Source organism: Myotis lucifugus, unplaced genomic scaffold (genome assembly GCF_000147115.1).
Source record: "Myotis lucifugus unplaced genomic scaffold, Myoluc2.0 scaffold_3, whole genome shotgun sequence".
NCBI lineage: Eukaryota > Metazoa > Chordata > Mammalia > Chiroptera > Vespertilionidae > Myotis > Myotis lucifugus.
Window position 1 is genome coordinate 10391884 of NW_005871051.1, and position 67641 is coordinate 10459524.

General features: G+C 41.1%; 2 protein-coding genes across 2 annotated transcripts; one reads left to right on the forward strand and one right to left on the reverse strand.

Moving 5' to 3' along the window:
• The first annotated feature begins 5512 nt into the window (after positions 1-5512).
• On the forward strand, positions 5513-9724 carry FAM237A (family with sequence similarity 237 member A). The gene is made up of 2 exons (XM_023759611.1): positions 5513-5928; positions 9588-9724. The coding sequence occupies exons 1-2, from the start codon at positions 5517-5519 to the stop codon at positions 9722-9724; spliced, it is 549 nt and encodes a 182-aa protein (XP_023615379.1). The 5' UTR covers positions 5513-5516.
• Positions 9725-12627: 2903 nt separating this feature from the next.
• On the reverse strand, positions 12628-60694 carry DYTN (dystrotelin). Its single transcript, XM_023759321.1, has 12 exons — positions 60676-60694; positions 54457-54531; positions 50817-51015; positions 48355-48440; positions 47547-47647; positions 44601-44672; positions 44181-44344; positions 37516-37627; positions 35957-36105; positions 21134-21293; positions 19032-19533; positions 12628-12731 (listed from the first exon to the last, which is right to left on the reverse strand). Exons 1-12 carry the CDS (start codon positions 60692-60694, stop codon positions 12628-12630), a joined length of 1743 nt encoding a protein of 580 aa, XP_023615089.1.
• Between the last annotated feature and the right edge of the window lie 6947 nt (positions 60695-67641).

Here is a 67641-nt window from a genome sequence, read left to right on the forward strand (position 1 = left end):
CTTCCTAACAAGCAGCACAATTCTAAGTGTTTTCCATGTATATGATCTCATTTTATCTTCACTAGCCATTAGGGAGATTTTTGCCCATTTTACAGGCAAGAAAACTGTTTTACAGAGGTTGAGTAACTTGTCCAAAGCATTGCATCAAATCAAAGACACCATCAATTGGAGACAAAGCAAAAGAAATTATTTTAACAAAGCAAAAGAAAATGCTGCAATTCTAATTGCAAGGTGCCATCAGTTGATAGATACATCCTGATTTCAACAGTGTTAAATGTAAAAATAAAGTGCATCTAAGAGTCAATGAAATACGACAAGTGAGGGAGACATGGCGCAAACCCAGGCAGTTTGGATCCAGAGCTTAGCAGCCTCCATCATTATGCTATTCTGCCTCATAAAAACCACACAAGCTTGCAAATGGTTTGTTACCAATTTATGGTCTCAAACTTTGGGCTTTTAGTACTTTTTTTAGTCTCTCTCCTCTTCCTTATTTTCTCTTTTCTCTCTCTTCAATGATGATTCCAAAATATGTTCTCTATCCTTCAATTCCTTACTTAACACCTTCCCTCATTCACTTTTTGTGGATGACTATGGGTCTTACTTCCTTAAGAAAATTGAGACCATTGGTCACCATCTCTCTCAATTCCTGCTTCCTGACCCAACATACTACCTACAGACATATTCATGTCCAGAGACAGCTTGCCTGCCTCCTGTTCAGAGAGAAAACTATCCCCATTTCTGTTAAACGTTAGCTCCTCCTCATTCTCTTGCCCCTATTGCTTCTTGTTTCCTCTGAGATTGTTAGTCACCATTCTCTCCTGAATTTCAACTCCTCCCTCTCTAAGGATTTCTTTCCTTCAGCCTGTAAACATGGTAGAGACCCAACCACTAACCTCATGTTCTAAACTCCATAGTGTTTTGCAGGGCTGTCTGCCTTCCCTCACTTTCCATTTCTGCTTTTGTTCACCACTTCTCCCCCAACACTCAGTTGAAATTGAGCTTAATAATTAGCCACTTAGTGACCTCCTATATTTTAGACCTCATGGACATTTTTTGTCTTCATTTTCTTGACCCCCTTTTCTGAATCTGTGTGATGTAGTTGATATCTTGCCTTTTTTGGAATATCTCTATCTCATTGGCTTCCAAGGCACCAGGCTCTCCTGGTTCCTTTTAACTCTGTTTCTTGATCACGTAAAGGTTGGCATTTCTCAGTTTCTATCCTCAGGCCATTTTCCATGAGGGTTTGATCTATTGACTAGAGGTAAATCCAACCCCCAAGTCTAGACTTCATTCCTGTGCACCATTTCCCAAGTGCTTATCTTTAGTTCCCACCTTCTCCCTGCCTTTACAGCATCTCCATGTGGATATCAGTCATCTCAAACTTAACATCTTGAAAGCTAAATTATTGATTTCCCGCTCCCCAAACTATTACTCAAAACATTTTTCCTCTCTTAGCTGATGATAATTCCAAACTTCCAGTTGCTTAGCCTCCCAAACTTGGAGTCATCTTCAGTTTCCCTTTGTCTTGAACTGTATGTCCAGCCCATCAATAAATCCTGCTCTTTCTACCATCAAAATATATTCAGAATCTGATCACTTTCACTGACTCCACTGCTAACACCTTTATCTCATTTACCATCATATATTATCTGGATTGTTGTACCAGCTCCTAACTGAACTCCCTGCCTCTGCCCTTGTTCCCATCCCGTCTGTTCTCGAGGAGCCAGGATGGATTTTAGATCACCTTTCTGACTTCTTCTCCTACCGTCATACCCAGAAAACACTCTTTTCACAAAAATGCTTGTTCCATGTTCAGTCCCCACCTGGAACATTTTTTCACATGTATATGAGACTCACTCTTTCACTTCAGTAGGTCTTTACTCAAACATCTCCTTGTCAGGAAAGGCTTCTTAGTATTCCATATAAAAATAACTCTTCTCCATCATCCTTTTCTAATCCTGCTTTACCTTTTGTTGATGATCATCTGCTCTTTCTTATTAGACATTTTTCCTTGGGTTTCAGAATAATAGATAGAATCTCATTATTGATTCATGCATGTCACTATTTACTTATATAATTAGCTAGTTATGTGTTTTTGATGCATAGCTGTACACTCACTGTTCAGCATAGAAACTAGAAACACAAATCAGTATACTTTTATATAACTTAAAATATAAATGTTATTTCTCCACCCCCAGTGGAATGGAAGTTCCCTGAGTATGGGCACTTTGTCTTACTCCTTCTATATACACAACATCTAGAATAGTGCTTGGCACATAGGCACTTACAAATAAAGTCAGCACTGCATATTTTATACTGATGTTTTCAAGGGTGATGCAACTATCGACATGTCCCAAATCAGAATTAAATTCCCACATCCCTACCTCTGTTCTCCCTTCTTCTCTCTCCACATTCCTTTCTTTTGAATGCTCCCTCCATGCCTTTGCTCATGCTGACTTCTCTGTCTGGAGGAGACCATTCCCTCCCTCTTGGCCTCAGGACACCTGTGTAACTCCTTCTTCAAGAGATTTGCCAGTCGCCTCCTCAAAGATACCTTCACTGCCCCCTCCTTTCACTCTCCCTTTCTTGGGGTCCTCTCATGTCACACGCTGTCCCTGTCACACACACTGTGTTTCTCTAATGACCTTCTCCAAGAGGCTGAGGGCTCCTTGAAGTTCAGGAAGCAAATCCGAGACCTCACCTAGGATCTTTTCCCATATCCTTAGGATGTAATTTAAAGCAGGCATCGGTATGCTCAGATCACAGATTGAGGCATAGAAGTGCACTTCATCCGGTTTCAGGACAGGAGAGCCCCTTAGGAAGAGTCTCTTCCTGTCACTTCAGTAGGAACGGGTCTCCGTGTCTTCTGTAAACCTGGTTACAAGTCTGGTTCCTCCCTGTGCCCCCTCTGGAAGGTAACCATGGATACTGTTGAGCTGGCATAAAAGCCTTCAATCAAATGGATACTACAAGTGGTTTTCAGGATGCTTAGAGGGGTTTGACGTGGGGGACAAAATCTGGAAACACTTGCAAAGGTAGGAGGACTTTTTGCCTCCGGTCTCTGGGCTAGGAATATCCTAGTTAGGATGGACGCTCATGGTCAGCAGAAGCCCCAAGGACTCTAGCCCGGGCTGGGATATTAACTAGCTGTGAGTCCAGCATCAAAGGCAATCCCAGCCGGTTCCTCTTCTTGGAAAACAGGGACCCCGCTCTGAAGCTGGAGCGGTGGGCTGACTCCAGCGACGCCAGTGGCAGCCTGGGCTGGAGATAAAGGGATTTCCTGAACCCAGCCGGGAGCTTCCAGCAGCTCCACGCCCCTTCCCCACATCCTGGCCCCAGCGGTGTTCTTACTAGGAGACATTCACACCAATAAATGTCCTTGCAGCCCTTACTGACCGCCGGGAGGGCGCCCACGTGCCTTCCCGGACTTTAGGAGTCCGGGGTCTTCTCTCTCCGCTATTGATTCCCAAACAAGGCACGCCTAGGGCGTGGGGATCGGGGCACTTCCTCTCACTCCTAGACCTGTTTGGGGCTGGGTCTCAACTTTCCAGCTCCTGCCTGCAGCGGTCGGAAAAGCCAAACCAACCGCACAAAGGCTCAATGCCGCTGAGTGGAGGGTGGGTGTGGGTCACGGTCAGTGAGTGTGTGTGTGGCTAAGTCTGCTCATATCCTGAAGTGAGATCTTCGAGGGAGGGAGGGAGGGAGGGAGGGAGGGAGGGAGGGAGGGAGGGAAGAGGATGTGGGAGACGGACTTGGGGGCGAGGGGTGGCGGCGGTTTCCCGGCGCTTTGACGTAGACTTGGAGAGGCGCGGAGCACTCCCACTGCTTAAGAAGAGGCGCAGGAGCCGCCAGGACGCCGCCACTGGGGACCTGCACTCGCTTGGGAGCAGCCTGAGCCTCTTGTCTCCGCTCGCTCGCGGGAATCCAGACGGGGCTGGGCAGGTAAGTGCGGAGGGGCGCCCTTCTGTCCCCTGGGAGGAAAGGCGTGGAGTAAGGAGGCTAGCGGGGCACAGAGGACACACAGAGGGTCCCTGGCAACGTCTGCTCCTAGGAGGGTGAGACTGTGGGACCAGGTGCGGGACGAGGACCCAGGGGTTGAGGAACTTCCAAGCTCGAGGAGGGGGGCTCCTAAAGGAGCCCAAGTGAGCGCTGTGGCCCGAGCTGCCAGGGACCAGGGAGACGCGGAGAGCGCCAACTTCAGCACGCTGGACAGCGCCCGCCCTCTGTCTTAGACTTAGCATTGGCATCCGGGACTAGTCCTCTAAGAAAAAGCAACTTTGGCGCCCCTCCGCTTTGATAGCTTAGTTCAGAAGAGGACAAATGGAATGTAATTTTGTTCAGGTAGAGATCTTGTGTAAATGACCTGAAATACAGGGGGAACATTTCTGAATAATCTTGTATCTAACATACCTCTTCAAAACAGGAACATGCATGTTCAAAGACAGTTTATGAAATATCGATTTAAGGGTGTCTCAATACGATCTGCTGCTGTGCAGGAGGAAAAGATTCTGTATTATGGTGTTGTCATTCAATATTTCAATATAGATGTATTTCCACGAGCTGTGCCCTGCTTGCCTTCATGATACTAACTAACATCTAAAATGTTAGGAACTATAAGATAAGGCTGAAAGTGACCCTTCCTGTGCAAAATGAGATACATTTTGTATAGTCTGTGAAGAGTCAGATAACCTGTCTGGGAAAAAAATTAGGTTATTATTATCTTAAGGATATCATTTCTCATTGCACGTGTCTGAAGTGTAACATAATTTCAAATTGGTATATGGATGCCTTGATTTTATTGCAACAGGCTTTGATAGCTAGAAAAATTTAACAAGAGGCAAATTATTTTTTTTAAAATTCTTGAGATTTATAGCAAGAAAAGAGAAATGAGAGAACATCATTTTATGAAAGTTATATCAGAATTGGAGAATATTTTAGGTGGTGGTAAAATGTCCATTGAGTCTACTCTAATGGGTTAAATATATGTCCCTTGGCTCACATACATTTTAGCACACTATCTCCTGTTTATTTTTATTTACAACATTTTACAATTCTTATGCTTTTTTAAAAAAATTAAAATTACCTGAACAGGAAGGCATCCAAGGGTGAGATATATTAAAATTCTTAATTGCACAAGAGTCCTTGATTAGGATAGCTAAGCTGAATTATGATTTTGTAAAAGAATGAAAGCCATGCAACAAGATTTTAAAATTTCATTTAAGATCTTTTAAATTATATTCCTTTTCTAGAAAAAATGTGTTCACTCATTCATCTTAAAGGATGAGTGTACATCTTAGGAGTACATATTTCTTAGTCTACACTATCCAGCTGAACAATGAATCATTTTAGATAGAATAGTGCTTGTGATATGGGAAAAATGGTAAGACTTCCTAGGGACAATGGTGTGTCTCCTTTGCTGGCATCAAGGTTCTTAAAGGCATCATTATTTTCTTTACTGAGTGGAGCACAAGCAGGGACTCATGTGAGATATTTCCATCATGTGCATTTTCAGGGCCATGGCTGATCCTGGAAACAGAGGAGGGCTCTACCGTCCCTTGAGCCTCACCTGCTCCCTGCTCATTGTGGGAATGTGCTGTGTGTCTCCTTTATTCTGTCATAGCCAGACAGACCTGCTGGCTCTTGACCAAGCTGATCCCCAGTGCTGGGAATCCTCCTCAGTGCTCCTCCTGGAAATGCGGAAGCCTCCGATTTCCAACACTGTGTCAGGTTTCTGGGATTTCATGATCTACCTGAAGTCATCGGAGAACTTGAAGCATGGGGCACTGTTTTGGGATCTGGCCCAACTCTTCTGGGACATCTATGTGGACTGTGTCCTCTCCAGGAACCATGGCTTAGGAAGGAGGCAATTGGCTGGAGAGGAAGAGGAGATCTCGGCAGTGCATCCACCGCACTCAGGGAGGAAACAAGGTGGCCAACCCCGGGTCCCGGGTCTTGAAAGGGTCAATCCAGTACGGATGTGCTGAATTGTGAGGAAGAGGGAAGTGGCTTTAGACTGATCCATTGCCATATATATTCCTCTCAGGGGTGAACCCTACAAGCACACACGTGATAAGAAGATAGTACTTCCTCTTGTATTTCATAGTAGCTATTTATATTAGAATATTGTCCTCATCCTTATACATCATGTGAACAGCAGCAAGGTAAAGTCAGAAAGATGAGTAAGGGAAAAGGAAGAGTCCCAAAATGCAACATAAAATTATAAAAGGATGCCCCTAAATTAACACTATTTTTTTTTTTACCATTAGCCTGAATATTGGGTCATAACCTGTGTTTACTTGCTCTGGACTTGGGAAGGTTGAAATACAAACCTGGGGAACATTCACAAACACATCAACTGTTGCCACTTTTAAATAAAACAAACAGCAAACACATTGCTTTCATGTAATTGGAAGGACTCCTTGAGATGTACTTAGCTGATGAAGTAAAAGGTAGAAAAAATGGCTGGCTTACCAAGTCCCTCCTCATTGCTTTTTAAACAAATCGCAAGTAATTAACTCCCAGCAAGCTGAATGATTAATATTTAATAATTTGGAACTTCTTACAAATTTAGAGGTTTTCACATCAGTAAACTTATATTAAAATACAATCTTCTCTGAAGGCACTCGATGAAATGTCTTTTAGAGAATTAGAATGAGGGAGAAACAGTCTGGAGCAGTGATGGCGAACCTTTTGAGCTCGGCGTGTCAGCATTTTGAAAAACCCTAGCTTAACTCTGGTGCCGTGTCACATATAGAAATTTTTTGATATTTGCAACCATAGTAAAACAAAGACATATTTTCGATATTTATTTTATATATTTAAATGCCATTTAACAAAGAAAAATCAACCAAAAAAATGAGTTCGCGTGTCACCTCTGACACGTGTGTCATATGTTCGCCATCACTGGTCTGGAGTAAGTTGAGAGATACCTTAGCCACATACGTATTGCTTTTGCTCCTTTCTTGGTGGTGTTTCAACGAATGAGCTTCCAATGCTTGCAGCAAGGGCTGTGTGAGTGGCAGTGAGTTAGTAAATTAGAATTATATACTTTAATAATTAAGTTATTAAATTATAAAATTAGAATTATTTATACACAAGTGGAACACTAAAGCATAACTAAATTTTGCATGCGTATATTTTATTGTGAGAATTCTTATGTATTTCCATAATCTATTAAAATAGCAATCAATCATAAGCGTTTCAGATGAACATTTTCCCAAGATATTGTAGAGCCTTTATATATCTAGTTTGTTTTCACCTTAGTAACTAAAAATCCTCATGATTTGCTGATCCATAAAGCCAGATACTATTGATAGATAAATTTATTATTTTAGCAAGTGTTATTGTAACTTAAACTAATTTTATGTTTTAGAGGAGAAGTTCTTTCAGCAGCTTAGCTTTAAAGTAGAAACACAAAACGAGTGTCTAAATGTTTGTTATTAACATTTAAACATATTTTGAACAGAGGCTGCAAGACATCAGTCACAGTAGGGACTGTACATTCTCCTCATCTACCTGAGTAGTCTAAGACTTTTTTTGAGCACACTTCAACATGGCATTTCCATCCTCCATTAACTTCAGCTTTGGGAGCCACTTCTTCTTGATACAGAGTTGCTATTGACCCAGCTGGTCTGCAAACTTTAACTGCAGTTGCTACGCAAGTAACAAGAGTGAACTTTTCACTTTATTGAAGTTGTTTTAACCTCTGACATAAGCAATTGTTTGCAGATCAGGAAACAAGACTTTCCATTTGGTTTGTACAATTATAATGGAAGAGTGTCTTGGGTCAAGAAGACACTATATCTAAAAGTTAAATCGTGGCAGGAACATTGAGATTTCTTCTCAAGAGGCTTGATTAAATCTCTAGTGGCTCAATTGGCCCTGGATGTACCTGTACAAATTCCGCACTTATTTTTCTTTTGCTACCAGGTCAGGGTAGGGATGAGGGTGAAGAGGTGTTAGTCTCTATTGTTCTCAGGGAAATCAGAGAATCAGGAAAATCATCAGAACAGAAGTCAAGAACTACAATAAGTGCCTTCATAATATGCAAAAGGTTCTTATTACTTTGATGTTTTGGAATAAAATAGTTTAAATACAGTTGAGAGATGTTGCTTTAAATCATGCTTTGTTAACAACAGAACTCCTATATACTTGTGTATGTTAATATGTTATATGTGTTAATATTGGGCCAACAAGTATAAACAATAGATACCAAAGAGCCATGTAATTGGGCAAGTTAATTAATTTACTTAGCCTTCAGTTTCTTCAGCTGAAAAAGAGGGATATAGAAAGAATTAGATGACCCATAAAGAGTCTACAGGCTCTCGCTTCTAATGTGTTGTGCGTCTACAGGAAGAAATGTACAAAAGGCATGTCTTTCATTCTGGGAAGAATCTGGAAGAGCTTTACCCCAAGGACAGCTTACCCACCAGGGTGATGGATGACCTGGACACCATGGCTGTTTGTAACAACGATAAGCAGGAACAGAGGAAGTCCAGACATGAAATGAGAATTCCAAAAACTCTGAGGGCTAGAGACATCATTTGAGAAAAAAATCAAAAGGTCATTGGTATTTAGTCTGGAAAGATAAGAGCTAATAATTGAATGCTGAAATATCTGGAAGGTGTGAGGGCGGTGTGCCAAGGCTTAACCACTAAATTATGATGAATTATATAAAGGCAGAGAGGGAGAGGAGGAGGAGGGTAGAAAAGAAGGAGGAAGGGCAGGGGGAAGGAGGAGGGAGATGGAGAAAGATAAAGGTATTAATTGATTTAGGAAAGAGTAGGCTGATGATAACTCCCAGTAGAAAATAACAGAGTAGTGGTTAGCTCATGGATTAGTTTCATGGGGCATGTGCCTTGATGGGGAATCGAACAGGCAACTTCCTGGTGCATGGGGCAATGTTCAACCAACTGAGCCACACTGGTTGGGTGACACCTGCTTATGTTTTAAACACTAAACAGAGGAGAAAACAATGCTTCAGATATATAAATAATTAAATGACAAATGCTTGGTTCTCTATTTTATTCGAAGAAATTTCCCAAGGAACATATTCAGAAATTACCCATCTAGAAATCTATTCTAAGGAGACATTCAGCGATATAACCAAGGATGCAGTATGAGGCTCTTCACTGCAGTGTTATTTATAGCAACAGGAAATTTGAAAGTCGCCTGAATGTCCCATAATAGGGTAATGGTAAACTAAAGTATGGCATAAAGTGTGTATGCATAAAACTATGGTTATTTCTGGAAAATTATGCTAAGGGTGGCTTCAAGTTTTTTCTTCATATTTTTTATACCCAAAATTATATAATGACCATTTTTATTTTTTAAGTCAGAAACATATCTCAATACATATTAATAAGAAAATGTATTTATTATAATTTAATTTATATAACTGAACTGCATAGGACACAAAATTGCATAAACACATATTTACATATACATGTCTGGAGTAAATTTATACAGAATTTTGATAGTAGAGTGGCAGAAACAGCAAACTTCCTTTTTAAAACTAATATATTGATATTTAATTAACCTGAAAAAATTCGGTGGCTTAATGATTCATTCCTTTTCTTTACTTCCAGGTGCACATTCTCAGCAACCAAGAATCCTTTCCCTGAAGAAGAAAAAGATTGAAGATTTGCTAAGCCTGTACATACGCAGGAGAGAGTCCAAGTCAATTGGAAAAGCAAGCAGTGGCCTTGAAATAAAGAGAAAATAAATCTAACTTCAGAGCTAACTCAAGCGTTGGAATTTAAAAATATATATATTTTTCTTGACAATTGATCATTTATTCACTTGAAATGGTGGGAATGTCCAGAGATAAATATTAAGCCACAATCAGAGTACTTAGTTTCATTCGTTTAGGCTGCTAGCATGTTCCTTCAAATGATGACCTTTCTGCCAGATCATCCCGCAGTCTGAAAGACTTAAAAGAGCTTTCAAAGATAAGTAGGGGTTGGGGGATACTCTTTGTATTCATTTTGACCATTTGTTTTGGGGTGCATGACATTGTTAATGAACTAGAGTGCCATACATTTAACTTGAATGCATTGCATGACTTCCAAGCCATTAACCACTGGATTGCTTATGCACAGGCATATTAATTAGCAGTTACTGATGACCTGTGATACCCGAATCTTGTTTGAAAGAATATTTTTGAATATTTTAACTGAATGATGCAAAAACAAAAAACACCTGGTGAATAAAGAATTCTTCTAATGAAAACAAAATTAATAAAAAGCTCTGGACCCCAGGCAATATTATTGAAGTCTCTTTATTTCAATATTTAATGTTATCATTAATAATAATCAAATCTCAAATAAAATGAGCATTAAGTTTGTTATTTCCAAATAAGCATGTTTTCAGTCTGATTAACTATGAAAACTTTATAATTGATTAGACTTTGCATTGAAAAGGAAGCTAAAAGTAAAATGAACAGCTTTATAAGAAAATTACCTGTAAGCATTTTTTTCCCCTTAAAATAAGCAGGCCTGAATGAGGTTCATAGCAGAGAAGTCCAATTAGCAAGCTTATTTGCATTCCACACACATTGCTCTTTTTATATCATATAATTATTCTATTTTTCCAATCATTCTATAACTGATGACAGACAACCAGTTTGAATTTCAGCTACATTAGCGATCCACTTGCTTTCTCCAGGTCCAAAGGAAACCTCAGTAAATGTTTTAACTGAAGGTTTAGGGCCCTCCCTAAGCTAAAACTCTTATCTAAAGGGTTATTATTAGAAGACTCAGCAGCATCTGAGGTTTAGCCACGCCCTTCAATGGAGGAAGCAGGTCTGGGGGAGGGAGGGGCCCAGCCCCAGCTTCTCTTGTTTAGAACGAGCACATCAGAGGCTGCCACGCTTCAGCTGCCATTTCTACGTGGGTGCATGGTTTTGCTTTCATGCCACTTTCTCTAATGTCTTTCATCATATTCTTTAAAAACATCCCACAAACTCATTACCTCTTACAAATTGTTAAGAAGATGCCACTCTCATGATGCTTACAATACCTGCCCCTCACATGTCACAGGGGTCTACACAACACCTGCTGCCCAAGTTTTCTTAAAGGGCCAGAAAGTAAATATTTGGTGCTTTGAGAGCCATCCAGTCTCTGTTGCAACTCATCAATGCTGACTTTGTAGAATGAAAGTGGCTGTAAACAAGACCTGAATAAATGAGCATGCCTGTGTTCCAATGAAACTTTCGGTTATGGGCCCTGACATTGGAATCCATATCATTTTCAAGTGTCACAAGATAATTGTTCTTCATGATTTTTTCATTATTGAAAAAGTCCTAACCACTCTTAGATCATAGCGTGTACAAAATCAGCAGCGGGTAAGATCTTGGCTGTAGCTTGCTGACTAGCATGCTTACGAAACGTGTAAGGAACAAGCTGGGATGAAGGAAGAAGGAGGCGATACATTGAGCAACAAAACTAAAATAAAAAATTTGTGATAAGCTGAAAAGCCAATTTAAAAATATTAGGATGAGATTGAACAGGGATAACTTAGTCCTAATCCTATCCAGTTGGATATCACTTCATTCTGGAAACAGTACTAGAAGTTATAGATCATATAAATAAAAGTTCAAGCCTCTCTAAATGTAACATGGACTATTCATTAAGATAATTGGTAAAACAATGAAATCATAACAATATTTACTGAGAGAAAGTACAGAGCAGTGGTTAGAGTATAAGCTTAGGAGCTGGGTTTGAATCTCAACTTCTTTATGCACCAACCAAATAACTTCGGACTAGTTGCTGACCCGCTTTGTGCCTCGGTTTTCTTATAAAATATCCACTTGCTAGGTTTGTTGTGAGGATTAAATGAGTTAGTGCATACAAGGTACTTAGAAACAAAGTGCTCTAATAGTAAAAAGTGTTAGCTATTACTTTGGACATCATTCAATTAAGCATCTGCAGCCTCATTATACATACAGAGAAAGGAGGCACACAGGTACTTTGGCCAACCTCATTGGAAGTGGGGTCTTACAGAGAAACAGTCATGTTTTAAAAATAAATTTGAAATCACTGTTGACTTATATACAGTTGTCAGAAATAATACAGAGATATCCTATATCCAGTTTCCCTCAATGACAACATCTTGCATAACAATAGCTTAATAATACAACCAGGAAATTGGTACAAGCCAGTTCATTCAGATTTCACCGGTTCTGAGTGCACTCAATTATATGTGTGTGTATTTAGGGGTTTTTTTGTGTGAGCTTATTCTCCAGCAAGAGCAACCAGATAGAAAATTAGCTCATCAATTCAGTAATTTAAATGTTGTTAAAGAAGATAGTTAGACAACTTCATTTAGATCACACACTTGAATATTCCTTCCAACGATTTTAAAGTAAGAATGGCCCTCTACTGGAAACTCAGCACATCCGGATTGGATTCAGCCACTTCTTCCCATTTCCCTCAACCACCCCTCACTCCCAAAGGCTTTGCCCTTAAAAACTAAGACACATGAGTAAGGAGATGGAAAAAAATAAAACTTTCTTCATGCTTCACACCAGACTATTGAGAGAGAGGGTAGAGACTTAATTCTTTCAGTATAGATTTTGAAAATATGTTTCTTCATCACCCCCAGGGGCCTTTAAGACCGGACTCCTTCTCACTTCCAGTTGGGCAAGGTGATTTGATCAACAAGGGCAGAGAAGGCCCTGCTCACCCGCTCAGCTCCACGATACAGGTCCGTGTTTACGGAAGGTTGAGGATCTGAAATCAACAAACAAGAGAGTCCTTCAGAGAAGGTACCTGTAGGTTCTCAAGCTGATATTTATAACGCTCCAGGACAGGGAAGAAACAGAATCCACCTCTCCTCAGTTCCTGATGATAATGCACTCTCTCTAAAGTAGCTGGCAAATGAGGTAGCTATTATTTACCAGGATCAATGACCCATCCAACCAGGTTGTGGGTTCTCAAAGGCATTTCCCTGGACTCCAAGCACAGACCTGAGTAGTCAGAAAGCCCACTCATTCTGGTGTACATCAGAATCATCTGGGAAGTGTCAGAAAAGCCTGCTAGTTCCTACCCAGAATTCTGACTCAGTATATACTTGATTGCACTAAGGAACCCAGATATTTGGTCCAACACTGTTCTGGGTGTGTCTGTGAGGGTGTTTCTGAGTGAGGTGAACACTGAATAAGTAGCCTGGGTAAAGCAGACTGCCCTCCCAGTGTGGCGGGACCGCATCCAATCAATCAAAGGCCCAAAGAGAACAAAGTCTGAGTAAGGGAACTTCTTCTGCCTGCCTTCCAGCTGGGCTGTCAGTCTTCTTCTGCCTTTGGACGCAGAATGAAACATCAGCTCTTCCTAGGTCTTGAGCCTGCCAGCTTTCGCACTGGAACTACCCTTTGGCTCTGCTGGCTTTGAGCTTGCCGACTACAGATATTGGGACTTGTTAGCCTTCATAATCATGTGAGCCAATTCTTTAAAATAAACTTCTCTCTCTCTCCCTCTGAAATATTGTGCCACGTTAAAAAAGATGACATTGCACAATGCCTAAGATATATTGTCAAGTGAAAAAAGCAAAGATACGTATGGGTGTTCTCCCAAAATGTAAACACACATTTTGAATAATTATAAAGGCAGTGTTTATTAAAATACATTTCCTTTTCAAAATTGAGCCATCAGCTGTTAAAGCGTGTATACATTTTTTTTGGGATACCCTATATAGGTAGACTAAAAGGATGAAGGAAAACTCACTAAACTGTTAATACTAGTTACCTCATGCAAAACGGGTAGCAAGAAGTGGAGGGCATGATAATGAATTCATTTCTTTAAAAAATCTTTGCTCAGGCATTTTAATTTTACAATGAGCATGTCACATAATAATATTCTTTGTGTAATTAATAAAAAAATCACAGACAATGAAAATATGGAAAGGCTTGTTTTGTTAGTTACACACTTGAGCTACATGTTTTCTATTGAACATAAGAGGAGAGGTTTTATGCCTTATTTACTCTATTTCCTAACATTGCTCCAGAATGACAAGGACCTTGAATAAACAGTATTTTATTGCCTGAATAAGAAACCTTGTCCAGAGGCAAACTTATTGTAGGATATTCTGTTTCTCAGTCCACAGTGATAAATATTTAAGACATGGCAATAAAGAAACAGGGAAGCAATAATCCATTTTATGCATGGAAGTTTTTTCTCATTGTTGGCTGTTTTCTTTTTAAGCTCCAGTCTCTTGGAATGTTAACAATAGCCAAAGATGTGCACCTAGCATGGGATTTGGCATACATTTGGAATTCAGTGCATATAGGGACTGAATTTCTGTAGCATATAGGTGGAAATGTTAGACATATCTATGAAATCAATATTCCAGAAGATATCACAATGAGAAAATAATTTCACTTGAATGTTAGTAAAAATCTGTCTGGTCTCTGAATGAATCAAGGATGAAGGAGATGGCTATCAGATTGACAGCTATGGAGGTTTAAAAGTATTAGGTTATTGAGTCTACGATTACCTTTCTGGGCAACTGAAATACTGAGCCCATGTCTTCCTTACAACAATAATTAATTAAGCAAACCAAGAGGAACGAATATCTACTGGACTCAGACCTCTCCCTTGAGCTCCACATGGTACATGTTGATCGCCATTCTGATACAGCCATTTGCATGTCTCTCAGACAATTCACACTTAATGTACTCAGAACAGAACCCTTGATTTGCCCACCTCCATCTCAGTGTTCCCCGCTTCCCTCAGTGCAATAGTGTATCACCATCCACCCAGGTCAAGCCACCGTCACATCTTACTTAGACAGCAACAGGCTATTACCTGGTCTTTTTGCTCACCCCCTTGCCCTCCTGCCAGCCACATTCCACACAATGCCAGAGTGTTTAAAAAACATGTATCTATTTCAAAATGAATGCCAAGCATCAAGCAAAGCATTTGGCACATAGTAAATGCTGGATGTTTATTTGTTAAATGAATGAATGAATGAATGCATGATTCCCAGGCAACATTTGAGAAGATTGCCTTCTAAATAAGTGAGACAAATAGTGTCAAATGTCTATTGCTGCGGTTGATAAAGTCTTGTTCTTTATTTTCTTACAATTTGCTAAATTTCATGCTTGATTTTAAGATTATTTAAAATAAGAATTTAGATGTTGGTTCCAGAGGAGAAAAAAAAAGAACAGGAATAGACCTCCAACATCTCCACCCTTAATGCCATCCCTCTACTCCTTTGCCTTCCCTTCTCATCCTTTAAACCTACAGTGGCAAATAGATGGCAAAAAGGGATGGGAGAGAAGCTGGGAAAAGGATTTCAGATATACACAGGATATTTTACTCAAATTAGAAAGAAAATAATTTAATGAGAAAGTGAGACTAGAATATTATGTCCTTTTCTTTCTTTTTTTTTTATCACCACTAGAGCAAGTCCTATTAGATGTTCTTTCAAATCTAATCCCTTTTGTGAAAGTTTGAACAAACTGCTACTGATTTTTCAATTGAACATTTGGGATTTCTAGAGGTTTGAGGATCCCTTTCTATACTTTATCTTTTCTATTAAGCTTCCATAGGCTCTTAAAATCCTATTATCCTAGGTATTGATACTGAATGACTCTATTCCGTTAATGTCAGCAATCACCCCCACACTGACCATCAGGCTTGTTGTTCTAATCTTATTAAGCCTTAAGTAATATAAAGGTCATTTTAATTTCCAAAATGTGTTGACTCCTTAGTAAAGCTCCAATCCAATAGGGTGGTCACTAGGATAATCACAACACTGGGTGAATACGTTAACGCTGTGTGAGTAAATCTTAGCATATTACAAATAGTAGATCTTTCTAATCTTCCCAACAATTCTCAATTTAAAACACACACACACACACACACACAACTGGGACAGCAAAATGATCAGAAACTTCCTGCTGTGGTCTTATTCATCCATGACAGAGACAGAAATAAAACGAAAGTAACCAATACCTTAATTTAATTTCTTTGCCTTTCCACATCTTCATCAGGGTGGCTATCATGCTTCTGTCTCGGATTCAGTTTTAGGTAATTCTAGTGAGCATCCATAGATTATACATAAATTATGGAGTGCAATTTTTATTTATTTATTTTAATCCTCACCCGAGGATATGTTTTTACTGATTTTAGAGAGAGGGGGAGGGAGGGAAACACACACACACACACACACACACACACACACACACCAATGTGAGAGGAAAAACACCAATTGGTTGCCTCCTGTATACACCTAAACCAGGGATTGAACCCACAACCTTTTGGATATATGGGACGATGCTCCAACCAACTGAGCCACCTGACCTCTAATCCATACTACCAATGGCTAAGTAGAACTTACAAACAGGATCATATTCAATACCAGACTAAATAAGGACATAAAATTAAGAAATATTTAAATAAGGGATGACAGTGTTTAATAATTGCAAATAGTAGCCATGAAAGTTAATATAGATCTGATGCCTAAAAGCCTCAAAGATATAAGACTAATATAAAATAAACTAGAGGCCTGTTGCACCGATTCGTGCACTGGTGGGGTCCCTCAGCCTGGCCTGCACCCTCACACAATCCGGGACTCCTCAGGGGATGTAATAGTGTGCGAAGCGGCAAGTAGCCTAGGAGGAGCCTGAGCCAAGGCCGGATGCCGCGCCGCTCCCACTCATCCCGGCCCCGCTGTGCCTGTGGCTGCCTCCGCTTGGTAAGCTTGTTGAGCAGTGCTTCTGCTGTGGGAGCACACTGACCACCAGGGAGCAGCTCCTGCGTTGAGCATCTCCCCCTGGTGGTCAGTGCGCATCATAGTGACCGGTCTACTGGTTGTTTGGTTGCTTAGGCTTTTATATATATAGATTACACTATAAGTTAAAATCTGATCAATTAGTATTTGCTGAATAATCATGAAGTATATAATACTCTAATAACAAAAAGGGAAAATGTGCATCCCTTTGATATAATAATGCATAATTTCTGCATAAGTATTTCAGTGTTTCTATTTTGGTTGTAAATGCAAGTAGAGGAAAAATTTTTGAGACAGATATTATTATATTTTCTACATTATTTAACATTGCTAATTGCATCTTTATTCATTATTACATCATCTGAATTGAAAAATAAACTTTACTTTTTCATGATTTTCCTTTAATGGTTGAGCTTGATAGACCTTAATAAAGTCACTTAAATTATGCATAAATCTTGCCTTAGCCGGTTTGGCTCAGTGGATAGAGTGTTGGCCTGAGGACTGAAGGGTCCCAGGTTCGATTCCAGTCAAGTTAAGGGCACATACCCAGGTTGCAGGTTTCCCAGCCCTGGCCAGGATATGTGCAGGAAGCAACCAATCGATATGTCTCTCTCACATTCAATGTTTCTCTCTGCTCTCCCTCTCTCTTCCACTCTTTAAAAATCAATGGAAAAGATATCTTTGGGTGAGGATTAACAACAACAACAAAAACATACATCTTTTATCTTTAGGTATCAAACTGAACACAGTGTGGGGTGTTGTCTTCCAAATATGTGTAGATCTAGTCTATTAGGAATCTGAACTGTGCAAAATAGCCGGCTTACATTTGTTGTGGCTGACCCAACACAACATTTTAGAAATCAGAAAAGATCAAGTGGATATTGACTTTGCTTTGAATACTTATCATGACCCCAGTGATGTTTAGATGGAAATACAGTGGGTGGAATCTTGTGTCAGCCTAAGAATCAGGCACAAGGAGTTCCTATGCCACCCTTGTCTCAGGCAGTCCGGGCATGCTTCTGGCATCTTTGTGATGCTGTTCCTCTGATATAATAATTATAACTCCCATTCCCTTCACAGTAGAGAATTTAGACTCACCAAGTAATTTCTTCAGTGACTTGGCTCTACCAAGTTCAATGGGTGATGACACTAAGCACCCATTTTATAGTCTACCACCTGTTATGGTCTACATTGAAATTTAGAAATTCAGAATTCCTAGCCCCCAGTATCTCAGAATTTGACTATATTTGGAGGTAGAGTCTTCAAAGAGTTAATTACATTAAAATGAAGTTTTAAGGGTAGGTACTAAACCACTATGTAGTATCCTTATAAGAAGAGGAAATTGGATAGGGGCATGCACAGAGGAAAAATGGTGTGAAAACACAGGGAGAACACAGCCATCTACAAGTGAAGGAGAAAACACCAATGATGTTGACACCTTGATCTCAGACTTGCAGCCTCTAAGGCCACTAAGAAAAAAAATGTGTGTGTGTGTGTGAAATGTATCTATCTACTTATTTATCATTTTATTATTACTATTTTTTCTTAAGCCAACCAGTCTGTGGTACTTTGTTATGACAGCTCTAGCCAACTAATATATCAACTCAGAAATATTTTGAGAAGACCTCCTGTGAAGCAGAAACACATGAGAATGTTATCCTTTGTTTATCACAAGTTTCTAGATGAATTGTACTCTGACATAAAAGATCTTAGGTTTTCTTAAAAAGAAATGGATGTAGATATCAATATCAATATGCTAAGATAACAAAATGCTCTATAAATAATACATCATGCCAAAACAGAAGAAATAACTATAGGAAACAAGGATTAAAGAAAAGATCCTTTAGAATTTAGCAATGAGTCATAGTTTATGAAGAATATGAGGAAGCTAATGATGATACTACTTATAATATGGAAACCTTAACCAATGATCCTCTAGAAATAGAGCATAATTTTACCTATTTTTAAATGGTAACATGAGGCTGACCAGTTATATGTTTTACTATTGATAATAGTAATTGCAATAAGAAACTAATAAGCATTTGCTGAATTCTTGGTATGTGCCCGGTGCTAGACTAAAATCTCAGATGGGTTATCACCTTTCATGCTCACAGCAACTGGAATGAATTAGGCAGTACTAGAAATCACGTTCAGAGATGCTACTGATGTGCAAAAGATTCACTACTCTGACTGGTGATGAATTGTACTTTCTGGATGAATTGTAGCTGTTGGGCTAATGTTATAAAATCAAGTGTTTTTAAAAGGCCATCACTATCTCTATTGATTGTGAAAAATCTTACCTGGTGGCATTTCTAGAGTGAAGGCATCCATAAGTTTTGATAGCAGTTCTTGCAGTTCCTCTTCTTCCAGCTCATCCTTTTCCTCCTGGATGTTAACTGTCTCTTTCCTTTCCATGGGTGGCAGAGTAGGACTGTGGATTTCCGTAGGAGCATTCTGGGGGGTGTCCTGTAGCAGTCCTTCCTGGGGACCGGTTGGGGAGCTAAAGATTTCCTTGGCGGTCTTTTGTGCTTGGCTTTGTGCCCTGGTGCTTTGTGTTGACGTTGGCTGCAAAATGGCCTCTGGTGATTCTGAATTTGGTAGAGCATGCTCTACTTTTGCTTGACTTTGTTGACTTTTGTCAACCACAGGGGGGTTAAGAAAAGGTTCCCATTCCGGACCATCTGCACTGGCATTCTTGCTCTGGGAAGAATCTTCTTCCTTCCAAAAACTTTTATCCTTTTCATGGTCACTCTTGGAAATCATATTTTGATAGGAAGATGGATGGAGTGGCTGAAACTTTGCCTGGAGAAAAAAAAAAGCTTTACTTATGAAGAAATTAACACTTATCTTGCTTTTTTAAATATATGCATTTCATTTTAATATTCCAAAAGGAAATTGTAATGTGATATTTTTTCTGCTCTCTAAATACATTAATCTAATGTATGCTGTTAATTCAATATCAATCTAAAATTGTCTACAAAAGTTAAAACAGCTCAGATATTAAAATATCACAGGGAATAATCACAATGAATTAAAAAAATTTTGGGTTCTAGATACTCAGATCCTAAGATTGTAAGGAATTTCTGGAAACATCATCCTATATTGAATTGATAGATTAAAAATGGAGTGTAAAATAGATATGTTTTCATATTCAATGTCCTTTAAGAAACAATTTCTTATGTTTTGGTGTAGTATCAAAGATCTCCAATTACCTGAAAAGTCTATGAAAATACTCTTTTTCAACTGCAAATTTGTGTTAGGCCACACTTATTCATATACTAGAGGCCCGGTGCACAGACTCATGCACATTGAAAGGAAATTAATTAGAAGGTGTCCAGTGGGGCGGGACTGGGCGAGATGGGCCTGACACACCCTGGAGCCAACCTCCCGTGGCCCCTCCCCAGCATCTGCAGAGAGGGATCCCTCCAGCAGTGGGGTCCCTCAGCCTGGCCTGAGGGGATCGGGCCAAAACCAGCAGTCCGACATTCCTTGAGGGGTCCCAGAGTGTGAGAGGGCACTCTGCAAAGTTGCTGTCACTCAGCAGCACCTGCATTTAGTGTCTGCCCCTGGTGGTCAGTGTGCGTCATACCTACCGGCCGGTCGACCAGTTGCTTAGCCTTTTATATATATAGATTTCAACCAAAGCATCTTGGCACAGATTGAATGCTGAAGCAATCATGAAAATCCAGCTATCTTTTATTAAACCATATATTAAAGAGATTTCTTAAAATTGCAAAATGATGCCACACTTCTCAGTCTTAAAAAATATGTAGTTACTGCTTAAAATTGTTATTTTATTTTTTAAATCCTGACCCAAGGATATGTTTATTATTGATTTGAGAGTGGGGGGGGGGGGAGATAGAGAGAGGGAGAAGAGAGAGATTTGTTTTCCCACTTATTTATGCAATCATTGGTTGCCTCTTGTATGTACCCTGACCGGAGATTGAACCCTCAATCTTGGCATATTGGGAGGATGCGCTAATTAACTGAGTTACCCAGTCAGGGCCTCCATGGCTCAGTTTTAATTTTGATTATGGAAAATAGTGATAGATATAACCCACAGAAGCTCCTCGGGAATCCTAAAAATATTTTAAAGAAGGTAAAAGGGATAATGAGACCAAAAGGTTTAAGAATGAAAGCTGTAAAGAACCTCTTTGCCCCAGGTCTATTGTTTCTAAATGGTACTAAGTCTGTTCTCTCCCAATGGCACTACCTTCACGAAGGGAGAGGACAGTCTGGAAAATGAAAGCTGGAGTGGGTCCAGGTATGAAGAGGAGAGGGAAAGGGAAAAGGCTGGTCAAGGTGAGATGCGAAGTTTCAGGCTGCAGCCCTCCCTTGACCAGAGGATTTGAGGTCAGACTTTCAGGTAGTCCGGGTGGCCAGGGTCTCCTACATTTTATACCTGTAAATCCTGTCCCATTTGCTGTAGCTTGGTCCACAGACTGTCCTGGTTGGCTGTGAGTTCGTGAATCTTTGTTTCAAATCTGCAACATTTTTCTTCTTGGGAGGTGTATATGGCTTGCAACTTGTCTTTGTATCGGTTTAACTGTTTTTTAAGGAACCTGGAAGAAACAGGTCTGAATGGGTTGAAAGGGCAAGAGGCCAGCAGACTAAGTAGAGGCGTGTATAGCAAGATGTACTCCAGGTCCCCTCCGTAGGAGAAGATGCTGGAGAAACCTGTGCCTTGACTGTTATCTAACACTAGAGGCCTGGTGCACAAAATTCGTGCACTCGGGGTGGGGGAGTCCCCCAGCCTGGCCTGTGCCCTCTTACAGTGTGGGAGCCCCATGATCGATCACCCCAGAGAGGAAGGGAGAGAGATAGAGAGTTAGAAACATCAATGAGAGAGAAACATCGATCAGCTGCCTCCTGCACATCTCCTACTGGGGATGTGCCCGCAACCAAGGCACACACCCTTGACCGGAATCGAACATGGGACCCCTCAGTCCACAGGCCGACGCTCTATCCACTGAGCCAAACCGGTTTCGGCGGCCTGTGCACTCTTACAGTGTGGGAGCCCCGTGATCAATCACCCCAAAGAGGTAGGCCCCACCCACCTATCCGGGGCTCCTTAATGGATTGCCCCAAAGAGGTAGGCCAGAGCTGGAGGTCCTGCCTCCATGCCGCGCATGCAACGTCAAGTCCCCGCCCACCCATGTGCACCTCGCTGCACATGCAGCCTCCTGGTGATGGATTGTGACAGTATGAGGGCGTCACAGTGTGACGGCGTGAAGGCGTGATGACCATTTGCACATTAGCTCTTTATGATATAGGATTGTTCACCATGTGCAGCTGTCCTTTGGGTCTATTGTAGTATACCTGATTCCACTAAGAATTTCACTGGCTTTGAGAGGTTTTAGAAAACTCATCATGCAAACCTTCACCAGATGCTAAAATCTGAACATTGACTTTATTCACTATCATTTTGTCTAGAAATACTCCAAGTAAAAGTAGTATACATGCCATGGCTAAACTCCTGACACCTGTACTCCGGCAGGTGTGTGAAGGCTTTATCCTTGTTCCCCCTGGAACCCTCTTTCCCTCAGGTTCTTGCTTTGCTCCCTCTCTCCTTCAGTCTTTGCTCACCACCATGTTCTTAGAGAGGCCATCCCTGACCACCCTACTTGAAATTGCAAATCAGAGCCCCCACCCTCCACTCCAGTACCTCCCATCCCTTTCCCTGCTGTAAGTATCTCCATGGCCTTGTTATCGAATTGCCACAGAGTGTGAACAGATCTTAGATTCTGACTTAGTCTCCAGCCTTCAAACAGTCACATTACGTGACATAAAGCCTGTTTTTCTTATATATGATTTACTCTATTGCTTAATAACTGCTTACTGTCTCTTTAGTCTGACAACTTTTTTTTTCTCTGTTTTGCTTGTTGCCATATCCTCAGGCCATAGCCTGCAATAGTCCCTGTTACAGATATGTGTCCAGTTCAAAGTGGCTTACTAAAGTACAATCTCATTCTTTGAGCAGTGCTATTGGCATGTTTATTGAATTTGGAGAAATGTACAATCTCATTCTTTGATCAGTGCTGTTGGCATGTTTATTGAATTTGGAGAAATGTACAATCTCATTCTTTGATCAGTGCTGTTGACATGTTTATTGAATTTGGAGAAATGGCTCTTTGTGAGAAATGCAACATTTTTTACTGTTAGAGCCTTTGAAATTCCTATTGCTCCTGAACTTGGAGAGCTCTTGGAATTTAGTTTGGGCTTCCATCAGAAGCAGGCATTTCTAGAGGCTGGCCTTCAAACTTCCAGACAGTCTCACTCAGGAAACAGGACCCTGACTCTAAAATCCAGAATCATAACTGAAGTTTCAAGTATATCTTTATGGTGGGTTTTCAGAAAGGAGTCTGCACAGGGATTTGATGTTGCAGACAATCAATCGTTCTCAGAAGGCCTCCCTAACAGTGTCATCCGTGCCTAATGTGCTTGTTATGACCACTAATGATGCTGGTTTCTCTGTCTCCCATGTTGCCCCCAACTCCTGTCCTCTTTCTCCTCTCTCTCTGGACTGTCCTCCATGCTTGGACAGCTAGAAGACATGTACCCCCTTCCTTCCACAATCCAGGTGAAAGTAGGTAAAGCCCTACTTAAAGTATTGTTCTTTTCTTACTCCATTTTTTTTAAAGGATAAATTCTCCTGCAGAGTTTTTGATGAATATAATTTACCCGATACCAAGATTTCCATCAGCTGGGAGCCCACTACTTTCCAGGCAAATATCCATTGTTCACAAGCAATTCAGATTGTTTGAGAAATAATTCCTTTCAAATGATCTAAAATCTTCTTTTCTACACTTTAATCTTTATCTGTAGCTTGAATCTCCCATGTAATGGGCTTTCAAATAGAATGGGAACACTCCCAGGCCCAGTGACTCACACAGGGAGCAATTTCGTTCCTTGATCAGCACCTAGCGGAGGACAGAGTAATAGACAGGTAACTAGTGATGGAATGATGCTCTTTCTTTTAGTGTAGTCTGAGTTGCCTTTTAAGTAGCCAGTGACACAGTGTTGGCTGATGTTGAACTTAATTAACTATATATCTCAGGTCTTTTCCAGACTATTTGTTCCAGACTATGGGCCTATAATTGTAGGGCTTGCATTTAATCCTTTACAATTTGGTCTTTATTAATTGCCCCAATGTTCTAGACCAGTGGTCGGCAAACTGCGGCTCGGCAAACCGTGGCTCGCGAGCCACATGCGGCTCTTTGGCCCCTTCAGTGTGGCTCTTCCACAAAATACCGACTTGTGCGCATGTACCACAAAGTTTCAATCGCACTGTTCGTGCGCGCCCGCACGTGGTATCGCGAGCCGCGGTTTGTCGACCACAGTTCTAGACTATCACGTTTTAGTGAGCCCAGATTGTCATTCAGCTTATTGTCTAGGCCAGTGGTTCTCAACCTTCTTGCCCTTTAAATACAGTTCCTCATGTTGTGACCCAACCATAAAATTATTTTCGTTGCTACTTCATAACTGTAATGTTGCTACTGTTATGAATCGTAATGTAAATATCTGATATGCAGGATGGTCTTAGGCAACCCCTGTGAAAGGGTCATTCGACCGCCAAAGGGGTCTCGACCCACAGGTTGAGAACTGCTGGTCTAGGCCATCTGGTATCATGTCACACACATTTGAGAAGCATACCCTCTACTATTTTATCCAATTCATTGATACAAATAATAATGCAGAGAGAAACAAGGACAAAGCCTTCACATAGATTCATTCATTAATCAGCCTCACACTTTGGTGTACTTTATGTTAATAAATACCTTACTAGGAGACCGATGATGTATATATTTAGTGGGTAGGAATTATATAAAAGGAAATAACTTATTTTAAAATAATTAGTTTGAAATAATTATTCTAAGAAGTAAGTTTTAAAGAATCAAAATTGCCTTTTTATTGCTACACCACTTTCCTTAATATTATTTCTAATTTCCTTTTTCTTATACCATAAAAAAGATTAAAATTGCTTTTAACATTTGAATTATTTAACTTATTTGAAAGTGTTATTAAGCACCTCTTCATGAGTTATCACAGATTTTTAAAATGTCCCTTATCTGTCATACATTTATATTATGAAGCACATCTCTTTCTCTCTTTCCATATATATTGAGCATCTGCTAAATAACAAGCATTGTGCCTGAAAATCAAGGTCTTCCCTCAGGGGGAACTTCTCATTGAGGATCATGAATTCCGTCTTCTAAAGAAATGACAACAGGAGACAGGAACTCAAGGAATAATTAATCCCTTGAGACACAATAAGATGGTCGACAGTTTCCAACAAACCTAATAAACCCGGTAGAAAGTTGAATGCTGTTGGGGGACGTGTACTGATTTCTTTAGAAGAAGGGAAAACACACACACCAGACACACACAGAATCATACTTCGCTGAAAATGCTTAACCAATTTTCAAGGACTGCAATAAAAACTCAAAACATAATTTAATTAGCTGGTTGATCTCTGTTATGTTCAACTATTCAAATAGAGACAAAGCCCCCTTTTATCTTCATACTGGAATCATAGGATTTCTATGTTTAAGGAATATCTTCTAGATTTAAAAAATCATGGTAAAATCATTGTAAAAAAATCATTGTATAAAAGCAAAAAGAAACGCTATTGATTTGTTTCTACTGTCAGTATTTGTGCATGCCCGTGGTTCCTACCTTCTTTCCCTATGGAGCGCATTAATATATTCATGAGTCCTCCACAGTTCATTTCTAATGCTGACTGTGGCCTGAAGAAGCAAGAAACAGAGAAAATAAGTTTTTGGTTTAAATTTAATCCACATTCCTATCATAAGAACATGATAATGATATATTTTTTTTAAAATTTCATTAGTTACTATTTTTAAATGTGACTAATATTTGGGTTTATGTCATCTAAGTGTTTATATGCTCAAAGTATCTCTATATATAAAACCCTAATATGCAAATAGACCAAACGGCAGAACAACCGAACAACCAAACAACTGGTCGCGATGACATGTGCTGACCACCAGGGGTGCATGTGAAACATGACATGCATAGGCAGCAGGTGGCAAAGTGCAGAATATGGCGGGCATTGGCTGTGGCAGGATGGTGGAACAGGTGAGCAGGGGCACCAGACCAAGGCGGGGTGCCAGTCGCTGTCATGGGGGTGAGCCTCTGGTGGTTACTGAAAATTCTTTGCTCCTGTGTGCCTTGGTCCCACCAGGTGCTCGCACCTGCTGCCGGTGCCCAGCGCCAGCCCCAATCACAGCGCCATCAGCAGGTGCGAGTGGGGCCGGCTCCATCAGAACGTGGGAGCAGGGCTGCCGGCAGACAGGGGACTGGGGGTCTTAACGGGAGGGGCCAGGAGGGGGCCCAGAGGATGAGCCAAGACCCGCCCCTGTGCCCACTGTAGCCGCATGGCCCACAGTTTCTCTCAAGGTTCATGAATTCGTGCACTGGGCCCCTAGTGGTCACATAATATTATTTTTACATAAAAATTTCCTTTAGCCCTAACCGGTTTGGCTCAGTGGATGGAGTGTCGGCCTGCAGACTGAGGGGTCCCGGGTTCGATTCCGGTCAAGGGCATGTACCTTGGTTGGGGGCACATCCCCAAGAGGGGGTGTGCAAGAGGCAGCTGATCGATGTTTCTCTCTCATCGATGTTTCTGACTCTCTGTCCCTCTCCCTTCCTCTCTGTAAAAAATCAATATTTTAAAAAAAATTTCCTTTAAAGATAAACATAAAAAAGAGTTTTAGATTTTTTTGTTGTTTGTTTTAATATATTTTTATTTATTTTAGAGAGGAAAGGAGAAGGAGAGAGAGATAGAAACATCAATGATGAGAATCATTGATCTGTTGCCTCCTGTTTGCCCCACACTGGGGATCGAGCCTGAAACCCAGGCATGTGCCCTGTCCAGGAATTGAACTGTGACCTCCTGGTTCATAGGTCGATGCTCAACCACTGAGCCACGCCGGCCAGGTGAGTTTTAGGTTTTAAAATTAAGTTACAATAGTCTTTTGCTCAAATTAAGTTGCTGCCCAGGACACCTCCTTCTCCAAAAGCATATGCCAAAGCAGTTGGGTCACTTGCTCTCTCTTGGCTCAAGAAATCTTTCACTTCTATCTTTCACCTTCTACTTAAACTTTTGTGTCTTTCCACTGATGCCGAATAGGATGTGTACTTCGCATCATCACTTCTCTTTGAGTTAATAATAGTCAGCTCTGCTCTCATTTAGAATTCTCCCACAAAACCTTGTCTCTCACATCACACTTTGCAACCCAAGTGCAAGTCCTGACCTGCCCCAGGCTGGCTCTGGCTCCTGGGGCACCATGTACCAGCCTTTGGCGCCCACACATCTGGATGGGAGATGGGATCTCATTACTCTACATTTGTAACCAGCTGTGGCTACGCTCCGTGACCTTCTCCCAATGAAATTTTTTCAGCAAGTAGATTCGAAATGCTTCTTGGTTTTTTAAAAGTGTACATTCTGCAAATACTTAGTCATGTATGCATTTTTGAAAATAGATAGACTGAAGTCTGCAAAGGTATAACTCAAACAGGTTACATCTGGGGAACTAGGGGCCAGACCTGGGTTGAGAATTGTGGTTGAGAAGGGCTTTACCTTTACCTGTGATATTTTAACTTTTTATAAGCCAAACTGATTCAGGTGTTATTTATACTGTTAAAGATGTTTGTTTGTTTTTAATCAAAGAAAGATTAAGCTGCAGCAACTTTAACAATGAAAAAGAGATCCAAGGGAGTAAAAGGAAAGTAAAATAAAGAAGAAAAACTCAAACAGCAAAACCTCTTTAAAATTTCTTCCTTCAGAACAAATACATGTTAAAGTGAAAAAAACAAACATTCTGCATTGTGAAATGGCTTTTCTTCCTCTTTTCTTGGAAACAGGAAATAGAGCAGCTCTTCCTCTGTCCTCACACAAGTAATTCCAGCTCTCTGCCAAGTGACGCCAGGTGTTCTGAGGGGTGTCTGAGTGGCTCCACTTACGGAGCTGATGACGAAAGTGCACACAGACCTGAAGGAACATCCCAGAGGCAGCTGCACAGGCTGCGCGTTAGTGGGTGGTCACAAGACCTACTCTCCATTCATACTTCTACCCAGAAAAATTTACTGAAATATCATTAAGGGTCCAGTGTTCTAGGGTTTTACTCTTGGATTCTGACAATTGTTAAATAAATAGTACTTATGTAAGATAAAGACAACAAAAGATGAAAAATGACTAGCTGCTTAATGCAACCACCAAAACTCAAATACTCAAAACTGACAAAGATAGTATTGAGAAAGAGAGAGAGAGAATGATACTATTCTAACTCACATGTTGCAATTCTAAGTTTTAAAACATGAGCAAATCAAATTTAAAGTGGATTTAAAGCATAATCCACTACAAACAAATACAGCTTTTAGTTCCAGCAATGCCAGGGATATTTACTTATCAAGGATTCTGTTTTGCGAATGCAATACTTCCAATAAGGGAAAACATGGGATAATTTTGATTGATGCTAAAAAGGTATTTAAAATAAATAAATTTGATGACTTCTGATTGCGTACCAAAACACTTAAAAAATAGGAAAAGAAAATGACTTCCTCCTCATTGAAAAGAATCTCAAACCAACAACTATCAGCATATTTAATGGAGAAACACTAGGGAAATACCCCCATTAAATCTAATCCCATTTAAGATAAAATAAGCTGCCCCATCATCTCTTGCATTATTCATATTGTTCTGAAAGATCTGGAGTCTTTCAGGAATGGAGACATGAAACAGAAATGAGAGGTGTAAGTACTGTACAGAGAGAGACCAAAACATCTTTTTTCCCCAGACCACTTAATTTTCTATCTAGAAGCAAGAGATTAAACCTAAACCAATATTTGAAATTATAAGAGAATTCAGAAAGGTTTGTCTTTAAATGATAACTATTCAAAAATATATAACTTTGTAATATGCCATCACCAATAATTAAGAAAAAGATATAAATGAGAAATGCCTTTATTCACAATAGCAGCAACAACAGAAAATACCCAGGGTGCCCTAGTGAGAACATAGAATGATAGGAAGTAAGCTTATCTTGTAACGCTGCCAGAACCCAGCATGCCCCAGGTACCACGGGGCCACTGACAACAAAGACAGCAGTTTGAACTAGCACAAAGTTTTGAGAGTTCATTGAGGAAAACATGTGTATGTATACCCTACACATATATCCCACACGTATATCAATATATACATATTAGAGACCCGATGCACGAAAATTCGTGCAAGAGTAGGCCTTCCTTCCTCCGGCTGCCAGCACCAGCTTCCCTCCAGCACCTGGGACCCAGGCTGCTTCCCTCCTCCGGCCAGCAGCAGGCACTCAGAACCTGGGCTGGCTTCCCTCTGGCCCAGCTTCGTCAAGAAGGTCATCCGGAAGACATCCAGTCTAATTAGCATATTACCCTTTTATTATTAAAGACTAGAGGCCCGGTGCACAAAAATTTGTGCACTCAGAGGGGAGGGTCCCTCAGCCCAGCCTGTACCCTCTCGCAGTCTGGGATCCCTCGGGGGCTGACCACCTGTTGGCTTAGGCCTGCTCCCCGATCGATTGGGCCTAAGATGGCAATCAGACATCCCTCTGGCAGCCCAGCAGCCCACGGGGGATGTCCACTTGCCAGCAGGGAGCAGACCTAAGCTGCAGTCAGACATCCTTATCGCTGCTGAGGAGGCAGGAGAGGCTCCCACCACCACCGCTGTACTGGCAGCCATCAGCCTGGCTTGTGGCTGAGCAGAGCTCCCCCATGTGGGAGCGCACTGACCACCAGGGGCAGCTCCTGCATTGAGCGTCTGCCTCCTGGTGGTCAGTGTGTGTCATAGTGACCAGTCATTCCCAGTCTTTCTGCTGTTAGGGTCAGTTTGCATATTACCCTTTTACTATATAGGATAGAGGCCTGATGCATGGGTGGGGGCTGGCTGGTTTGCCCTGAAGGGTGTCCCGGATCAGGGTGGGGGTCCCCACTGGGGTGCCTGGCCAGCCTGGATGAGGGGCTAATGGCTGTTTTCAGGCTGGCCACACCCCCTTTAGGGTGGGAGTCCCCACTGGGGTGCCTGGCCAGCCTGGGTGAGGGGCTGAGGGCCGTTTTCAGGCTGGCCGGCGACTGAAGCTCTCAGCCTCTCCTTTTTTTCTTTCTTTTTTTTATTCTGGGATTTATTTACCTTCTATAATTGAAACTTCATTGTTGTCACTGGAGCTGAGAGCCGGCTCCAGCTCTGAGGCCACGGCCTGCTGAAAGCAGGTATCTGGGGTTTGTTTAGCTTCTATAATTGAAACTTTGTTGCTTTCGGAGCTCAGAGCCAGGCCGCGGCAGGCGGGGAACCTTGGCTTCCTCCTTCACTGGAGCAAGCAAGCCTCCTGCTCGCTTCAGCTGCGTGGCTGCCAGCCACCATCTTGGTTGGCGGTTAATTTGCATATCACCCTGATTAGCCAATGGGAAGCGTAGCGAAGGTATGGTCAATTACCCTTTTGTCTTTTATTAGATAGGATATCCCACATATATAAAAATATATACATATATATGCCATACCTCAATGGCAAAAAACCTAATTAATAATCTGACTTAAAAATGAGCAGGCAATACAAATAGACATTTTTCCAAAGAAGACATACAAATGACCAGCAGGTACATAAGAAGATGCGCAACATCACTTGGGGAAATGCAAATCAAAACCATAATGAGTGACACCTCCCACCTGCTGGAATGGCTATTATAAAAAAGACAGAAAATAACAAATGTTGGTGAGGATGTGGAGAAAAGGGAACCCTTGTACACTATTGGTGGGAATGTAAATTGGGGCAGCTACTATGGAAAACAGTATGGAGGCTCCTCAAAAAATTGAAAATCAAACTATCATATGATTCAGCATTCCTGCTTCTGGGCACAAAAACAATATTCTAGAACAAGTTTTCTCTATTAAATATTTTTTCTAGTCAAACTGCATTTCTATATGATCTTATAAAACCATCAATTTAGCTCATATGGGATTATTTACAGAGTAACCCAATGTTGATAGTTTCCTTTTTTGTTTGTTTTATTTCTATTGAGATAGTAAATTTTTAGAATATAGAAAAAATTCAGAAATAACCCAAATACCAAATAATAGAGGTGTTCAATAACGTTAAGTTCATTTAAATAAAAATTATACAACCTTTCAGATTGTTTTTGAAGAATTGTATTGGCAATGAAAATGCTCACAACATAACTTCCTATATAATAAAGAGCTAATATTCTAATTAGACCAAACAGCAAAATGATCATCCGGACAACCTTCCAGACAACCATCCAGATGACCTTCTGGATGAAGCCGGGGCTTCATCGGGCCTCTAGTATATTGATAAAGAACTAGACACCCAATATGATATAAATCATATTAAAAATGTTAGCAGGAAAGATTATAATAGTTAACAATGGTTATATTAAGGATTGATTATAACTTTGACTTTAGTCTTTGCTCTTTTATAACTTTTCCAAATTTTCTATAATAAATATGTAGCACTTCTTGACTGAAGTTAAAAAGTTATTTTAAAAATATGTCCCTAGATTTTTCCTTGATCACATGAACATCTTGAAAATATTCCCCAAACCAGGGAATGATTCACGGAATCTGACTGAGTCATTACAGAATGGTCCAGATTAATTGTGCCTTAACAACGGCTCCTTTCCCTTTTGGACTCACCTGATGATGTGGGCTGCTGTCATCAGTTTGTTGAGCCTGAGACATCCTTTGACATATTCGTTTGGAGGCCTTCATGGCAGCTGTTTCCACTGGACCAATTGGGTATTGGATGGAGAGCCTGTTATAAAGGAGGGTTTTATGAGAGGTTGTAATAATCTTTAATTATCAGGTATGACATTGAGGAGAGTCTTAGAAAATGTTAAATCATATATTAAATTTAGTATCCAAACAATAGCAATAAAACAACCCAACATTTGTTCTCTGTGCTCTTTCCAACTACTCAGTTGATAGTCAATTACCTAATAATAGGACGGGAAATTCCTCCACTGCCCCCCCCCCCCACACACACACTTGACCATCTAGAAATAAGAATGCAGAGATATTCAGGGATGACTACAGGAAATCCCTGGGTCATCTCGTCCAGGTCAGATACTAGGGGTTCTAAGCGCAGCTGTGGGTTTATGATGTCGTATCTGAAAGAGCATAGAATAGAGCAGACTAGTTTAAGGTCAGGCAAGTTCCGTTTTATATAACTTCATTTCCTTTCACTCCTTTATTCAGAAACTATTTAAAGCCTCTTACCATCTTGAGATATTGCAGATGAAAAAAAAACGATTTTTAAAGAAAGCAGAGAACTCCCTGTTCACGGAGACTTCCCATCTAATAACAGACAAATAGACAATCATTTTTGGACATAATGTGATTCTTTCAACAGAATTCAAGGAGAGTCCGGAAAAGAAGCAATTATTCTGTAGCACATTTAATTATTTGCTTAAAGGGGTAGGCAATTTGGGGTAGAGAAAAGCAGGACAGCCTGTCACTTCTTTGTCATGCATCTTGTGAGTGACAGACAGACTCTATTCTTACCCCATCTGAATTTTTAATACCTTGGGGGCGTCCAACATCATTTTCTGTACTCATACAAATATTTACAACCATCAAAATACATGTTGAATTTGTTTTTGAAACAAAATGGCACTAGTCCATGCACATTATTCAGCCACTTGCCTTTTTTCTCTTAATGTATGATGGTGAATGCTCTCTAGTATAATTAATAGGTACTAAAATTTGTTCTTAAGTAGATTCATTATGTTCTGTTGTATGTCTGTATCATGTATGTTTCACCATTTTTTTACTATATGAGAGTTGCTTTTATTCCCATAGGACAGAGTTCCAAAAGTGGGTCAAGGGCCAAATCTTGTATATATTTTTATGTTGAGTAGATACCACTCTCCTAAAGTCAGTTCCTCAACATGTGCTCTAGCCCTCATTCCTTCTAAACTGCTGAGTGCCATCGCTCCAACAATTCTCCCCTCTTATACCAAATCACCAACTTTTCTCTCTACAAAACCATTCCCTCAGTACACTAACATGCTCTATTTTTTCCATTATAACAAAACATTCTCTTGAGTCATTCTACCATCTAAGACAATCTCTTTGCTCCCTGTATGTAAAACATTCTGAAAAAATTATTATGTAGTATCTTCAATTCTTCATCTCCCATTCTCTCTTAAATTGCCTCTAGTTTGATTTTTCACCTACCACTGTCCCACAATGCTATTTATGAGGTCATCAATGATTTCCTTATTTCTAAATCCAAAGGTCAATTCTTACTTGACCTCGCAGCAGCATTTGACATGGTAGATCATGCCCTCCTCCTTGGAACACTTTCTTATCTGTCTTTCAGGAGTCCTCATTTTCTTGGTTTTCCTCCTACCTCATTCATCACTCTTTTTCAGTAGCTCTTGCTGGCTTTTCTTCTCATCAACTTTGTAATGTGAAATATCGCAGTGCTCTGTCCTCAACTCTCCTCTCTTCTTCATCTACACACTTCCTTTGGTGATCTAATTTGATCTCATGGCTTTAAAAACCATATATGTTAACAACTTCCAAATTTGTATCTCCAATAGACTTTCTCCCAAATTCCAGACATGAATAGTCAACTGCATACTCAACATCTCCATGTGGATGTCTAAGAGATATCTCAATCTAAACATCCCCCCTCACTTTACTCTCCTCTCCACTATAGTCTCCCCCATTTCAGATGACAGCAACTTTATACTTCTACATACTATACCATCACCCTAACTATATTATTTAGTATAGATACAAGAATTGATCCATGGATCTGAGGATGAGAATATAAATTGTACTAATTGATCCAACTATATGAAGAAACCTAATATTATTTTAATTACGTGGGGAAAAGACAGCATAACTGGCTATCTATCTTAAAGAAAGCAAAGTTAGACCCTTGCTAAAATAAATTTCCAATGCATTGAAAATAGAAACATTTGAAGAAAATTTAGAAAAACATTCACATAACCTTGCTCCTACTTTTGCCCCCTTTAATCTATTCCCAATATCTCTTCCTTCATTCCATTCAGCTACGCTGGCCTCCTCACTGTTTTTTTGCATCTGCCAGGCTCACTCCTGTTTTGAGCTGCTGTCTCCTCAACTTGCAGTATGCTTTTCTCACTTACCAGTGCGGTTCACTCCCTCAGCTCCTTTAAGTCTTTGTTGAAATATCACCTCTCACTCAAGCCCACTATGCCCACCTTATTGATTGATCAATTGATTGATTTTAGAGGAAGAGACAAAGAGATAGATAGATAGATAGATAGATAGATAGATAGATAGATAGATAGATGATAGATAGATAGATAGGGAATTGAGAGTTCCAGAGTGGGGACAGAGCCTCAAATGTTAAGTGGGTGTCAGGAAAGGCCTTAAGGATGAGATGACATTTGAGCAAAGAGCTTTCATGGGTCTTTAGGAGCTGAGGAGTCAAGCCATTCAGGGAGGTGGTCTAGGGGTATCAATTCTTTAAAGTAAAGGTTTCAGTTTTAAGAGAAGGGGATCTGGCTTAGTCTTATGGGGAAGGGGGAGGAATCAGGGCTGGAGCAGCAAGAATGTAGGTGGGGACTTGGGGCATGGAGGTAAAATAGAGAGGTCATCAGGATGGTTCGAATATGCAGCACTTTTCTAAGTCATGTTACAATTTTTAGTTTTTAGCTTAAAACAATGGAAAGATAATGGAGGGATTTAAGGCATGGGACTTTGGGGGAGATGAACATGTAAGAAATATAATCATATTTGTGTTTTTAAAAGATGAGTCAGACTTCAGTGGTCAAAAGAAATGCAAATAAGAATATGGAACTTTGTGCTCTACGACAATGTAGGAATTTAAACGAGATATCAAGTATCTGATACATCTGGGTGGCTAACTGACTTATTGTACTGATCCTCTGCTAGGGAGGGTGAAATAAATGGATTGAAGGAGACAGATACATTAGAACCTGAAATCTTTGCTTTTACTTTAAACTAAAATTCTTTGTACTCTATTAAAGATATACACCCACATGATACACAAATTTTATAAGAATATATTGATATCAACCTGCTAGGAAATGTGATACAGACATAGTGAATGCCCTCTAATTGAGAAGTCAATATGTACTTTTTCATTTAAAGAGCTAAAAATATATATTTAATTATACAAAATTGTAAAGTGACAAAATAACCACAGAAATAAGGCCTGGGGTTGAGATACAATTATACTGGTGGGATGCCTGAGAAAAGATTAGAGAATTACAAAAGAAATCAACAAATTAATACCTATTTAAATGGATCTTTTCTTCTTCTCCCAGTAGATAAAATGGGAACAAATAATTCTGTTTCTGCCTCCCAAAAGTTTAATGACCATAAGCTATAGGAAACGCCCTCTCTTCTCTTCACCTTCTCAAATTTTAAATTGTGAAGAAGGGGTTATTTCAAAAATTAAGGTCACAGAGACTTTGTAAAGGTCACCTTTGGTGGTGATCGGGAATGTGATGGTGATCTTGTACCAGGGGTGCGGCAGTGTGCTTTGGGATGACTCCCTGGAGCATAATTTGGCATTCTGAATTTTGAGAATTAAAAAAATTCACATTTTTGACCCAAGATTTTACTTGAGTAAATTTATCTTAATAAAATGTTAAAAGTATGAGAAGATACGTGTATAGGGATGTTGATAACAGAATTTAGGGGAATAAAATTTGAAAATAACTAACATTTTCAATGATATAAGGGATTGCTTGTGAATTGTGGCACTTCCTTATTAGAGTTAGGCCATTAAAAATGACATTTTGGAAACTAATGAGATGGGAAATGCTCTTTACTTAATGCAGGCGAAGAGAAGAATGAAAAATTGTACCTACAGCATCATTCCTGTTTTGGAACACTAAAGTGTGAAAAGCATTCATCTGTGAGTGATGGAATACTATCTTTCCTTTTTTTTTTAAGAAGTATTAATTCTGAATTAAGCTTTCAAAGGCAAACCAACCAAAAGTAGGTATATGAAACAAAGCTATTCAAATACTCTAATATCAAAAATCTTTTGTGGCTGACACCTGCTGTTGGAATAACTCTAAATAATTGGATGGGCCACTTGAAGGTATTTTTGCCTCTTTCTACTTTATCTTGGGTTCGTCCGCATTATGGAAGCTGCTGCTCTGGCCTGGGCTGCCACTCACAGACACTCACCTGGCCTGTGCACGGCCAGCCGCGGCCTTTGCCTTCACCTGATCCAGCAGCCACTGCCTTCTCGCAGCCTCTTTCCGCCGCCAGCACTCTTGGAGCAGGTTGCTCCTGAGGGTCCCCAGGAGGAGTCTGGTATACTCCTTGGCGGACATCTCCTGGAATGGCCAACATTACAGAGGGCGTCAGGTCAGTCTCAACATGGTCTTCTTTCCTTATCTGGGCAGACCGGCTGCTGTGAAAGTCTCCGGAATTGCTTCACCTACGTTTATGTCCTCAGAAAAATCGTCTTACTTTCTTACTACCTGCATTTCTTTACGTTCTCTGTGTCTATGTGTACACAGAGCATACCCCCCAACTTCCACGGTAACTCTTCTCCCTTCGAGCCACCCAGTATTGTGGGATGTTAAAGCTAGAAGGGGGGATGAAGGAGGACCAAGTCCATGGTCATTAACATTTGGGTTGTGGATTCCTTTGAGAATTGGGTGATCACCCATGGATTTATCTCCAGAAATATGCTCAGACCACCTACAGTCCACCCATCAACCCCACATTAAGAACCTCTGCCAAAATAAAATAAAATAAAAAAGCAAAGAAGGAATGCAATGAATTGTTAAAATTTCCAGCACTTGAAATCTTAAGTGTAATAACAGAGTGGCCACACGGTGTCAGTCTAACACCGATAAGCCTATTTCTCCCCAGGCTTTTACAAACAGATCTCAGGCCATTGAACCTGAGGATTTGGGTTAATAAAGTTTAGCAAAGCAGTGCCCACTGGGAATTATTTGGCAAGATCCAGACACTTGACTTTTGTGGACTATGTGTGTTAAAGGGGAGAATGAGAGAAAACTGTCCTCTGCAAAGCTAGTTAATCAAGACACTTCATTCACTATTGTGGCGTTTGAGGGTGATGTCATCTGTGTGGAGAAACTGATTCACAGAAAGGCTGTGATGAGAAGAAAGTGTTCTTTCTGGAAAAGTTAAAATGCTCTTTGTTTGAAATGTACTATCCCGTTTCTCTTTCCTCTTAGAAAGGAATTCTCTTGCTGATTATTAAATTTTTCTTTTAAAAGTCTTATAATCTTCCACTAAAAACTGAGATAGTTGTCTTTCTCGTTCATTTTTCTTTGAGAAAAAATACTTGACATTTAGGACTCAGGAAAAAGATGTTAAAAAGGAAAACTCCCCAAATGTCCTAGAAACTAGAAGCCTTGTTGCATCATCTTTACCAACCAGATCCTTTTCCTTTTAATCCGCACCCATTTCCAACACCTCACCCCTCTTACACTGCAGACATTTTCTAATACACAATCTGGGATCGATGGCTTCAGACTGGACTCAGTTTGGCCTATTCTTCCCCCCAAAAGGTTTTATTTAAATTTACAATGTAAAGAAAACGTATTTATATTGAGAGATATTTAAGGTTCACTTTGCCACTTCCTTAGTCATAAATATTTCTAATGAAAGGAGCAGACTCTGGCTTTTCTGGAGGGAAAGTGTCTAAGCTGCTGTAGCTGGTTCCGACACGATTCAGGAGTAGTTTGGGACAATAGGTTAGGCGTTACCTGGACACAGTGCTCAACCACAGGATGAGACGTCTGGTGGGACTTGCTGTGGAGACCAGATAAGAAGCACATCTGGCAGATGTCAAAGTTGAGGCACTTCAGGCAGCGATATCTGCCAATGAAAATGGGAGTGGGGCTGGCATCACTACTAGTAGGCGAACAAGGAAAATAATATTCAGGTGGAAAATGAGCAGGAACATGCAGGGGACATCTGAGCTGTCAAGTGAGCATAAAGGTTCTCCCAAACTTTGCAGGGATGGATGGTAAGTGACTCTGATATGTTTATTTAATCAAATAAATCTTCTTTTGACAGTATTTGTATAATATGGCATTATATTCATATAGTTTTGGCCAACAAACTAGAGTATGGAAGTCTCATTCGTTTCTCACTCCTTCCCCCCAAATACTTGTATATGCAGGGCAATGTGTGCTACAACCCTTAGGACAGACCTCATGTTGTGCAGCTGCACAATGCATTCAAATATTTTTAATTTAGTTGCCAACTTTAAAAAAAAACCTGAGAGATTTTAATAAAGTTTGAATTCTGCCTTCTGTTAAAATTTTGCAAGATGTGATGATATTGGACCTGCATTCCTGAATGGTGCTGGAGAGGATGAAGCCATCCTATATAATAAAAGCCTAATATGCAAATCAACCAAACGGCAGAACAACCGGTCGCTATGATGCGCACTGACCACCACGGGGCAGACACTCAATGCAGGAGCTGTCCCCTGGTGTTCAGTATGCTCCCATAGGGGCAGCGCCACTCAGCCAGAAGCCAGGCTCACGGCTGACCAAGTACAGTGGTGGTGGTGGGAGCCTCTCCTGCCTCCATGGTAGCGCTAAGGAGCAGTAAGGAGCAGCAAGCTGGCAGGCAGTAAGGAGTGAGGGGTCCCGGACTGTGAGAGGAATGTATGGCTGCCAGCAGGTATCCCAGACTGCAAGAGGGTGCAGGCTGGGCTGATGGACCCGCCCCCAGTGCACTAATTTCATGCACCGGGCCTCTAGTAGATAACTAATTTAAAACACACTTTTGTCATTTTTCTAGAAGTCTGTCCGTAAAAAAGAAAGTAAGTGGAGGAGGGGGAATTCCCCTCAAGCTAAAGTGACCATCACACCCACGTTTCTTAACAGCCCAATACTGCAGTCTTCCTGTTATGAATAGTAGGAACCTTAACTCTCTTGTGTCAGAAGGAGAAGGGAGTGGTATCATATTGTTTGTAAAAGATCAGAGATCTATACTCCCCTCCTCCCCCGATATTTTAACTCTCTTCTCCAGCTGCAGAGCACGTGGATTAGAGCACTGTCTTTTTCATCAATGGCATAGATCAGTGAGGCCAATGCAGCTCCTCCTCCCAGACAGACTGTCCTCAGCTCGCCACAGGCCCTACCCTCACTTCTACTCCTTGCCTTGCTCCTGTAGCATTTGAGTTTGCAATCCTTGTCTTAAAACTCACACACAGAAAAGGGAACTATGGCAAAATCCCTACACTCTTCACATTTCATATCTTGCTGCAAAGAGACAATATGGTAGCTTGAGATTCTAACCAGGCAAGTCAAGTACCATGTGATTATGTGTCGGTGAGAGGCATGGAAAATAAGTGTGATGGGGGGAGGGAGGGGGACGTTCCTGTGGGCTGGTATGGTATGAAAAAGTGAGACATGCCATGCCATGCAGTGAAGCCTGGGCTGGACATGAAGGTGGGGGAAATCCCAGAGAGGAATCAGAGGAGGAGTAAGGTAATATGAGCTGGTATGAAGAAGGGTTTGGAGCAAGTCAAATTGGTCAGACCTGCTGATCATTCTGGAGAGCAGAGGAATAAAAACTTGGAACGCCCTGGGGCCAATGGCGGAAGGTCTTGGAAGTCTGACCGGTCATTTACCAGTAAAGCAGAGCCAGAGAATGCAAGTGCCACGAGACCAACCCTCACTGTCCTTGTTCACTGTTGTGCCCAATGCTGGTCCCATGGTAAGATATTAATAGTGTTGAATGGCTATAATGGTAGTTAACATTTTTGAGCACTTACGATGCAGCAGGCAGGGTACGTGTGTTGCCACGGGTAGTGCTGGAGGCTAAGAGCAGTAGTTAGCATAATAAATGCGAGAAGTTTGTCAGAAGGCTGATGGACATTTTCAGCAGGGCTGAAAATCTGCATATTATTATTACCTGCTGCTGAACAGCTGTAGGCGTTTCCCCTAACCCAGTGGTCAGCAAACTGTGGCTCTTGAGCCACATGCGGCTCTTTGGCCCCGCATGGGCCATGAAGTTTCAATCGCACTGTACATGCGTGCCCGCTAGAGGCCAAAGAGCTGCATGTGGCTCTATAGCCGCAGTTTGCCAACCACTGCCCTAACCTGATCATCTTTTCCTGTTTAGCAAATTTTACCTTTGTTATGCCTGTTTGCATTCCTAAAGGGTCAATGTGTTTTCCAGTAAATAAAAAGCTGTGGGTCCAGAGATCTGTTTGCATTCCTAAAGGGTCAATGTGTTTTCCAGTAAATAAAAAGCTGTGGGTCCAGAGATTTGGGGAGCCACCCCACTAGAGGGTGAAGCCTCTGCCTGGTTCCCCCAAATGACTTCCAAATTTATATTTCTTGTCTAGTCTCTATTCATTTATGTGCAGCCCTTCTCCAGATTCCTGAACCCTTGCTGCGAAAAGACTGCGACAGGTTAGTCCCCTGGAAATTCTTTAAGGTAACATGTTCTTCTTCTTATTTTACAGATGAAGAAACTGAATGAGAGAGAGTCCCACAGCTCAGACAGCTACACAACCACATGGTAAGTTGTAGAAGCAGGCTCAGAGCCCAGGGATACCATCTGACCAGAGAGCCAGCTATTTTAGCCACTGTCATAGACCACCAAGGCAGGAGGCCTGAGTTTGATTTCACAGACACCAGTACCAGTGACCTGGAAGTGGAAATGTAAATCCTGTTTTGGAGGATACCTGGTCCATGGGAAGTTTTCAATAAACTTAAGTCCAATGAAGTTAAATGAATCACTGTTTCTTCACCAGGAAAATGGACTGATGAACCCTTCCTTCTCAGCATTGCAAAGTTTTTACAAACGTGAATAATTGGGAAGACTTTTCACATGAAATGTATAATAATAGCATATTTTAATAAGATTATTTGATAAGCCATTTGCACTGGCTGCTTTATCCAGTATTACATATGACTCATCTAGGACGGTATGACGGTATGTTGACCCTAACCTTGCATTAGTTCCTCTAGGCTCTGAAACTACCTGCAGGTTTGTGAGAAAGGGTGTAAGGTAGATAATGAGATTGGTCTGTCATTGATGCCTTTACCAACAGAGAACCAAGTTTCCCCCCAATCCCATCTCAACCTTCAATGGCTATTACAGAGCATAAATGGGACACGTCCTGCTAAAACATAACACGTGGCTTAGCAACAACCTTGAGTCTGTACTTTCTCTTTCTTTAGAAGGTCAAGTCTTTGCCCTCTTCCTGCTACCTCCAGATCTGAGAACACTTCTCTAAAATGGCTTTATTAAGCTCACTAAAATGAAAAGCCTTGAGGCTACTGTTGAGTTTACGAGAGCCCAAAACACAGGATTAAGGTCAGGATTGTAATGCATTGAAGCCATTTCTAATAGATTCAGAAGGTTACAGCTAAAAGAGGCCAATGACATCATTTGACCCACCCCTCCTTGTTTTCCTTACAAAGAACTGAGGCTCCGAGAGGATACAGGCCTTGCCCAGCTCACCAGCTGTCTCATAATCTGAGAACTGTGCATGGCCTTGGATGTCTAGGAGGAAAGACGGTTCACATAGATGCTCTTCTAAGAAAAAGCTTAGCCTCCTGAATAGATACGGACATAATCTAAAACTTAAAGTGTGGTCCTGCTTGCCCTCTGCCACTGCTAGTTTTTGTTGTTGTTGTTTTAATGATATATATTTTTTTATTTCAGAGAAGAAGGGAGAGGGAGATAGAAACATCAGTGATGAGAGAATCATTGATCGCCTGCCTCTTGCATGCCCAACACTGGGGATGGAGCCCACAACCCAGGCATGTGCCTTGACCAGGAATTGATTGAATCGTGACCTCCTGGTTCATAGGTCTATGCTCAACCACTGAGCTACCTCAGCTGGGCTGCCACTGCTTGCTTTTGAGTGACCTTAGCAAGTCATTCAAAGTCTTTTATAAAATAGGAATAATAATAACTGCTATATGTTACACATAATGATTTTGAAAAAAAATTTTCAATAGAAAAGTTGTGTTTGATATAACTGCAAAGTGCATTTTGTACCTCGCCCAGTGCAGGACACATAGTAACTGCTTAAGCAATACTTGTTTATTCGTTAAATGATTATACTACCTATATAACATGGTAAATAATATTCATGTTCCTCTACTATCCAATATAAAAAGAGCATCTTTCTCATTGTGGTGTGGAGATTTCTTTGGCTTGGCTCCCTTGGTTTTCAACAGCCTTGTTCATTTATATGTTTTATTGTTTAAAGTTCAGTTATTTGCAGAATTTTTCATGAGTGGAGTCTCACTGTGTCCTCAGAATTCTTTTTAAACCCATTTTATTTTATCAGCAAAATTAAAACCTGATTTGCAGTTTTTTAGTGGGCCCAGCAGACCTATTTTCTATCTGTGGGGAGCATGTTTAAGGTCTAGAGCTCATTAAAACCTGGGAGCTCGGGGGAGAAGAGAAACAGGGAGCAGGAGCCAGGCCCTGCATCCTGCCCTGTTGACTTGCTTTTAGTCCAGAAACAGCCTTCTTAGAATGTCCCAACTGGGCATGCAGATTCTTCTGAAAAAAATTAAAGCTCAAGAAGAGGGTCTTTTGTTTGTTTTCCGTCCCCTTACCTGCCTAAAGGATTTCAGGTAGAAAACCTGCCTGGGGAAGGGAACCTTAGCGTATATGAATTAAACATGGCGGACAGGGAGGATTCAAGCAAGTCTGTTTGTTAGGTTCCCCTGTGTGTCCCATTGTTTCTGGGTGGCCAAGCTTTTGTTTTCCACGTTTGCTCTTTCTCACCTGCCTGTGAACTGCCCACTTTCCCCTTGAGATCTCAGACCCCTGCCTCCCTCTCCTTGGTCCAGCATGGCATATAAGCCTCAGCTGCCCACTGTGTCTTTGGGTCCCTATAAAAACATATGTAATAGATTTGGTCATTTTGTCCTGTTAATCTGCCTCATGTTAATTTGATTAGTAGTCCAGCCAGAAGAACTTAGAAGAAAAAGTGTTTTTTCTGCTCCTGTAGCTCCCTGGTTGTCCCAGTTCTTCAGTCCCTCCACATCTGCAGCCTCTACACCTGTGTTCACTCATCCTAATAATGGCATCCCCGTGCCTGGCTTACACCTGTTGGTTTCATTCTTTTCCCCCCAAGTCTTTAAAAATATTTGTAATTTCCCTTCCTAATTGTTTTATTTATGGGAGGCCTATAACACCCGTCCCCTAAGATGGGATTTTGGCTGTCATTCGTAAACATCTGTCTTTCCTACCTGCACACCTAGCTTTCAAATACACCCTTTCCTCTAGGCCAGTGGTTCTCAACCTTCCTAATGCCGAGACCCTTTAATACAGTTCCTCATGTTGCGGTGACCCCCAACCATAAAATTATTTTCGTTGCTACTTCATAACTGTAATTTTGCTACTGTTATGAATCGTCATGTAAATATCTGATATGCAGGATGTATTTTCATTGTTACAAATTGAACATAATTAAAGCATAGCGATTAATCACAAAAACAATATGTAATTATATATGTGTTTTCCGATGGTCTTAGGTGACCCCTGTGAAAGGGTTGTTCGACCCCCAAAGGGTCACGACCCACAGGTTGAGAACCGCTGCTCTAGGCAGAGAGATATCTGGAGTGAGTCCAAGGCGTGTTCTCCGTTCCCTACACAGGGGGGCAGCATAGCATCATGATTGAAAGCAAGGATTCCGGATTCAGACTGCCAGGCTTTACCACTTGCTAACCCTGTGAACCTGAGCAAGTTATTTAGCTTCTCTGCAAATCAGAGATAATAACACCATCTTCTAGAGAGAGTTATAACAAGTTGTAAATGAAATAATCCACATGAACCACACCATCTATAGTTTTTAAAACACTTAATAAAGGCAAAAATTATTGTTGATATTATGGACGGCTCCAAAGTATTTTAAATAATTTTTTTTTGTAACAAAGGACAAAAAAATTTTTCCCTTAAAGCAGTGGTCAGCAAACTCATTAGTCAACAGAGCCAAATATCAACAGTACAACGATTGAAATTTCTTTTGAGAGCCAATTTCTTTAAACTTAAACTATATAGGTAGGTACATTGTTATTAACTTAATTAGGGTACTCCTAAGGCTTAGGAAGAGCCACACTCAAGGGGCCAAAGAGCCACATATGGCTTTCGAGCCACAGTTTGCCGACCACGGCCTTAGAGGAATAAAAATGTGTATGGTCAGAGTATATATCAATGGAAGAATTTAATATTCCATTAATTACAGAAGATAAAATAGTTATTATCAACCAGGATCCCTCATTCGGGAAATATTGACTCCCCCAAATCAACCGAGTTTCAGATGTGTCAGAAGAAACCACAAGAGAATCTGGAGAGACACAGCTCCAGCTCCGAACTGATTAGGAGACTGACTTGGATCTGACACTATTGTCCGTGTGTGACTGATGAGCCACTGTACCTCAGTCCTGTGATGGGGAAGCTCCTGCAGACTCCACACCGAGCAGGGTGCGTGGCCATCTCGGTGGCTGACAATCGGTAGCAGGTCGGGAGCCACAGGAGGATGGGAGGCTCAGACTGCAACCAAGAGAGGAATTTCTCCTCTTTGATTGCTGGGCTCAGCACCTGAAAAACAAGGGCACACTTTGATGTGTTTTCAGAAGTGACTTTGGTCTCCAAAATAGATTAAATGTATATTCTCCTCGTCTTTTCTGGCTGTTTCCGTGAGCTCTGCTAAGTTCATTGCGTGAAAAGTCACAGGCAAGTCTACCTGCTCCATTCGGTTGCCTGGGGTGCTGTGTGGAGTAATAATTCTGTGATGTAAATTGGTCAGCAAGCGGTATCTGTCCCCCACTCCCAGGGACATGTGCATGGCACTCACCCCCTGGAAGCAGCTGCGCGTAGCACTTTCCACCGAGCACAGAGAGCGGCTCTCACCCACGACAGTTGGGATCTGCAAGAGGCAAGAAACCCCAGGTGAGCTGTTAGAACATGGAGAAATCTGTGCACACTGACATCGGCATGCCTGCTGGGTGGTGCTCACAGCCACGGAGTCACAAGAATTGGGTGTCGGAGATTGGATGAACTGTCTCCATCCAAGCAAACAAGAAATGTATGGGGTTTGTGCAATGCGCGAATAGAGACAACAGATGAACAAGTGGGAAGAAGTGGAGCTGGGAGGAGGGAGGAGAGTGAGAAGAAAGTCTGGCCATTGGGGCAATATAGGGCCAGCTTCCATTGTTTCTTAGGATCCAGTCAAATTATTTTAACCCTTTTTTTGCCCTTGTTTACCTATGAATTACATATAACGATATTGTATTAAAGTTCAGAGTAGTTTTTTAAAAAACCTTTTCAAACACTTCCATATCATCTCATTTTAACAAATGCCAAATTCTGGGGTAGGGCACTAATCATTATTCTTGTTTAAAGCAAGGGCTGATTGAGATTTGATATTTTGCTCAAGGTTAAACAGAGCAAGGAATAGCTACAGAATTGAGATCTCTCTCCAAGACTCCTTACTCTGTTGAGGGGTTCTCACCAAGCTTTGTCACACTCCAGCCTTGTGTGTATTCCAATGGCTCAGTCTACACGCACTCCGTGGTTTCCATCTTTCAATCACATTCACCATAACGAGTTTAGCTAAGGAACTAAGAACCCCTTGTGACTGCCAAGATGGCCAGGGACTTGGATCTGACATTATCTATATGCACATTTACGTTGACTTGTCACCTCTATTTATGCCTATTTGGTCGGGGGTCCTAATTTGGGGTCTGACGTCTTCTACAGCACAGGCTGTCAGCAGGCACTGCCTGCAAACTCAGAAGTAATTTCGAAGACCCCCCTGCTGAGTCCATCAACTCGAATAAACATTCTTCTAATCAGGAAAGTGGCACTTAGAACCACTTTGCTGACAATTAGCCAGGCAGAAGTCAACAAACATTTGTGCAATCGTGACAAGATGGCTTGTACTTTAAATGGATAATAACCCCATCCCCAGCTGAACATGAGTAACTACTCCCTATGTTCTTTAGCCTTTGTCTGAAAAAACAACTCATCATCCAACCCGTGAATGCTGGTGAGCTAACTGGACCACTAGTTTGGACATTGTCCTTGAGCCCTGGGAAAGGGGGTTGGTTAACCTGATTTGTGAAATAAGGAAAGTGTCTCGGATGGGACTGACCTGCTAGTTCTGTGATTCTGACACCAGTCAAAAGAAAATTCACTTCGGCACTGGGTTTTAACTAAACTGTTGCCTTAAGCATGTGCACAAAGATTTTGTGGATGAATTGCCCATCCACGAGACTCATTTCTTGCAGGTGTTCTGTGGAAGAATTGAACATGACTGGATGACATGCTGGCACAGACAGAACGCCACTTGAAGTGAGCATTTGAATTCTTGGGGGAGGGATGTGATTCACAGAGCGGGGCCTGGAATTTTATAGGGGACTCCATCCCTGAGTTCTTAATGGAACTCAATGGGATGATAATTTGCTATGCAAATTTCCACCTTCCTTGCAGCTTCCTCAGGAGCATAATAATGTGTTGGGGGGAGACAGCTCTGTGGGAGCTGCCATTTCAGCAGCTCATTGACCTCAGATGAGGCTGAAACCAGGGTAGATGTGTATGGCCTGGCGGACAGGGTGTTAGCCTGAGGCCAGCTCTAGTAGTCAGGAGGCAAGCACAGGATTTCTACAGGACAAGGAAAATGGCCCTTAGTCCATCTTCTTCCCTCACATCCACCTCCACATGCCAGGCTTACACGTCTGATTGTGTAAATGAATTGACAAATGTTCCCACTCTCCCTGGCTCCCCACCAGCTTGAGTCCTGAGAAGTGAGGCTTGCTGAAGCAGTAGCTCCCTGGGACATGCCCGGGAGTCAGCAGAACACTGGCGATGAGATCCATGTGCTGCCACAACCACCAGAACAGCCCTGCAATGACTCCGTCTGATGTTTTAACCTTATTAATGTATTAAAAATTATTACTCTTTTAAGAAATATGAACGTCTTAAATTTTCAGAATAAATTAAACATTATTACGATCAATAAGAACATAAAATATTAATATTAAGAGGTATTTTTGGATAAGTAATTTTGGATAGATTTTTCCTAACCATATTCTCTGTCCTAGAGTTCAATAACCTTCCTGCATACCTACTTCCCACCCCCATCATGACTATCCCCAGTTCAGAATCCCTGGTCCTGAAGGGTAGCAGAGAATATATCACTCAAAATATACCTCTTTGGCATATGAATTATTTGAGCTAAACGCTATTGAGAACCAATCAATGCAGGAAAAGCTCTAAAAATAGGGCACAAATTTTCCTTTTGTAAATAAAATGAACATTTATTCTCCTTGTCCCTACCAGGAAGAGAACTCTTAACACTTATTAGTGGAGAAGGAACAGGCTAAACCTGAATAACAAACCTTGTTCACTGGACTTTTCATGGTCACCTTCTCATAACTTGCCTACCCCACCTTTTTTCGTTGCTTAGCTTAAGGTGGTGTGATGCTAAGGTTGGGCTTTGTCTTATAGACAAGAATGGCCAATGAAGAATTTTAGGCATGAGGATGACATATGCATTTTGGAAGAGTCACTGGCGGTCATGTGGAGGCAGAGTGGGAGAGAAGAGAGGCTTGAGTTGGGGAAACGAGTTAGGAAGTGATTGCAGTAGATCAGACCTATACTCAGACGGTAGCAGTGGCTGTGGGGGGAGGGGTTGCATGAAGACTTCTATTAATGTGAACTGGACACTAAAAATCAGATTCTTTAATAATGTGGCTAACATCTGGAACAAATTTAAAAGTCTTAAATATGAGAGATTTACCTGCTGTAGATCTGTTAGTAGGTTTCTCAAAGTCCTTCGGGTCATACGTGCCCCGGAATCATAACCTCCCCTTTTATTTTCTGCATAGAGCTGAAAAAGAGCTAGATACATAAGGGAGAAAAGATCTTTACATTAAATTCATGCAATGTGTCTTTGAAGAGTATGTGCTTTGAATTCTAAACAGTGTATTTGTGAGTATGAAGGGGGAAAAAAATGAAAATTTCTCTTCTTGCTTCTTTGCTTTCTATTTTGAAGGCTTCCAAGCTAGATAATTTGATAACTACTGAAAACCCAATTCGCATTTCAACCCCTTGCTAATTCAGCACATCGATGTTGAAGACCAGGAGGTGGGTAAACAGCAATCTGAGGAGAGTCCCAGCCTTGCAGTGGTTCTCAACCTGTGGGTCGCGGCCCCTGAAAATACATCCTGCATATCAGATATTTACATTACGATTCATAACAGTAGCAAAATTACAGTTATGAAGTAGCAACGAAAATAATTTTATGGTTGGGGGTCACCACAACATGAGGAACTGTATTTAAGGGTTGCGGCATTAGGAAGGTTGAGAACCACTGCTAGAGGAATAATAACCACTGGTGTCAATTATCCCTACACAGATGAATACCCAGGGTAACCAAGTTATGAATAAGTAGAAAGCACAGATCAACATCTTGAAAAATTCCAAGTTGGGCTGAGTATATGCCCAACAAGAGCCACGTGGCCAGGATATAGGAGCAGGTGAGGAAAATGTGTTGGAGATTTGGAGGCCATTGAATTTCAGACGCTCAAAACTCCTGTGGGTCTTACCTCTGTATTTTGTAAGGGGGCTGTCCCCTGAGAGGGCAATCAGGGCAGCGGCTGCAGGTGTAAGCTTGAGAAAGCCGGTTCCTGTGCTGCAGGGCAACAAATCGCAGAGACAAAAATGGGAAAGGCAGGGTGATTCTTGGTGAAGTAGCTTATAAAAAAAAAATGTAACTATTAATGGATGTTTCCGACATGGTGTTACAAGTTCAAGTCTTTCATGGTCTGCTTTCTTATATCTAGAATTTGACAAGATTAATAATTGAATTAAAATATTTCTTCATTCATTCATTCATTCATTCATTCATGTGCTCAGCTAATATTTGCTGGGTGCCTCCTCTCTGCTAAGCACTGTGCTAGGCACAGGTGATCCAGGGCTCCTTCCTGTCTCCACAGAGCGGGTAGTTTCGCTTCCTTGGGCTTCACATATCTAGAAACCAAACAACAGAGACAAGAGCCAAAGGCAGTTAAAAGGAGCAAACATTTATGTATATAAAAACCCACCAGGTCACAGGCCCTCACTTAGAGCCTAATCATCCTTTGCCACTGGCTTGGCCGGTGTCACACCTACAAAACAACGTGTTAAAAGCAGGAAGAAGATTGTTAGGGGCAGGCACTGATATCAGAAATGGCAATCAAAGCTTACTGTTTAAGGAGACCGCAATCATGAGAAATTAACTTGAGGACAGTTTATATGTCATTTGTGCAATTAAAAAATAATACACTAGAAAGGGAAACACTGTAAGGAATTTGCCAGATGGTTACCTGTGCTTGCCTCTGTGAGGTACGCTTTTGGGTGATATTTCTTCTTTATTCTTTTCTGCTCTTTCCAAGTGTATTATATTCACTATAATTTTTACTATGTTTTTATTGATTTTTTAGAGAGGGAGGAAGGGAGAGGGATAGAGATAGAAACATTGATGAGAGAGAAACATCATCAATTGGCTGCATGCCCCCTGCTGGGGATGGAGCCCCTAACCCAGCCATGTGCATTGACTGGGAATCTAACGGGTGACCCGTTGGTTCCTGGGTCAACGCTCAACCACTGAGTCATGCCGGCTGGGATTACTATGAATTTTTAAAAGTCCATTCTGAAGGATGAGGCTTGCTGGGAAAAAACAAAAAGTTCTTTTCTTAAAAAAAAAAGTTGTTTTCTTGATTCTCTGCTTTCTATTTTGAAGGCTTCCTAGACAATTTGGTAACTACTGAAAACACTATTCGAATTTCAACCCTTTGATAATTCAGCATAAGGTAAACAGACTGAAGTGAGACAAAGAATGGTAAGCTCCAGAGCCAGGGAGACACCCAGAGAAACACATATCCCTGCACACCCACACACACACACACACACACACACACACACACACACACACGCATGCACCCAGCACTGACTCCAGGGCATGCATACTCAAGCCTTTGGCACGGTCAAAACTGGTGTATAAGTGCAATGAACTGAATGTTCACGTCCCCTCCCCAATTTCATAGGTTGAAATCCTAATCCCCAATGTGATGGAATTTGGAGGTGGGACTTTGAGAGACGATGAGACCACAAGGAGAGAGCCGTCATGAGATGGATTAGTGCTCTTAGAAAAGAAATCTCCGAGCACCCCCTGGACACTTTTGCCATGTGAGGGCACAGGGAGTAGATGGTCCTCTATGAACCAGGAAGCAGGTCCTCACAGACACTGGCTGGCACCTTGACCTGGACATCTCAGCCTCCAGAACTGTGAGACATAAATTGTTGTTTTAAGCCACCCAGTCTATGGTATTTTTGTTGTATTAGCCCAAACAGAGTAAGACAATAGGTTAGCCATCCATACACAGGTTATTCAAACTTGCTCCACTTAAGAAACAAAACAAAATTAATAATCGGTTACAAAAAATATGCAAGGAAATAAGCTCTAGGGCAGCGGTTCTCAACCTGTGGGTCGCGACCCCTTTGGGGGTCGAACGACCCTTTCACAGGGGTCGCCTAAGACCATCGGAAAACACATATATAATTACATATTGTTTTTGTGATTAATCACTATGCTTTAATTATGTTCAATTTGTAACAATGAAATTGGGGGTCACCACAACATGAGGAACTGTATTAAAGGGTCGCAGCATTAGGAAGGTTGAGAACCACTGCTCTAGGGACTCAAAATAAAAGTGTACATTTTTGCATGCATACGTGTACAATGGCCCTAGCAGAGGGTGTGCATGGTCTCTAGAGCAGAAATGAGTTTTTACGAGAGAAAGTTAGGTGGATTTTTCCCCTTTTTGCAATCCAAGGGTCACTTATGTTGGTAAAGCTGATAAACGTGTCTTCTTCATTGCCCTCCTGAATGAGTAATACATGTGTGGAAAACAAAGAAGCCATCTTATACATCAAACCATAAGCAAACATTAGACAGCACCAAATAGTCGATGACCAGTGGCAACCAAACCCTGCCCTTGAGGTCACAGTGTGCCCTCTGCACCCTCACCTGTCATACATGGCCATGAGAAGGCTCAGAGTGAGTTCCGCAGCCCCGGGGTGCACCTGTCCCGGCTTCTCCCTGGCTCTCTGGAACAGCTCCTGGAGGGCCTGGAAAAGATGCTGCACAGAGAGAGGGCTCTCTCTCGCTTCCCAGAAACTCGGACATAGTAGGACGTGCTGAATCTGGGAGCTGCCAATCAAGTCCACTGTAGAAAGCAAATGGAGAGTTGAGTCTGATTTTCTGATGGGAACAAAAGGCTTCAAGTAAAGCAAATGTCACCTGGTGTTTAATTAAGACTTCTTTTTTATGGTAGGCATTTCCTTGAAAGAAAATTAGATATGACTATTATTTGGATGCATATCTCTTGCATAATTCAGGCATTACTCTTCTGACAGCCAATCTGATTGTGGAAAAGTGCATCTGTTAGTAAAGCACCATTATAACATTTCCTATATAACCTCTAGGATGGTACTTTATAGAATGAAGTTGGGGGAAGAAAAAGTCACAAATTCGAAAAAAAGAATTTCCAAGGAATTTAGGACCCTCTAGTGAAAGGTTGGGGAAAACATTACTGTATTTTTTAAGTTGATTAAGCAAATTAGCTTTTCATGTTCAAATATTGTTCTTCCTTTCTACAGCCTAGCTTTAGAATAATAGTGTGTGTCAAAATGCGATGGCCTTAGTTAAAAACCCAGTGATATTTATATAAGAGCAGTTGCTGAATTTAAATAATTTTATTGATTGATTGATTGATTTTTGAGAGAGAGAGAGAGAGAGAGAGAGATGCATTCATTGGGATGAAACCTGAAACCTTGGCATATCCAGTTGATGTTCTAACCAGGTTATACTGGGCTAGTAGAGGTTGTACTGGGCCAAGGCTGAGCAGTTGTTGAATTTAATATCAGACTCTTAGGTTCCACCTTTGCCTCAGTAATATTTATTATTATTTTTTTAAAATATATTTTATTCACTTTTTACAGAGTGGAAGGGAGTGGGATAGAGAGTTAGAAACATTGATGAGAGAGAAACATCAATCAGCTGCCTCCTGCACACCCCTTACTGGGGTGTGCCCGCAACCAAGGTACACGCCCTTGACCAGAATCGAACCTGGGACCCTTGAGTCCGAAGGCCGACGCTCTATCCACTGAGCCAAACCGGTTAGGGCAATATTTATTATTTTTTATCTTGTTTCCATTAGTATTATTATCTGAGGAAGGCACTAAATAAAACCAAAGTTGCTTATAAAAAAACAATGGGTTATTTCCTGTATACTTTTATCACCTCTTAAACATTTTACGAGGCAATGAATATAAGGATGAATGAAATAGAACTAACCCTATGGCTTCTTACAGATGGAGGGTGACAGACAAAATTAATAAACACCCAATTGTATCATCGGAGAGATATGGATGTTGGTGGCACCAAGAGCTGCTGGCACTTAAACTGCCTCAGCCTGTGAAATGATAAAACCCTGTGCTTTTCTCTGCTTCATAAATCAATCTCGCAGATAAGAAATCTAGCAAGTATAATAAAATATTTTTATTTGTTCTCTGGTGCTGCTTTTAAGGGCAGAGTCTAAAGAAGTGAGGAGTAGGTTCCAGGATGTAACTTTAATAAAACCCCGGCTGCAGGCTGCCAAACCTTTTATCGTTACTCAATCGCAAAGCCTATCGCCTCGGTCCGGCGTGCTGCACACGGGATGAGGGCTCTGTATTACAGCAACACAGATAACACCGGTGTCCATTAATCTCACCGCAAGATTTATGCAGCGATGCGCCCCAGGCCCTGCCGCCTGGAACTCAGAGCATGCTTTATCGCTGTATATGGGGCTTTTTTGCTTTCAAATTTTCATTTGGATATCTTTCCTGGAGTAGAACTTTTCAACTACTAATTTTGTGTCTTATTAATATTTCCCATGAGTATTGTTCATATTTACTGTTCCTGATGCCAGGGATAATAAGAAGTACAAAAAGGAACGTCCTCAAATTACATTCTTTGTACCCAGGCAGAAATGATGGAGGCTTATATAAACATTTGCTGCTAACTTTCTTTAATGGGAGAAATTCTCTAAGAAAATAGCATAACTGAGGATATATTTTTAGGGTGCCTATTCTGTCTTCTATTAATCCCTGGAATAACAAATACTAGTTACAAGTAATTTTATTTGTCTACAGTAGTGATTCTTTCTTTCTTTCTTTCTTTCTTTCTTTCTTTCTTTCTTTCTTTCTTTCTTTCTTTCTTTCTTTCTTTCTTTCTTTCTTTCTTTCTTTCTTTCTTTCTTTCTTTCTTTCTTTCTTTCTTTCTTTCTTTCTTTCTTTCTTTTTGTCAAGAATCCCTGCTTCAAAAGACCCTTATACAGAAAGGCAGTATGGAAAATAGAGAAATACAGTTGTTCTGGTTGAGGAGACGGTTTCTGGGTTTTCCTGGGTTGTCTATTCTTCCTTTCCCACCTTGCTAACCCTTTCGTGTCCTACATCATACCCATGCACAAACTGTTGTGAAGCACAATTTGAAATTCATTGGTCTATATAACTTATTAGGCAAAAAGCAAAATATAAAAACGCTCAACCTTTAGGAAAAAATGTTATATATATATATATATATATATATATATATATATATATATATATATTAGCTTCTTTTAGGTCTGATATAATAATGTCATAAATCATTTCACATAAAGTGATTTTTAAAAATGTAATACAGAATTTATTAGAAATCAGTAAGTTTAGGTATGCTGAATGCCTATTGCTTTTCACAGCCAAGACCCAATTTATTTCATGTTGGAGAATTTTTACAGGATACATTTTTTTAAATGTATTTTATTGATTTCAAAGAGGAAGGAATAGGGAGAGAGAGAGAGAGAGAGAGAGAGAGAGAGAGAGAGAGAGAGAGAGAGAAACATCAATGATAAGAGAAAATCATTGATTGGCTATTTCCTGCATGCCCCCTACTGGGGATCAAGCACACAACTTGGCATGTGCCCTCACCAGAATCATACTGTGACCTCCTGGTTCATAGGTCAACGCTCAACTACTGAACCACGCTGGCCAGGCCAGGATAAATGTTTTTACAATATTTACTTTATTTTGCTTAGATAACAGTATCGGAAAAGAAAACCATAGCATTCAATCAGATCTAAGTTTAACACAAAAGAGCAGTTCACAGGGAATTCTCGACATAGTTTTAAAATTTATGGCCCAGGAATTATTCACCTGAACCTAATTTTACATGTTCAGAGAGAGAAGTGCAACTTGAAAATGAAAATCTTATGAGGTAGAAGAAATTTTAAAATGTTAAATTTACATCTACAAGTACAGATTTCTAAACTAACCTATTTTGTAATTTTATTTTGTGTTAATATTGGTATCCTGAAAGGGAAACCAACATTTTTTTTTTCAGAAACAAAATAGGAAAAAAAAATCTTCATCCAAAAATCATTTTCTATTTCAGTCAATGAAGCTACCCTTTGGTTGAACACACATGGTGTCCCCTCCCCCTCCATCTCCTCTGTTACAAGTGGAGGAAATGCACAGATGCAACCTCTGGAGTTTGACCTCACTCACATAAGTTTTGGTTTGCTTTCTGAATTTACATAGCGCATCAGGAACCAATTATTTCCAGTGTTTCAGAGAGTTCTACTTACGTTGACACGTGGTTTGCACAGATCGTAATTTGAAGGCTGTTCTATAAATGGAATTCTCAATACTATTGAGAGCATCTGTAAAGAAAACATGAAATAACCTGGATAAATGATCATCTCATTAGACAAATCCCACATCCTGGAAGGCAGCTCAAGGGGTCATGTAGCCCCACTTTATTTGCTCTCTTTCCCATCTAGGAACAAATATTAATGGTCTACAGAATCTTAGGCTGCAGGGGACCCTAGACTCACCCTCAGAGTCCACCAAAAAGTGAGGATTCCCCCACAAATCTGCCCATGTTTTATAGGAGGAAACAGCCTTATAAACAAATAGAATAGAAATCTCTTTGTAGCCCAACTGGTGTAGCTCAGTGATTGAGTGTTGACCCATGAACCAGGAGGTCACAGTTTAATTCCCAGTCAAGGCACATGCCCAGGTTTGGGGCTCGATCCCCAATAGGGGGCATGTAAGAAGCCACCAATCAATGTGTCTTTCTCATTGATGTTTTATCTCTCTCTCTCTCTCTCCCTTCTTATCTCTCTAAAAGTCAATAAAAATATATTTAAAAAAAACTCAATGTAGAATATAACCTCAATTTTCTTAATATATTCTAGTCATATATACACATATGTATTTACGTATATATAAAAAGCAATTCAAATGCTATCCATCCAATCATTCATTTAACAAATATTTATTGAGCTCTTGTTATATGGCCCTGGCATGATTCCAGGCCCTTGAAAAATAGCAGTTAACAGATAAAAATCCCTGCCATATGGAGCTTAATTCTTAGTGGCATTCACCAAATTGGTAACAGTGGATATCTCTGGGTGCTTGAATTCTTAGTGTTCATAGTTATTTTCTTCTACTTGGTGCTATTCCCTAAATTTTTGATAAAGACCTATATTATTTTTATAATTAAGAAAGAGAAATTTAAGAGAAAGAATGAGAAGTGAAACCAGGAGATAACAATGGTAAAAAGGGCGAGGATGATGAGTTTCAGAAGGTAGAGTCAAGCCAATAGTTCAAGTATCTGGAAGCCACAAGGACATCAACTATGGGCTAAACATAGCCTGTTTTTTTATGATTAACTGAGTGGAGAGAATGGCTGCGAGGTGCAACTACCGAGATCAGAGCTAGGTTTGGCAAAGATCTCTGTGTCCAGTCCTAATGGGGAGTCTCATGTCTTTAAGTGGACCCCAAAGCCAAAGACAAAAAGTATAGCAAGTGAGGGTCACAATGCCATGTCAGACCAGATGCTACGACCACTTCAGACCAGACTCTGTGGGTCGAGACCCCTTTGGCAGTCGAACGACCCTTTCACAGGGGTCGCCTAAGACCATCCTGCATATCAGATATTTACATTATGATTCATAACAGTAGCAACATTACAGTTATGAAGTAGCAACTAAAATAATTTTATGGTTGGGTCACAACATGAGGAACTGTATTTAAAGGGCCAGAAGGTTGAGAACCACTGAGATAGAGGCTTCTGTCTGTCTCACAGGGATGGATGGCTTCCCAGACTTAGTTCACTGTCAATTTCATGCCAAGCCACAGTGACTTGATTTTGGTTTGGAAAAGGATGCCTTGCCCTTGAATGTTGTGGAGTAAAGTTCTATCTGTTACACATTTGGGTATGGAGGACCAGGCACTATGCTCCACCCTGGACTGGGTCAGACCCATCCTGGAGGAGTTGGAGCCCACCAAATGCCTCTGCCTGAACATACATTGATTCAATGACCAATCTATGATTATGAGTCAAAGCACCCACTTCAGGTGAATGTGGGCTGTGCCTGAAAATGCCACCAATACAAGCAATCTTGTTTAAAAAGCTCCACTTTCTTTTTCTTTTTTTGAACAGGTGCCCCTATATAAAACTCTACAGTTAGTTCTAAATCTTTTGTCATTTAATGTATCCTTATTTTTAAAACATACTTTCTTTTCAGATAAGAGTCCAAATGTAGAGCATAGGAGAAGTAAGAAACATCTCTGCTCTATGTCGGAAGTAAAACAAATTGAGAAGAGAGATAATAATAGTCTGGAAATACTTTACAAAAGTGCAATGCCCGATATTATTTTTTCCTCCTAGGAATTGACCCATTTTTATGCTCTCAGATGTATTAAATGAATACAGAGAATCAGTAAACTAGGGATCTTGCCGGTTCACAGATGCTGTTCTTGGAGGAAGAGCGACTCTGTAGCTGCTCTACCATCTGGCCCATCGCCCTCTGGTCAGGCTCTGTTCTGCAGCGTCATCTGATGAACTTACACAGCATAGCGTGGCCGGCTGCGATACAGCAGCACGTGGAAAGGAATGTACAGCCCAGGCGCTTCACCACCAGCCCAGCTTCCTCAAGGCTCCCCACCCCCTCGCTGGTGGGAGAAATTCAAGAGAGGAAAAGATTGCTAGACATACTAGGCCCAAAGCTATGAACAAAGTACTTTTAGATACTTACAGAAATAATACAAGCTACATATGGGAGCAATTTGACTGGGAAATGTGTTTTGCTTTAAATGATTCTTTTTTTTTAATATTTAAAATTTTTATTGTACTAATATATATAATATAAAATTTGCTATTTTAACAATTTTTAAGTGTACAATTCAGTAGCATTAATCACATTCACAATGTTATGCAACCATCATTCTTTTTTAAAATCTTTATTGTTCAGATTATTACAGTTGTTCCTCTTCCCCCCCCCATAGCTCCCCTTCACCCTGTTCTCACCCCACCCCATGCCCTTACCCCTCCCCCATTGTCCTCGTCCATAGGTGTAAGACTTTTGTCCAATCTCTTCCTGTGCCCCTCATACCCTCTTCCCCCTGAGAATTGTCAGTCCACTCCCTTTCTATGCCCCTGATTCTATTATATTCACCAGTTTATTCTGTTCATCAGATTTTTTATTCACTTGATTTTTAGATTCACTTGTTGATAGATATGTATTTGTTGTCACTTTGTTATTTATAATTTTTATCTTTACCTTTCTCTTTCTCTTCTTAGAGAATACCCTTCAGCATTTCATATAATACTGGTTTGGTGGTGATGAACTGCTTTAGCTTTTTCTTGTCTGTGAAGCTCTTTATCTGACCTTCAATTCTGAATGATAGCTTTGCTGGGTAGAGTAATCTTGGTTGTAGGTTCTTGCTATTCATCACTTTGAATATTTCTTGCCACTCCCTTCTGGCCTGCATAGTTTCTGTTGAGAAATCAGCTGACAGTCGTATGGGTACTCCCTTGTAGGTAACTAACTGTTTTTCTCTTGCCGCTTTTAGGATTCTCTCTTTGTCTTTTGCTCTTGGCATTTTAATTATGATGTGTCTTGGTGTGGTTTTCTTTGGATTCCTCTTGTTTGGGGTTCTCTGTGCTTCCTGGACTTGTAAATCTATTTCTTTCACCAGGTAGGGGAAGTTTTCTGTCAATATTTCTTCAAATATGTTTTCAATATCTTGCTCTCTCTCTTCTTCTGGCACCCCTATAATTCGGATGTTGGTATGCTTGAAGTTGTCCGAGAGGCTCCTTACACTATCTTCATATTTTTGTATTCTTTTTGCTTTTCCGGTTGGGTGTTTTTTGCTTCTTCGTATTTCAAATCTTTGACTTGATACTTGGGATCCTCTCATCTGCTGTTGGATTTCTGTATATTATTCTTTATTTCAGTCAGTGTATGCTTAATTTCTGATTGGTCCTTTTTCATATCCTTGAGGGTCTCACTGAGTTTCTTGGAGGTTTCTAGAAGATTCTTGAGTAACCTTATAACTGTGGTTTTGAACTCTATATCCAGTAGTTTGCTTTCATCCATTTCTTTCATTTGTGACTTGTTTCTTTGTCTCCACATTTTGGCTGCTTCCCTGTGTTTGTTTCTATGTAGTGGGTAGCTGCTAAGTCTGCTTGAGTTGATAGAGTGGCCTTGTGTGGTTGGTGTCCTACATGGCCCAGTGGCTCAGCCTCCCCAGGCACCTGAGGTGGACACTCTTGGTGCACCCCTTTGTGGGGTGTTTGCACAGTCTTGTTGTAGTTAAGCCTTGATTGCTGTTGGTATCACTGGGAGGAATTGACCTCCAGGCCAATTGGCTGTGGTGACCAGCTATGTCTACACTGGAATATCTGTTGCCAAGAGACACCCTTATGGGGCAGGACTTGCTTCAGTAGGGCTTTGGTGCTCACTGAGTCTTCCCCTTGAGTGTGTCTCTTATGGATGTGAAAAGTTGTAATCTGTTACCATCTCCAAGCAGGTGCAAGGTCAGCCACTGTCTGGGGCCACCCAGCAGGAACTACAGAGACATCTGCAGATTCCTCCTCTTTGTATGGGGTTTGGAAGTGCCCATAGGAGGCCAAGCTGTAAAGCAAGGCCGCTGCTGCTGCCAGGTAGTGGGCCTTCTTTTGGAATCTCTGGGGCTCTCTGACCCAGCTGCAGTTTGTTTTAGGCCGAAAGGACAGGCCATTCATATGCAAAAGCTGATGTGCACAGCTTGGGTGGGGTTGTAAATTGGGTGGGGCGGGGTTTCTGGGAATCACCAGGGCGGAGCAAACAGCATTGGCTTCCCTGAACTGGAGAAGTCCCTGGTTCTCCACATCCCGCACACCTGTGCAGGAACAATGATTGCTGGGAACACCTCTAAGAGTAAGCCACCCTCACGTTCCTGTCCCAATGCCAGACAGTCCAGTTTCTCCCCGTATTTGTCTGGGTCCCCCAGAGTCTCGCCAGTAACTGGAGTTCAGAGCAAGAGGGAGCTTGTATCTCCCTCCTGGTTTAAAGAACAGCACATGCAGGTGCCAGCACTTTCTGTGCCTCCGCACCTGTTACTGGTCTCAATGCACCTTCTTCACCTCTCTAGTTGTGGAGCTTCCTCTCAGCCAGTTTTCCCAAGGTTCTGGGTGGTAGTTGTTCTTCCGTTTAGTTGTAATTTTGATGTGGTTGTGAGAGGCAGCAAGTATAGGTGATTACCTATGCTACCATCTTGATTTCTCCCCGCTTTAAATGATTCTTAATTTTGTTTAGCCAAATCAATATGTGTCATTTTCTACAGATACTAAAAATATAATAAAATTGCTTTCAACTGTCCATCATCTACTTTGATGATCCAGAAATAGGTATTTTAGGTCAGTGGTTGTCAAAGTGTGATCCCAGATGAGCAACATCAGTATCACCTGGGAGTTTGTGGAAATGAATTCTTGGACCCCACCCTGGACCAACTGGGGCACTAACTCTGTAGGTGAAGCCCAGCATTTTAACCAACCCTGCCGGTGATGCTAGCACACTAAATTTTTTTTTAATATATTTTATTGATTTTTTACAGAGAAGAAGGGAGAGAGATAGAGAGTTAGAAACATCGATGAGAGAGAAACATTGATCAGCTGCCTCCTGCACATCTCCTACTGGGGATGTGCCCGCAACCCAGGTACATGCCCTTGACCGGAATCGAACCTGGGACCCTTCAGTCCGCAGGCCGATGCTCTATCCACTGAGCCAAACCGGTTTCGGCTGGCACACTAAATTTTAAAAACACATCTTTAGAGACAGAGAATTTGGCTTTGAATACATTACCTACTGTTCTGTGTTAAGCTTATTAATAGGAGGGTCTAAATTTGGGAAACCCAAAGATAATTTGAATTACTCAACTTGTTGTTTTAAATAAATAACTTGAGTTATTATAGAATTTTATGTAGAACAAATAAAGTTAACAATCTAGATTTTAGCTAGGGGCTGCAACTAGACTCACAAATAAAAATGTCCTAGACCAGTTTGGGCCTAAGCTGGCATTCAGATGTGTTAGAAGAAGGGGGAATTGGTCCCCCCACATTCGTTTATCAAATATTCACATAATGATAGCTGTGAGATCTTTCTCCCAACCTTGGGCCCACATAGTACTGGATACTTAACCCCTGACATGGAAATTTCTACAGTGATATCATTTTAACAGTAAATTATGAGAATAATTTAAAAATAAGCCACTTCTTGTAATTAAAATGTAATTATATTGAGACCAAGTAATTCGTTAAATTATTTGGGTGCTTTGGAGACAATAGACCAAATATTCTTAAATATGAATTTATGTTAAGAAGAAGAAGTCTTTTAAATCATCCAATAGTCTCTTTTTTCAGCCAGAAATTTGCCAAACGTCTACTCTGCTACAACTCAGAAGTCTGAAAATACAACATCTGTGCCTAATTTTTTTGTTTACAAACTATGCTCAGAAACTTGACAAAAAATGCTCACCTTGATTGTCTGGGTCCATTTCAGGAGTTTCTTGGAAGGGTGGATGGCAAGAGGGTCCTTCTAACTGAAAATGAACCAACATTTTAAGCAGAAGGTTTTGCAGTGGAAGAAGGAGGGTAGGGGAACAAACAGGCAACTAAAAGTCGTTTCACCTGTGGAACAAGAACGTGAGGTGTTTAGGAAGACTCTATAGAGTCTATAGCAGTGATGGCGAACCTTTTGAGCTCGGCATGTCAGCATTTTGAAAAACCCTAACTTAACTCTGGTGCCGTGTCACATATAGAAATTTTTTTATATTTGAAACCATAGTAAAACAAAGATTTATATTTTTGATATTTATTTTATATATTTAAATGCCATTTAACAAAGAAAAATCAACCAAAAAAAATGAGTTCACCTGTCACCTCTGACACACGTGTCATAGGTTCGCCATCACTGGTCTATAGTCTCCTGGGAGGGAAAAAATAGGACCAGAGTGGTAGAAGCTTTTCATACAGGTCACACTTCTGGAACTTAAGCAATAACTCAGAAACTGAGACCAGCTCCTGAAACTAATACCATGACTACTTAGAACTTTCGAGGCATTATAATTTCAAGAGTAAACTGGATCCTTACCTCAAGAAACTGTAGTTTTACTTGAATTTTGAAGGGCAAAATTAACAATTCTACATATTAAATTTCTGACAAATATTATATCCATTTATATCCACCTTATCACACAATTCTACATGTAGAATTTAGTCAATATTTCATTTTAAAAAGAGTAGTAAATTAGCTAGCTGCTGTTTCATGTTGTAACTATTGTTCAAACTCAATATATATACACAGATATGTATATATGTTTGCTTTGAATAAAAAAATGGGCTATGCTATAAGAAATCATTATGCAATTCTTAAAAAAGACATTTCTTAACATGAGCAGTTGAAAACTGTTTTTAAAAGTTACATTATAATCAAATTTAAATAGTACTTTCCCTGTTCTAGGGAATGAATTAAGGACAAATTATTGGATAGATAAATCGTATTTTACAAAGAGAGAAACTAAAGCAAAAACTGATAACATTCGTTCTTTAAAAATATAATAGCAATAGTGACTGCAGATTTGTCAAAACTAGGAACACTTCATATACATTCAAGTAAAATTTGTTTGGAAAGTCATATTAAGTGGGATCAGGTAAGGAATCACTCCTCTTGGTACAGAAATGCTCCCCTGAGCTCTTCCTGAAGCCCCCAGGCAGGTGCAGAAGGACCCAGCCTCCTGTCCCATCAACATTACCGTGGAGACACAATCTCCCTGTCTCCACCCCAGGCCCTTACCTTTCTTCGTGTCCTTGAAGAAGCATTTCAGTCAAACATTCTGCATACATAACTCAGATGTGGCATTCCCAGTGAGAGAGGACGTCTTGTCCCGGGGGCCCAGCAATTGCATGCAAAACAGTGACATTGAATGTACACTGTTTTTAAGGGCTCACAGAAGTGCATTCATTAGTAATAAAGGTCTTGAATAATTTAATGCCACTCCAACATCTCTGTTTCCGTATTAATTTCATGTGTAGGAGAGTCAAGGAAAACTTCTGGGTGCTATGAAGGGCAGCAGTTACCATAGGGCTTAGAAACAGAAAGAGGGGCTCTCCATCCCAGGGAGCAGGCTCCTTCCTGACCATCTAGGTAAGAGTGACCTAGGACTGGAGTCTAATTTTTAAAAAATACATTTTCATTGATTTCAGAGAGTAAGGGAGAGGGGGAGAGAAAGATAGAAACATCAATGGTGAGAGAGAATCATGGATCAGCTGCCTCCTGCACACCCCACACTGGAGGTTGAGCCTGCAACCTGGGCTTGTGCCCTGACTGGGAATTGAACCATGACCTCTGGGTTCATAGATTGATGCTCAACCACTGAGCCATGCCAGCTGGGCTGGAATCTAGTTTATTTGATTAATTTGATTAATTCTTTTAAAAATACAGAGGTACTGTCACACATTTTAAGAAGGCACCAAATGTAATGCAAACTTTCCAAAGGATAATAATAATTTGTTACAAAGGTACATTTCCTCGTAAGTTTTAAGTATAATCTAAAAATGTATTTTTTAAGAAGTTTGGATTGTGATTAAAAATAAACATGTTCTAATCCTAATGGAGTTATAAAACAAAAACTTCTCACATGAACCAAATGTATTAGAACTTTATCACTAATGTCTTTAGGCTGCCAAGGAGGTAGGAAGTCAATTTTAATATGTGTTTCAAAAAAGTTAGAACTCAAAGCACAGGCATAATACTAATGAGTGGTACCTGGAGAGCCAGAATGTCTGTGAGTCTTTGGTCCCAGTGGAGGCACTTAAAATAATAATGATAAATGGTACCTGGCAGGTGTGGCTCAGTGCTTGAGCATCCACCTATGAAACAGGGCACATGCCCTGTTTGAGCCCTTGGTTCCTAGTAGGGGGTGTGCAGGAAGCAACCGATCAATCATTCTCTCTCATCATTGATGTTTCTCTCTCTCTCTCTCTCTCTCTCTCTCTCTCTCTCTCTCTCTCTCTCTCCCTTCCTCTCTGAAATCAATAAAAATATTAAAAAAATAATAATAAATGGTCACTAATCTACTCTAGAATGTCCCATAATAAAAATCTGCTTTGAAAAATGAGTATGATATCCTAGCATAGCTAATTCATTCTTTATTTGTGAAAAGTATTAGAATCACAGTATTGGTATCTTAAAAACGGAAAGGTGGGACACTAAAAAGATAAAAATATATTAGTAATGAGGCAAAACGAGGTCAAGTGGAGAGGGCAAAACAATTGATTGCCTTTCTCTATATAAATCTATTGATTTTCTGGGAGCAGGTAAGAGAATGTAGCAAGACAGCAAGGCTATCTCACATGAAATGTATACCTAAGCTAAGTGCTGCAGACGCAAAATTGAAATTATCCTTAAATTTTTTGGTATTTCATTATAACTGCATCAAGATATATCAGAGGTACTGGCAGCAGAGGGAGGTTGGAATGCTTTTCTGAGTGCTGCCCTGTTGAGAGGTAAGCAGATTTCCAGCAAGGGCTCAAGAATCTTGATACTAAAAATGATAAAATAGAGCAATTATAATAATACTAGAGGCCTGATGCATGAAATTCGTGCAAGAGTAGGCCTTCCTTCCCCCAGCTGTCAGCACCAGCTTCCTTCTGGCACCTGGGACCCAGGTTTCCCTGGCAGCCCTGGCTTCATCCGGAAGGTCATCTGGTCTAATTAGCATATTATACTTTTATTATAGACTAGAGGCCTGGTGCACAAAAATGTGTGCACTTGGTGGGGGTGGGGGGTGTCCCTCAGCCTGGCCTATGCTCTTTAGCAGTCTGGGACCCCTCGGAGGATGTCCACCTGCTAGGCCCGCTCCCTGGGGGATCAGGCCCAAGCTGGCAGTCAGACATCCCTCTGGCAGCTCGGCAGCCCTTGGGGGGTGTCCACTTGCCAGCAGGGAGCAGACCTAAGCTGCAGTCGGACATCCTTAGTGCTGCTGAGGAGGTGGGAGAGGCTCCCACCACCACTGCTGTACTGGCAGCCATCAGCCTGACTTGTGGCTGAGCAGAGCTCCCCCTGTGGGAGTGCACTGACCACCAGAGGGCAGCTCCTGCATTGAGCATCTTCCCCCTGGTGGTCAGTGTGTGTCATAGTGACCAGTCATTCCCAGTCGTTCTGCTGTTAGGGTCAATTTGCATATTACCCTTTTACTATATAGGATAGAGGCCTGGTGCACGGGTGGGGGCCGACTGGTTTGCCTTGAAGGGTGTCCCGGATCAGGGTGGGGGTCTCGCTGGGGTGCCTGGCCAGCCTGGGTGAAGGGCTGATGGCTGTTTGCAGGCTGGTCAAGCCCCCCAGTGGGGACCCTCACCCCATGGGGGTTTGGCCAGCCTGGGTGAGGGGCTGATGGCTGTTTTCAGACTGACCAAGCCCCCTGGCGACTGAAGCTCCCAGCCTTTCCTTTTTTTAAATTTTTTATTCGCTCCAGCTCCGTGGCCATGGCGACTGGAAGCAGGTATCTGAGGTTTATTTACCTTCTATAATTGAAACTTTGTTGTCTTGAGAGGAGGCAGCAGCCGGCCGGGAAGCTTGGCTTCCTCCATTATTGGGGCAACCAAGCCTCCTGCTTGCTCCAGCTCTGTGGTTGCCAGCGGCCATCTTGGTTGGGTTAATTTGCATATAGTCGCTCTGATTGGCTGGTGGGCGTGGCTTAAGGCGTAGCAAAGGTACGGTCAATTTGCATGTTTGTCTTTTATAAGTGTAGATGTTGTAATAAAAGTTATGTAAATGTCTTTCTCTCTCTTAATATCTTACTGTACTGTACCCTGTATACAGCTTCTCACTAAAAGGAAGCCCTTTTCAGGTCCTCTGTGGCCTGTCCACATTGCCAGCATCACTATCTTGCACTTGGGGCCATTATGAAGTCAGATGAGGATTACTTGAACACCGGCCATGGGACACCCGGACAGTAGATTCGATAAGTGAGAAGCTACTAAATGACAAAGGGGGATGTGGGGATTGTGTATACAGAGTGGAGACTGAGGACAAAGGGGTGATTCATGTCCCTGATGAGACGGAGCAGGATGGTTTGAGATTTCATCATGCTACTCAGAACGGCATGCAATTTAAAACTTACAAATTGCTTTATTTCTGGAATTTTTCTTTTAATATTTTCAGACCACAGTTGACCACAGGTAACTGAAATGTTGGAAAGTGAAACCATGGCTAAGGGGAGGTGGGGGGCTACTGTTCTTTACTCTTGATATGATTCTGTGCTGTATATTAATCTGGGACAGATGTGTGGTCGTAGTGTGGTGATTAAGATCAATTTGCTCTGTTCTCCTAGGGGTGGCTCTCCTAGAGCCTCCGGGTCATCCTACAGTGGTTCACAGATACATAGTTCATGTTCATGCTGGGAAGTACAGCCGGCTGGGGATGGGCTCGATGTTTCCCAGCGCCCCTGAAGAGGAGAAACTCTGCCTTCATCTCTTTCTTCCTAGATCCTTTGGGGGTCCAATGACCCTTTCACAGGGGTCGCCTAAGACCATCGGAAAACACATATATAATTACATATTGTTTCTGTGATTAATCACTATGCTTTAATTATGTTCAATTTGTAACAATGAAATTGGGGGTCACCACAACATGAGGAACTGTATTAAAGGGTCGCGGCATTAGGAAGGTTGAGAACCACTGTCCTAGATTCTCACCTATTGGAGAAGCAGCTGATTATCTGATTGGTCAGGGCTGGACATCCACTGGGAAGAATGTTGCTCACTCAGCAGCAGAGCCACTGCCTTGAAAGGTGATGTGTGCTCATGGCTGTAGTCTCTGCTCCAGCTTTTCCACCAGGTTCCTGCTGCTAAGTGACTGGCACTCCTGACTGGAGGGGAGCAGAGCAGGAAGCTCTGCTTGGATTTCATGGTCTGAGTCACACTTCCATTGGGCTCCATTTTAGCATGAAGAAGCCCTGCATGTTGAGGGGCAACGAGCACATGCCCAGCTGTGTGTAGAGCACCTGGTGTCGTCCCACCCAGTTCTTGTTCCGGTGCTCACACTCCTTTGGTTGAGGTCCCCACAGGGAGAGGTAGGGGAAATAGGATTAGGGCACAAAACACCAACCAAAGTCTCCAACACAGACAGACCTTAGGATTTCTTCACAATAACAGCCAATGAAGTGCTGACTTTGAAAACAAGTAAATGTTAGTCATGGTTTGGAATCATGATAGTCAGAAGCAGCACTGAAGTTTCAGAAAGTAAGGTGTATCTTAAGACCTTTTTCAAACAACAGAGAAAGCTCAGACATCAGCAGTTTTTACAGGACTCCTGGGCTTTCAAAATGTCCTCATTGGCATTTGTAAAGGGTTCCATTAGCTTAAAAAATCCATGAGCATATTGGTTTGACTACTACTGCTTTAACTTTACTGTAATTTTAACTTAAACCATGCCATGCAATTATATTGTAAGAATATTATCCTGCCCTACCGGTTTGGCTCAGTGGATAGAGCGTTGGCCTGAGAACTCAAGGGTCCCAGGTTCGATTCCGGTCAAGGGCATGTACCTTTGTTGTGGGCACATACCCAGTAGGGAGTGTGCAGGAGGCAGCTGATCGCTGTTTCTCTCTCATCAATGTTTCTAACTCTCTATCCCTCTCCCTTCCTCTCTGTAAAAAAAAAATCAATAAAATATATTTTTAAAAAAAGAATTATTATCCTTTTCTTTGAAAATCGAGGCCACATCTAGTGTCACAAAACAGAAACCTATTCAATCTAAGCTAAAGTCAAACTGTGATTTATTGTAAAGATCATTAAACCAAGCAAATCCAATGCACACCAGGCCTTATGGGGGCGGTGAATTGGCCAGCTCGGCAGGGCTCACAGGCAGAACTTAGTGGTCTTCTCTAGTTCACTACCATTACCATCACTCACACACCAACTTTCTCATCCATTTTTCTTAGGTCCTTTTTTTTTTTAAGAGTAAGAAGAAATCTGATTGATTCTCCTTGAAGAAGGTGTGTCTATCCTGGCCCAATCCGTTGAGGCCAACACGATAAGAAAATCTGAGCAAATATGGCCCTCCAGGCCCATATTTTAGGTACCACCTGCAGGAGGAAGCAGGTTCTCTTGGAAGGATGTACAGGCAGGGACACAATGAGTGACACATTATTTTATTGTAATTCAAAAAATAACAATGGACACCAAAGTATTTATGAGAAATTGATAATAACTATAGGAGTGGGTACACAGAATAATTGAACTCTGATGTGTGTGTGTGTGTGTGTGTGTGTGTGTGTGTGTGTGTGCTATCACTGTTATTTAATTGTCTGGCATAATATTATCTAAGACTGAAGTAATCTATTATTCTTTTCCTAAGTACCGACATCATGGGTCTTCCTATGTTTATTACAATGCCAGTTACTTTTATAGGTGGTCTAATTTGATCTGTTACTGTTCCATA

Bases quoted from the DNA above. Each gene is read 5' to 3' on its own strand.
- FAM237A (XM_023759611.1), top strand. From the start codon at position 5,517: ATGGCTGATCCTGGAAACAGAGGAGGGCTCTACCGTCCCTTGAGCCTC. The intron at 5,929-9,587 runs GTGGCCAACCCC...CTTTACTTCCAG, and splicing joins GCACTCAGGGAGGAAACAAG to GTGCACATTCTCAGCAACCA.
- DYTN (XM_023759321.1), bottom strand. The intron at 51,016-54,456 runs GTAAGTAGAACT...TGCTTTCTACAG, and splicing joins TGTGCAAACCACGTGTCAAC to TGGACTTGATTGGCAGCTCC. The intron at 37,628-44,180 runs GTACAGTGGCTC...TTTCATTGGCAG, and splicing joins TTCCCCATCACAGGACTGAG to ATATCGCTGCCTGAAGTGCC.